Here is a 71,364-nt window from a genome sequence, read left to right as displayed (position 1 = left end):
AAGGCTTTATGAACGGACTCCGAGTCGGACTAGGAGTCGGACTCGGAGTCGGAGTGTTTTTTCAACTAATTAATAAATACGAATTGAGTTTGGGCTGCATGCAAATAATATAAAACTTTATGGCCACATACACGGCAATGCACTTTAATTTGTTGCCCCACTCGTAGATTTCCGCTCGAATATTTCTGCGATTATTTCACCTGCAGCCAAAGACTCTACAGCTCTCCATCGAACAAATGCCAAAGTTGTTTTTGGCGATTTTTATGGCGATCCCGCTGCTGCGCCCCATAATTTAGAGCACTCAATAATAATTTTTGCCATTTACTCGGCCATGCCGCGATTTGAGAGTTGACAATAATTCAGTGGCAGCCGCAGCCGCAGTCGCAGTCTCAGAGCTGCAGCTCTCTGGGCCCGCTAATTGATTTTCAATTAATTTATTGTAAACATTTTGGGGCGACACCTCTTATTTAGTGCATAATTAAATATGTCTGACAAAAATCTCATTGGTTGCCTTTTTCAAATGATTTATATCAGTGCGGCAATAAATCAACGCTCAAAAGGCAGCCACAGAAATTACTCACAATAGTCACAGTTTTTGTCACACCAAACCCCGTGCCCCAAGCAGCGATGATTGCGTGAGTGTCGCAGATCGATAGTTTTTGCTTGGATCTTCAATCGCTGGAGAGTTGCTCACGCCTCTAGAGCAAGTCCAAGCTCCAGCATTAGGCAATCATGCATCCAGCATGCGAGTTTCAGTTTGTTTTTTGTCATTGTGTATCCTTTCGCTTGTCGGCTGCCCCTGCGGCTGTGCGCTCAGAATCATGGAACCATTGTCAGACGACGCCACTCCACTCCGCTGCACTGCACTCCACTCCACTCCACTCACTTTGGCATATTAGTTTCAATTCATTTCAGTGTCCGAGTCCGAATGTCCCGAGTTTTGTGGCTTTGTTTGGTCGCGACGGGCGCCGCATTTGCGAAGTGTTGCCAGTCAATTGACAGTCGAACTGACAGAGCCGCCTGCAGGCCGTGCCTCGCTGGACAGCGGGACCTGGTCGGGTCCAGGACTTTTATGGCCGTCTGGCCGGCCGGGGCATTGAGGCTTATAAATTATTTCTCTGCCTGCCTTCAACTTCGTTTTGGAGAGTCTGTGGCGCACTTGCCGTTGCCATTTGGAAATGAAAAGTGACTCGGACTTGGACTGGGATTGATATTGGTATTGGTACTGGGACTGGACCCGGTCGCATAAATGTGCTTCTATATGGCCTGCTTATTACCTAATTTCATTGTCCAGAGTGCATTGACAGGCGTTTGCGCATTCGTTGCTCGGGCCATGGGATTGACTTTGGCATTTTAAGTGCCTTTTGAGCCGTGTCTGTGGCTGTGGCTTTTGGCATTCGTTGGAGCCAAGGGTCAGAGGATATTTTGTGTGCCTATGTCAGAGAAAGTTGCAGCCAAGAAGCAACATCAATCATGCAGGAGACAGGAAGCAAAAACTAACAAAGTTGAAGGAGTTTGAGATCGTACCGGAAGCGTCATTGGGGGATTGTATTGGTCCTCCATCTATGCATCTCAAGTAGCATTTGTGGCCTCTCTTTCTCTCTCTCTGTTGCTATTGGAAATGGCCCGAGAATTTTCATAATTAGAAACTTCCAAGTCCAGGACTCAACCCACTCCCAACCCCAAAAGCCTCAAAAGGTTAAGGCAAATGCTAATATGGCTGTCCGCCCGTTTGGGCTCCTTCATTAAAATGCCGCACATTTAGCGAGTGCGCTGAAATGCTCAAATTAATTCATTTTAATAAATTGTAAATCCCTCAGATCGTGTTCCAGCCAAACACAGAAGGAGACAGGGAGGGAGAGAGCCCAGCCCGAGCGACCCCCTATCTCATTCTTCCGCATAACAATCCGCCGAATGGCAAACAATTTTAACAAAGACCAAAAAGAGGTCTGCGCCCCGCTCACACATGGCCTGGCTGTGGCTGTGGCTCTGGCTCTGGCTCTAGAGGGGCTGTGGCTGTGGCATCCCACATTTGTATGGAGAGCAGAGCTGCAGCAGCAGCCGAAAATCGGTTACAGATTTATGTAGATTTGGAGCATGATGAGCGGCCTGCGAGTATTTAGCTCTGGAGGAGGTCAAACCGAATCACGCGCGGCAACATGACCATTAAGAGATTGCCTGTCCGTGCGGAACGTGCAGCGGCATGCGAAATTAATTTTTGGTCTGGCTGTAAGGCTCTTTGGAGCCCCCAGTCGCTGCAGACAGTCGGCAAATGGTAACCCCGAAAGCCATTTCCAAGCACCTGGCTGCCAATTAGCTTAATTATTAAAGATTCTATAAGCGGAGGAGGCAACAGCCCCGGCCCGACGGCCCGAAGGAGGTGGCAACCATTGGTTGGCCTCCATGAAGTCCGAGAAGGTGCCTGCTGCAGGAATTCTCTGCTTGCCACTTGGGTGCAATAAAAATTGCAATTTTCATAATTGCCAAAGGCAGATGGTGCAAAAAATGTCGCCTAATTGGCTTCCATGGCCTGGGCAGCCAGGGAGCGATAAGCCCACTGGCAGAACAATGGCCAGGATTGAACCGAGCGGCGGCAACAGGTTAAGCCACATACTTGCCTCTCCCCTCCCCCCCTCCCAACGCTGCCACCAACCTGGGACTGGGACTGGGACTGGGTTCTGTGACAATATTTTTCTGCAGTTGCTGCTGCTGCGTTTGCAGCCGCAAAAGCTCTTCTATATCATTTATCAGATGTAAGTTTTCCCTCCATTGACTTTGGCATTGCCATTGGGGTTTTCCTTTGTTCGAAGTGACGTTGGGGCATGGTGATTGTGGCAGGAAGTTTGCAAAGGGGAAAATCCTTTTATTTGCTAACAATTTTGTATTTTTGATCACAATAATTGTGCATAAAAGTTACCCCAAAAGTATCAAGAGTATTCCCAGTTCGGCATTCGCTGCCCTCTTGGTGGCCTCCTCCGCACTCTCCTCTTTTATTGCCGTTGTTCTCCACTGTGTTAACATGATCTTTTATTACTGCTACTTCCACTACTTGCTCGACTCGACTCCACTCGGTGTGTGTGTTGGCCCGGGCGCGCTCTGCGGTTGCTTTGCTTGACTGCGATTGCGGCTGAGTGGAAGTTGAGTTTATTTACCGCTAATAATGGTCATTTGAGGCGATATTTTGACGATGTCGTGGCTGTGATAAGACGCCAAAGCTACCAAAGGAGCCAAGTAGGAGAAAAATGTACAAATGTATGTATCTATGTACATAATATGTACATATGTACATTTGTATGTAAAACCAAAGTTTGATTTAATTTTGGTTAAAAATTTGTAAAACGCGATTTTTGAATTTGTTTGGCAAATTTGCTGCTTAATTGACAAAACACACACTGGGACATGCGACTGACCGACCGACGACGAACAACCAGCGGCGTTTTGGTGTAGTAAAATGAAAGAAAAAACTGAACCAAAACACGAAACGTACAAAAATAAATGCCTGCAACATAGAGGAGAACAAACCTCGGGTCTGGCAGCGGGGATAACTAATAAAATCATATATGCAACAAATAGTGGCAGACAAGCTGCAGACCCCAATGAGTCACTCGGCCAAACGCCAAGCAAACTGAGAATGAAAACTTTTGCGAACTTTGCGCCCCAGACAGCTGTGCAGACTTGCATCAAAGTGGGGCGTAGTGGGGGTCTCGTGTGTGTGTGTCTTGTCTGGTGCTACGGGCGTGTTGTTTTTACTCTCAGCTCAGCGATACTTCCTTCTCTTTTCTACCATTTGCTGTGGTTGTTTTTCGCTGACAAACACGCTGGCCTGGCTCCAAGCCAAAACAACAGCCGCCACGGCGAGTATGAAATGAAACAACATGCAAAGTGTAGATGCAGTCCAAAACGCGGCCTAAAAGGTTAAAACTGCATGGCGAAAATGTTTTGGTTTTTTTGGCTACATGCGGACCCAATGAATCAGTGCGAATCGATGGAGAGCAACACGTCAAATATTTACCAGAAGTAATATCGGGAAAGCTTACTTTAGCAGCTCAATGAGTTTCCTTATTGGGAGTTCCCAAATGGTTTTGCCTTCATTTGAAATTCTTAGAATATATTTAGACTGTTGGAGAATATCTCGCAACATAAATAAATACAAAACAAAATATTCTTTCTGTTTTATTTGAATATTTTGGCTAATTTTTAATGATGATTTCTTTTATGGGAATTTATTAATTTTGAACTATTTTATTAATTCTTTTGCAGAGTTTTTTCCCAGTTTCTTAAACGTTAATTATTTATCTCTCATTTGTTGTCATTAATTTGAGTTTTCGCTTGCATTTCCCCATTATTTCCTGCCGCCTGACCGCTTCGATTGTATCTGTGGACCGGGTGAGACATGGAAAATCGCCAGACATTAGGCTAATGCAGTGCCGCTGTGACATTTTTCACTTAGCCAGAGTGTCCCTTATTGTTGAGTCTGGGTATGTGCGAGTATAGTTTACCCCCGGAGGTTGTAAAAATTGCGCCTATTAATTTATGACATAATAATTCTCAAAGCGCAAACAAAGCCGCTCGTAAAATGCAGTCCGGCCGCAGACAATGGACTGCATTACGAGTGGTGTGTGTTGTGTGTTGTGTTTCGGTGCTGCTTGAAGGAACCCACATGGCCGCAAGTGGCACTGGCTTTTGGCCGCCAGGGGGTGTGGAAATCAGTGCGACAAAAGTGCAAAGACCCGACCGAAGGCGCCTCGCTGCTCGATCCGAGTGTCCATTGCGGCACAGCTGTCACAGAGTGCCACCGTGTCGTGTGGCAAATGAATATACGAGTGATACGAGCCGTAGAAATGAGAAGGAAACCGTGTTCAATATCGCATTATCTGGCATCATAATTATCCCGCTGGTGTGACTCATGGTCGGAGCGGGTAAAGCGGGTAGAGCGGGGGGATCGGGTGAGCCGCTGAATGCGCGGCGCAACAATGAAAAATCACTTGCAATTTTGTTTATCAATTTGTGAAAATTATAAAAAATATGCATACGTTGAATATTTTGGCAAAATCATTTGTAAGCCGCCACAGTGGGTCGCCCACGCTCCGCCGCTCGCCGCTCGCCACTCTGCGCGACGATGTGGCAACGCCATCGCCTCCACATGGTCGCGTGGGCGGCGACTCTCGGTGACTCTCGGGCGCCAATAAAACTCTGCCAACTGTTTATGCAACTGCTTGAATAATCTCCACTTCTCGTTCGGCCCCGCAGGGATAAGCGGCTGCGTTGTCGAGCTTGTAACCCTTTGGCCAACAGCTGACTTTTTGTGGATGAAAATTCAGATTTAAAATTGTTCCAATAACCGCAGACAACATTTCTACTTGGGTGTATAGAATCAGTTAAGTTGCCTGAAAAGAGCATCCAAACTTTGACCTAAAAAATTCAATATTTTCCCTTACCAAATCTCATTTTGGCCATTCGATACACTTGACGCTGTGCACTGACATTAAATATATATTTGGGATATATATGTATAAATAAATGTGTATATAGCTGAGGGAAAAATGCGTCGTGAGTCAGGTTTGGGATTTCTTGTTCCTGCAGGAATGATTCGTTGCCATCGAACCCTCCCCCGTTCGTGTCCCTGTGTCGCCTGTCGCAGTGGCAGTCACAGAAGAGAGGACAACCATTTGAACACAACTTCTTCAGTTCATTTGGCTGCAGCGGCAAACAAATATTCGTGATTCCTGATAAGCATCACATTTGGCCTGGCCATCGTCGTCGTCTGCTACTTTGACTCTTTCTAGCCTGCTGTGGGGCTGTGGGGCTGCGGGGCTGACTGGCTGTTGCCGAGTGCCAAATGCCGCTAAAATGCGGAAAGCTATTCAAAAACGCGTTGCCCTGAGACGCCGATGCCGAAGCTGTTTGAAAAAAATCGAATTCAAACGAAATGTTTCCAAAGCCAAGTTCAATTCGCGTGAATGAGCCAGACCAAAGCCAAAGCCATGGCAGCAGCAGCAGCAGCAATTGCTTGGGCACTCGGGCACTTTGCTGCTGGTATTTAGTTGGCAGGCAAATTTGGCAAAGTCGCAGGGGGGAAACGGCGCAGGAGCTGCAGAAACATTAACCGTTTTGTTCGCCAATGTCGGGAGTGCTCCGTGTGACTTATGTGCGACATTAGCTCGAAGTTCTCTGCTTAATTACGTAAAGTCTTTCGTTGCTGTTTTCTCTTGCTGTGGTTCTGTGTAAGACAAGTTCGTGTTGCGAGTCTTTCGTTTGGCGCTTGTTCTGTTCTGTGTCTGTCTCGCAGCAGGTTGGTTGTACATTGAAATTAAAGAATTTGTTGTGTTCATTTGCGGGCAGATATTTTCGGGATACGTTCTTAGCGGTACCCCCGACATATCTCAATTTCTCAGGCCTTCGGGCAATGCCATCCCATTTACATGTTTCCCCCCCTGCTGTGCTCCACTTTAAGTTATTTACAGATTCAGAGCGGCGTGGAGTACCAGAGATCATTACCCCTGAGAGCCAGAGCCAGAGCCAGAGACTAATTAGTCTGCCCAGCACACACGGCTTTATCAATCATACGCCAAGTGAGCCACAGCGAATGCAAGGTGTCTTACAGCTTACAGCTTACAGCACAGCCCAAAAAGCCCATTGCCAAAACAAGAATACTCGTACTCGCTTTTCTCACGCTCTATTAAAACACCATTAATCAGGCCCAGCAAATGAAGGAAGAGACGCTCGCAGCTCGAACCAATTTCAATATTCTGTGGAGCCGCAGAGCTGGAGAGCGCGGAGCACTTCAAACGGTTTCGAAAGGCCAACAACAAGTGCTGCAAGTTACATACATAGGAAATGGAAAACATTATTGTGGCCCCACTTCATTCATGACAAATTTCATTGAGTTCATGCTGATCTGCAAAGTGTGAAAAAACCAATTAAAATCCATTTAAAAGTTACAAACATTCAATTTAATTTCCACTAATTAGCAATTTTTACTTGTAAAAATCGCACTACAACATAATCCAAGTGGGGAAGGGGCAGCGGATCCGGCCTGGGCAGGTCTCTACACACAGCTGTGAAATGATTTGAAATAAGCCAGAGCTATGACTTAATAGGCCCAGTTGCGGCCCAGTCTGGCTCTGGGACAGCGACTGAGTTGGGCCACCCAGTTTAGCCGGAGACTGTGAAGTCAATAAAGGCGCCGTTGGTGGTCAAAATGTTGCAGAGCCTCGTGTCGGGCAGAGAGCAGAGTGGAGCGCAGGGGGACTTTGCCTCGGTTACTGCACTGGCCAAGACAAGATCATTAAGGTGGCATATAACATGGCACTAAAAGACACAACAGACACTTGCCGCCATCTCGCAGCCATCATCGTCATCGCCAATGCCATCGCTACCATCATCATCACCATCATCATCATCAAAGCGCGAAAAAGTACCTGTTTCGCATTGGGGATAGCCACTGCCACTTGGCTAGTTAGTGCAGCTCCCAGTTAGATGTTTCCTCTTCCATGCTGCTGCTGTTGCTGCTGCTGCTGCTGGTGGCCCCGGCGCTGACACTTTTGATTGAATTCCCAGCAGCGAATGCGTTGTTCCGACTTCAACTCCAACTTCGAGTACTACTGCGACTCTTGCATCAACTGCAACTGCGATTGTAATCAACGCGTTGCGATCAATCAGCAAAAGTCTCTGGCGATGCTCTAACACTGGACACCGCACCGAATCCACTCAAATCAATCCATCAAACGTATCAATCATGATGACAAGCCCAGCCAGTCCAGTCCGCACTGTACACTCGCAGTGCACTCAGCGAAATAAGTAGTTAAAAGTAAAGATCCTGCAGGTCTAGGGCTCTCTGGATGTGCCTGTATATTTATTACGAATAAACTTTAACGCTTTTTGCACATATTTTCTACCTTTTTTCTTGCAGTGTTTTCCCCATTGAACCATTTCTACTCCTGACTCTCAACGCGCTGCCCCGTCGCCCATTAAATTTGAATAATCTTAGTTTTTTTTTTCTCCTGGCAACTGTCGTTGCTTGCGTGCCGAGGATGAGCCCGTAGAATGATGAAGATGAGGCTGTGCCTGCGACTGTGGCTGCCACTGTGGCTATGGTTGTGGCTGTGGCTGTGGCTGCTGCCTTGGCTTGCTCCACTAAACGCCACTTGGCCATGGGCGGGCTGACTGTCTCGGCTGACTGGGACTGGGACTGGGATGGACTGGCTGGCCGGGCGATCATCTGATTTGAAATTCTAAAGTGATTTTGATTACTTGAGGTGTTGATGTTTTGACGTTGTACGTTGATTAGATAGTTGGCACGGCTTGTTAGATGCATGTCAGATGCGCAGCAAGATCCGGTCCGGCCTCCAGTTCCTGATGGCTCCACGGGGTTGATTATAATTTAATTATAAGCAATCTGCAACACGTTAATGGGGGGCACCAACTGCATTCATTTTTGCAGGCAGGTGTGAAATGGCTTTATTAGCTTTAACTGTTTGGAGCCTTAATAATAGTAATAGCTGATGTCTGCCCGCTGGGTGCGGTCGGTGGCAGGTCCGTGATCTCGAGAGTGATCTTCAGAGTAGCTGAACATGGAGTGGAGTGTCTCTGCCATGCTGTAAATATCGTTCCGAAGAATACTTTTAGTACGTAGCAGGTCTTTTTTCTCTACGCACTTACATACATCCAACAGATTGATCTATTAGCCCTTTCATTAGTCAAATTTTATGCCCCTTCGCACAGTGATTTATGGGCTCTAGACGTACGAGATCTAAGACCAGCCGCAACGCCATCAATTTGTCTTTCGCACCCCAGAAACAATTCAATTTCCCCAGTTATCAGCTCCGCGGATAAGCGGAGACCACCTCGCTGGCTGTGCTAATGTGCTCCTAATGCTCGCTGCGCTGTTTCCGTCTCCCATAATCGTGTCATGGTCACTTGTCAGTCATGGCTTCAGTCTTGGGCTGGCTCTTCTGGCACATTTGTTTATGGTTCCACCACACAAGCTGAGGTTCTGAGTTTCGAGCATTCTAATGTTTATTGTTTATTCGCCCGAAGTTCGTCCCGTATCGAGAATGTGTCAACAGTTTGGCATCTGATTTGGAAGTGCTGGAGTGCGATCCATGTGTGGGCTGTGCTCGGAGCCCAAAGCCCAGCAAATGTTTACGATATTTTTCTGTTTTTCTGTTTTTATTATGCGAAGTGTTTGCGTTTCGTAATTGGAACGTCAAGAAGAAAAAAATGTCAAGTGGGGCTTGAAAGGGCCGTCCCCGTCCCCTGCCTTGGCACTTATGAGAACTCTGCGGTTAATTATAATATTCCGCCGTCGAAGTGCTCGCTCGAATAGAATGGAAATTTCAATTTAAATTTTCATAGAATCGGTTGCATGCCCCAAGCGCTGGGTAAGCGCGGGCCTGCTCCACCTGTACCAGCATAAAAATAAACGTAATCGTGAACCTGCTGCATCAGGGTAGGGCAAGGCATGGCAGTGCAGGGCAGGGCAGGGCAGGGCAGGACAGGGTCATGGCATAATATTATTACCCAACATTAAAGGCAAACGTTCCTAAACAAAGTAGGAGGAAAAAAATGAGTTAAAAATAAAAGCAACAGGCAGACGAAGGGCGAAGCAAATCAACGAGATCGGTGCACGTTCGAGACCCGAGACTGGGATTAAGACCGGCATTGCGACCGAGACTGAGACCGGGACCTGATCTCAAACCACAACAAAAAGCCACGACAACAGGTACTTGCCAGTCGCCTCTAGGCCAGACCAGGCCAGGCCAGGCCAGGCCAGGCCAGCCCGGGCTGAGAGATGCGAACCAATAATCCACGCACTACACACGATGCGATGCGATGGGATGCCATGCCATGCCATGCGATGCGATGCGATGCGGTCGAGCCGCAGAAGTTTCTATGGAAGAAGCAGAGTGGAGCTGAGCGGAGGCTGAACAGAAACGACTTCGTGCCAGGGCTCGACTCCAAGGGCGCATTGGGCAATTCTCGCGAAATGGAATTATAAAAGAATGCCTCCTTTGCCTGTCGTGGAGTCTCGCGTCCCGAGTCCAGCCCAGGCGCGTTTTAACGAGTTAAAAACCCAACTGGCCAGACGCGCTGTGTTAGTGTGTAGGAGAGCCCCCGAAAGAAAAGAATTTAAAATAAATAAAAGCTAAAGAAGAACAAAAGAGGCCCTAGCAAGTGACGAGGGTGAGGGTGATGTCGACGGCGGCCACTTCTCTAGACACCGAAGAACCGAAGAAGCGATGAGCCACAGCCACAAAGAGCCCGCAAATGAATGCGTAGACTCAAGTGGGAGCCACTCCACCAGCACAGGAGAATAGGGGAGGAAAGTGTATGACAGAAGTGACATGCAGAACTTTTAATACTCTTTTCAATTCCCTTCCTTACTTTACATTTGTTGATATTCATTCAATCTGATTAAGCCATCCAATAAATCGATCTGCAAACGGTCGTGAATGATTTCGTTTTCGTGCTCCGCATGAGAGTTGAGGTATGACAAATTTGTTGCCCATTTCCCAACCTTCAGGGTGATCGAACATCGTGCAGAACTCGCGTTACTCTCACGAAGGGTATCAAACAGAATTAACCGAAATGCGAGCGAGCGAACGAGCGAGCGGCCAGCCACGACACGACCGCAAACCCGCAGCAACAAGTGTATAAGTGGCGTGGACAGAGATCGGGTCCGCGAGCGAGTCAAAGAGAGAGCGCAGGAACGGGGGAAAGCGGACTCCAGCAGAACAGAGCCCAGAGCAGCGATCATTGATCGCGGCAATCGGCAGAACCGAGTGAGTGCGAGGCGGCAGATGGAGGTGGAAGTGGAGGTGGAAGTGACTGGAACGATGCGATCGATGGATTTGGCTGGAATGGGGATGGGATGGCTATTGGATGGTATTGGATGAGGCTTTATGGTGGCAATTGTACTTGGCCAGCGATGATCATCATCAGCCGCGTACGGCGGCTCAATTGTTGTTGTCTGCGATGCTGCTTCGACTTTGTTTGGCTTTTCTTGCCCGTACATTTATGCAATTCATTGTTCCAAGATCAAGCAGAGAGAGAGACACACAAACAGAGCGGGTGAGGGAGAAAGATGATCATCTTCAACACCTTCGACAGGTTACAAAACAAAAGTGGCAACATTATTGAACATCTCTACCCAGTGCGCTCTGCCTCCCCGCCCCTCACCTCTTCACCTTATCGGTCAAGAAGATATATGCGTACGTGGCTTAGGCTTTTGGCCGCAGATTACGTACCCACTGCCCATCCACCGCTCCGGTCCGATCCCCCAAAGTCGGTAGTTAGTGCTTGATGTATGTAATTCGTGTTGCGCCCGCATCCCAGCTACCTGCGGCTGGCCACTGCGGATAAGCCTTCGTCCCCTCCCCCCTCCGACAACCACTGCAAAATATTTCATAATGCAATGCGGCAATCTTTATGGGTTCATCGCAAAGGTGATCGCCGAAGACGTACCGAAATGCAACCTGCTGGACTTCGGGTGCCTAGAGAATGCTTCAAATTGCTGAGAATAAGCGGCTGGAAAGGTCTAAGCCATTCTTAAGAGTTAGTAGAGCTGTTTAAGCAGCTACCAAAGGCAGAAAGATCATCGGAAATTACTGACAGAGAGCTGTCGTTATTCAGAATGTCATAACTTTTGTATATTAAACTACTTTAAAATGTTGAAAATTCATCTGTTTGATTCTACACTGAACTGCGCTTGTAAACCCTTTCTTCTAGCTGTCAATCTGGGAGTACACAAAAATAATTCCTTTAAGAATATTGACAGTGGCTACAAAAGGCACTTCCCCTCAATAAACTTGCATACCTTAAGGTTATTTTCGGTGCTAGTTGACTTCCTATTCCCTCACTATCTCTGGATATGTATCTCTCATTCACTTCGATCGAACTGTCTCGATGTGTTGCCCTCCCTTTATCGCAACCTTGCCCAGAGGAACTGCCGGCCAACCTGGTTGAATGCATAAGGAAGAAATTAAGTTTTTTATTCGTAGTGGAATTTTAATGATAATTTCCTCTTCACGAATTTATGGCATTTTAATTAAAAGTGCACAAAGAGCCCGAGAGAGAGAAGCTGAAATCGCAACGAAATACAAGTTTTAGGCACGTAAATTTTGACAAGTTTAAGGGCCGCAAGGCTCTGCGTATGCTCTGTGCTCTGTGCCTTCCTGTTGTGCATGAACTTTTGGCGCAGACTGTCAATGCTTTAATCCCGGCCAAGTCCAAGTTCCGCGCATAAAAACGTCAATTTGGCCAATTACGCTGGGAAACGAAACCTGAGCGTGTGTGATGGTGTGTTGGATACACATCCCAATCCATATCCCAGTCCACATCCACATCCAACAAGTGCATTCGTCTGGACTTTCGATTTCTTGGCCGCCCTGTCTCTTGTTTCTGCCTTGATTAATGCGGCAACAGCTCGTGCTCAGAAGGAGCGCAAAAGCCCCGACTGGTTATTAATTCTAAAGGTTCGCTCTTTTTTGTGCCTCCTCCGAACACTCGATACTTGTGGGGAATATTGGGCCTGCTCAGCTGTAGTTCTCCACTGTTGCTACAGAGTGTTGCCCAGTCGTTGCCCAATCATTATTCCTTCCATTGAGTCGGTCTGCCCTATTGTTCGCGCACTGCCAGAAAAGGCAACGTTTGTCGCCCCAGCCGCAACACTCAACAGGTTGCTGTTAATGAACGCCCGCGCAGAACCACAGGCCCAAAGGGGCGGGAAGGGGGCTTCTACCTACATAAAGGAGTCATGGCAGGGCGGGGTGGTGGGCAGGGAGCGGGTCCGTTGTCGGCGGTGCCAACGCAAATGGTTAGCAATTACTTTATGCGTTCGCCTGCCAACTGATTACAAGTCCCTGGGCTGCACCTCTCTGGCACCGACGTGTGCGGTAGAATGCACGAATGCGTCCAATATAATGAAATTCATTTGTTGGATCTCCGTCTCCGTCTGCGACTGCCATAGCGACTGCGTCTTCTACTCCTGGCTGAGCCCCACCTGCTCTGGTGTTGGGTGCCGCCGCCACTGCGGAGAGTCGTTCTCAACATCTCTCGAGCGTGCCGCAGCGGCTAACCTTGAATTTTTGTTTTCAGACTTCTCCAGCATCTCCAGTAGAAACAAGAATTGTTGCCGCTTTTTGTTGCTGTTGTTGTATTTTTTGCTGACTCCTCCGCCGCTGTCACTGAGAGGGCCAAGCGGCAAAAACTTGTTACACCGCAAAAGCAAATACATACATAAATAAAGTACATACATACATACCCAACAAAATATATATAAATATGTATATATTCATGTGTATATAGTAACGAAAACGCGTCTACCGTTGGCGCTCGAAACGCCCTCGTCTCTGTCTCTGTTTCTGCCCGAGTCTCAGCCTCTCACCCCGCCTGCTCTCCACTTGATCTTGATCCGTTTGGCTGATTCATAGGCACAGCCCGGCGCGTTGATTAAACGTTTTCCAGGCAGGCACAACGTGCAAAATGCTGTTGATATTATTAATAAACATAAATTTCTGTTTAAACAGTTGTTAAGTAATCGTTTTTAGGGCCCATATTGACAGACGGACAGGTCCGAAGCTGCCAAAGGAAGCTGGCAGCGATGGGGGCTTAAAACAGTCGATGAACCCCAAGGATACATTTATTTATGTATCTGTTTGAGGTGTAGGTGCAGCTGGAACTAAGCCTAAGATATTGTAATGGGATACATAAAGTAAGAAGACTTTGCAGGAAATTAATAAGTGATGTACAAATTCTTTCTTCAATTGAAACTCCAATGATTAGTCAGAGAGATCCCAAAGCATCTCTTCCCCACACCAATTGTTTACAATTTAATAGCTTAATTTCAATAAGAAAGAATCAACAATCATTGTAAGTGGAATGGCATAGAGCGCCGCCTAAATGTCTGCAAAATTAAACACTTTAAACGTAATAGTCATTAAGTTATTTATCTTTATTAATAAGGGGAAAATTGGCACGCACAAGAAACCCAAGTGGACAGCCGGGTGGAGTCTTCAGAGGCCAAGGCAGGGGTCTTGCGGATGGTCTGCCTCTGTTTGGCTGCCTAGAATGCCTGCAATTTGAGCTACGTAAATGGACACATAAAATGTGCGCCAAGGAGAAGGGCCAGGACGGGAGCAGCAGTGGGGCATACACTGCTTGATAGGCAAGAATGACGACGACGAGGACGACGGGTGCGATGATGCTGATGCTGATGGTGATGTTGATGGCGATGCCAATGATGGTGCTGATGATGATGATAAAAACCAGGCAGGGTGCAGGCTCAGCAGTAGACCAAGAGCAAGAGTTAGGGCTGGGGCCACGGACGACACTTGATACGGCAATAAATCAAGCAATCTCCTTAATTAATGTGCAACTTAGGACATTTAGATGCAATTTATTTTAATGCGATAATTTATTAATTTATTGACTTTTAATAAATGCTACCAGTTGATACACTGCCCCAATCTGTGCTCTGCTCCTCTCCTCTCTTTGCACTCGTATTCGGATTCATTTAAATTAGCTCAGCCTGGAGTCTGGCTCCAGTCTGTAGTCAAAGTCTAGGCAGGGGCCAGGAGTTGCTGTCTTCCACAATGGTCGCGCCGTGAGAAGATTTACGAGCTGACAGGCGTAAAAACTGTTAAGTAAGTTGACAAAAGTGCCAGAGACAAGCTTCTGGTTTGCAGCAGCAACAGCAACAGCCCCAACTCCGGGAGCAGTCTTCAGTCTCTCTCTCTCTCTGCTCTCCTCCACTCTGGCCCCAACCAGACTCGATTCCACCTGTCTTCGTCTGTTTTTCGCATGGCATTCCTCGGCGTATCTTAATTGACGTGCACATTTCGCTATCGCATAATGTGAAAATGCTGCTGGCTCTTGCTCGGGCCGGGCTGGGCCCAGTCCAGGTCTGGGCCCGGTCTGTTCAGGAATCTCCTCTTCTGTCTCTAGGAATGATTTACGACTTGTGGTTCCTGCTGCTGCTGTTCCCCAGCCCCGTGCCTGCACCTTCTCCCTCTTTCAGCTAATTTCTTAACACAATTTTAATGTTATCATTAGAAGGCAAGTGCGTCAGTCAGAATCCGAGTTTATGGTCAACTGTCCAGGCCATCTACGGGTGAAAGGTGTTTGGCGCTGCCTGGGCCTGTTCGCCCTGTCGCGATGTTTGAAGTTTGATTTATGGGCAGCTCTGAGAGAGCCGCTTTGGCGACTAGCAGCAGGACATGCCCAGTGTTGATTAGTGGCTGTTCGTCCCCAGTCAGTGCATATTTATGAGGTGGCACCATGAGTTTTGTCGAGTTTTTGGAGCATTCTTTTAAATGAAACTCTGAGGACAAAGTTAACTTTTAATTGCTGGACTTCCTTCTTGCTGTTTTGGACCCATCAGCTCGTAATAAGGGCAACGCTCTGCAGGCATGTTAACAAGTGTAGTTGGTAGTTCACAGTACCTGTTTAACCAGGCGACAACGACATCAACATCAACTCCAACATGCAACATCAGCGACAACAAGGCTGACGACAACGACGACCCACAGTCGGTCGGATCCACAGTAGGGACCGGGTAGAAGCAGAAATATGGCACATGCTGCCATGTGTAATTGTAATTTCTCCCTGGCCGGACCACTGCCCCGCTCCACGAGTATCTCTCTATTTCGAAGGTGTCAACGCGCATGCGCGCCTGCCTTGTCAGCACATTAATTTCATTTGCATTTCCGCCCGACGCTGGTTTCGCATTACACCAAAAAAAAACGAGCGCAGGCTGGAAAAACTAGTGCGAGATTTCCCAAAGTTGCCCACTTTTGGCAGCGGCTCGTGCCAGTCCGACTCCGTGCCCCGTCCCTGGGTCTCTGGCCACAGGGACTTGGCACCGACGGCAATCTCCACCTGGCTTCTCCGCTCCGAACATGAATCACACACGCATTTCTGCAGTTGCTGTGGTTGTTGCTGATTATTTACATAGTTTTGCTATTACTACAAATTTTTATTTGCCAGTCGCGAGACTGCGACGAGGTTCGTCGTCTGGTCTCGTGGCTGTTGGTCTTGTGGCTGTTTGTATTGGTCGGCGCGTCATCTGTCGCCTGCTTGTGCTGGGCATACTGTTTAATTGTGGCTTAAAGTGGTAATAAACAAGCTTTGGCGGCGGAAGAATATTAATAGCTGCTGTTATTGATGGCAATTGCTCGTTGATTTTGGCGTAATTAAGTCGTTGTCCATGTGTGAGGGGTCTGCCTGTATGGGTGTGTGTGCCATGCCTTGCCGTTATTCAGTGGCTTGAGCAAGTGGAGTTTGTACACTAAATTCACACTCTAAGCAAAAGTCTCTTACATCAAATTCAATTGAGCGAAAGAAAGTGGAAAAAGCCCAAAGGCTTTTGTCCTGCCTGCAAAGGCAAACAAATTTCCTAATCGCCATCGCCTAATCTCAACATGACATTAGCTAATGGCTACTAGGCCCAACTACTGCCATTGTCATACCGTCGCTGACACCCTCTGCCCTACGGGCACTGCAATTTTCTCCCACATGGTCCGGTGCTGCCCGCCCGACTGACATTTGATGGCTTCGTGATGCGCGTCGTCGCCGCCAAACATCAAACGTGAATCGTCAAACGCCCAACAGCATCAACACAGTGCTGGCAAAAAGTTTCTCTACGAATATGGCCAGCAGGCAGCTCTCTCTCTCCCTCTCTCTATCCTCTTTTTCTGGCTGGGCTATCCGCGGGTCTTATCAGCTTCCAAATGCAGCAAAAGCTTACAAATTAGCGCGCTGCCAACTGTCTAAAATGGCCCAAAAGGCAGCCCCCAAGTCAAATGACACTAGCAACAACAATAAACTAAAGGTGACATTTGTTGTTGCTGACTGTCGCTGCAGCCTGCACTCGTGTGGAGTTGGAACTAGAGATGGCAGCGTGACTAGCATTAGAGTGTGAAAAAGTTGATTTAAAATATAAATAATATACAAATAAAACCAATTTTAATCTATTTGTTCTGTCTGCTCTATAATGTAGTTTTAATTATTTCCTTATGTCTCTGCCACTTTGATTAATTTTCAGTCGTGCGATATGTGCACTAATTCACACTCACGCCGATGTGCGCGCCCACCACTATGCAGGCAGTAAAAACTCCTACAACAAATACAATGGAGCACTTGCGCTTGCACAGGCCTGTCGCTGCGTGGGGGTGAGATCTGTGTGTACGAGAGAGTGTCGCTCTCTCTCTCTCTCTGCCTGTGGCCCCGTCGACTTTTGTTGGTACTTTATGGCCACGCAGCGCGAAAGCTAAAGAGAGTTTTGCCCGCAAGCCCCGGCACGTAGCTCTCCCAACTTCTGCAGCAGCTCCCAGCTTCAGCTCTGCCTGTGGCTCAGTGCCCGGTGCCCAATGCACTGTACTGTCCATGTCAGCGACTCGTATGTATTCATTTCCAAAGGGAATAACTTATGTACGCTCTGGGCACAATAAATTCTTGCACTGGAAATGTCAATTAGGCTGTTGATTTTGTTTCTCTTTCTTTGCCGGACTTTGGCAGGGGAGAGCGTGAAAAATCTAATTGGCTTTGGTATTTGCTTTTTGTTCGAGTCCCTGGAATTGATTTGTACCGGGAGAGAGAGTTGGTGGTGGCGGAGGTGGCGACGCAGCCCCATTTGAATTTGCACTTGCCACAAGCAAGGAGCAGACCAGGTTGCCGGGCCAACGGTAGCCTGCCACTTAGCTGTGAAATGATGACATAAAAGAACATATGCCCTGACACATCAATGGAGCTTTGGCTGGGAGCTCCGTGGGGCCAGCGGGGGCCGCGCAACACTCAGCCCGAAGAGCCAGTGTGGCAGTGCGCCAGCGACTAATAGGCACAAGGCGTAACAGAAGGCACCAGGCTGCTAGAGGTGTGCGGTTCAGGCTCGTTTGTTTGCTTATTGACAGCTTCTTACGCACGAGTGTGGCCACAAGTGCCGGGGCAAGTGTACAATGGACGCTCTTGGCCAAGTGCGTCCACGTCTCCGTCTCCGTCTCCGGCTTCGACTTCATCTTTGCCTCCGTCTCAGTCTGCGAAAATCGCAGAAAAAATCAAAAATAATTGCCAACACCGACAACAGCAACAGCAGCAACAACGATGTGGATGCTGCTGTGGCGGAAGACGCGGCTGGCAACGGAGAGATGTTGGAAGATGCGTTTGGTGTGATTATATTGAATTTTTGATACGTTCGCTGACCAAAGGGCCAGCCCCACAGCCAGGCCACAGCCAGCGAGCGAGTCGGGGAACGACCGTTGGCGACATTGACAGGTCAATATTGATGGAAACAAGATTTATATGACAACGCAGGCTATATTTTCAAATTTAATGAGCAAGGAAGCGGCCGCAGACCACTGACCACTGACCACTCGAAGCACAAGGAAGAGAGTGCCAGTGATGGACCTGCTGGTGGATGGGCTGGGGTTGGAGTTGGGGTTGAGGATGTGGATGTGGAGAAGTGTCGAGTAACTCGCTTAAATGATGTGCTAATAAGGCGCACATAACTCCACAAAAGATGATGGATCCCCTCTGCGTATGGGCTGCAATGCGAGGCAATGGCTGGATGGTCACTGGATGCGGTGCACACACTTACGAAAGATCCCCACTGGAGACTGGACACTGTTCGCCGTTGGCTGGGGATTTCACGCGCTTACATATTTGGCGGCTGGCAGCACTGCTACGAAAATGATGGCAAATATGATGTGAATTTTGTGATTTTCCACCTTTGTCCCTAATGAGTTGCATAAAGGAATAACGAAATATTTTTGGGTCAGCGAGAGATTGTGAAAGGAGCAAAGGCAAAGCGAAAGAAAGCCCTTCAGTCGATGCACCCAATGCAATATTTTGAACACATCCTTGACCTTTGGCTGGACAAGGCATGCGCCATCAAGACAAGACTGCGACTCAGGGACCCTGGACAGATCCAAGCCAGACACCTACAGATTTTACACCTACACCCACAAGTGGCTCGGAGCAGACGTCAACATTCCATTGGGGCTCTCAGGCAGCTCCATTATCGCTGCACGTCATCGCAGATGGAGAGGCCTGGCAGCAGAAGGAGTTCGGGGATAGCTGGGTGCTTGGTGTTGGGTGCTGGGTGCTGGGCACCGCCCGTCGTCACTTGTCTGATATATCACCTGTAGCCAGCCACAAACACAACTTGCAACACAGAACAGCGAGAACAAACCAAATTGGAACAATGCGAATGCACCTCCAGATCCGAGTTCCGAGTGCTCAGACAATTGTCACACTTCAGATTCAGATTCGGAGTCAGAGTCAGAGTCAGAATCGCAGACCCAAGTCAACGAGTTTGAGTCTTTTGGCGCTGGCGTCTTTTGGGGCGAATCAAATGCATTAATCCAATTTACGCATGCCACAGGGACGCTGATGCAGATGCAGAGATGCAGAGGCAGGGACAGAGGTAGTCCTGGACCTGCTCCAGAATGTAGACAACAAGTAACTCACTCGATGACGGCCCCCGCTGGAGCTGTCAGAAGGAATGCGTTCCACAAAAGTAGAAAAAGAGCGAAGCAGAAAGGGTAAGGTACGAGTCTGCGTATGTAAAACACTTTGCCAATGGTCCGAGGTTCCTCCTTCGCTCCGAGATTTCTGAGTTTTTCCTTTTGCTTTTTTGAAAAGTTGGCAGCACAATTTAAGAGCGAGGCAATCAAGGAGGCACAATCTGGAAGAGTTCGCAAGTGCAGGCGAGGCGGCTGTTGACAATTTTATTTATTTACAGTTGCCAACTGTCTATATAAATTGAGACCGCTGCTCGAGCACCGCTCTCTCTCTCTGCCCCTCTCTGAGAGAGGGGACTGGACTGGACCGTACAATGTCAACATAGTTGCAATTAATTTGTAACCGATTATCATCTTCAGGTGCCAAATAAACTTCTCAACGTGTTGAGTGTCCTCCAGTGCTCCAGGTATCGGTTCTTTGCAGTTGTGGATTGTTCTCCTTCCTTTCCTTTCTTCTTGCTTCTTCCTCCTTGCAGCTTTGCATGTTCGTGGCGTCTGCTTTATGTGCAACATGCTCCCATAAACAAGATCAATCCGCTGCTGGTCGGACTGGACTCAATGTGCTGGCGAAATTCCCTAGCATAAAGCAAGAAATAAATGCATGATTCCATTACTAGTGACCGTCGAACTCAAAGTGATTCATGGACCAATGTAGAAATGATCAAAAATTTCTATTTTAGAGCTTCCAAAGCCAGATCGATGCTCTGCTCATCGATCTTTGCTGCTTGCTATTTTCGGTGACATCCCCAGAGAGACTCGAGAGAGGCCGTGTCACGGCACCATCTCCCCTGCTCTCAGGGTGACAGGTTGCCCCATTCGAGGCACTCGCACTCGCACTCGCTTCGGTTGCCAACACTTGACGGATTTAATTATTTCGATCCTCCACTGGCACTTGGCCCCGGCGGAGTTGCGTGTCGCCCGCGGGCATTCCACATGCATCATGTCCAATCGTAATGAGAAAATATGGCATTTGTGATACAATAAAGTGTGCTTCGCACTTATGTTACACCAACATACGACTCCGAGTGGAGCTCGAGTTGAGCCTGCAGCCGGACATCGGGCTTGGAGTGGAGATCTGGCTGCCGCTGGAGAGTGTACTTGCTGCTGGCTGGCTGGCTGGCTGGCATTTTGCATGCGCCTAAATTATGTTGACAACTGTCTGTAGCGTCTCATTGCTCTGTCTGCTACTCACTCATTATGCCGGGGCCCAGACCTCGCAGTGGCCAGTGGCCAGCGGCCGCGTATCATATCGCCCGGCTCATGCAACATGCCATGTCCTCCTCGCTGGCCAGCTCTAATGCCTACGCCATTTATTAAATGTCTCCACGGTGCGACTATAACTTTATCAGACTGCGAAAGCACCAGCAACGGGCAGAGGCAGAGGCTGCAGCACGAGACAACTTCTGCCACAAGAAGATGACTTTGCATGTCTGGGCGGGTGCTCTGGTTACTCCACTGGATGCCAAGTGCACAGCACATTAACCCACTGAAGGCCAGCGCATGAGTGCTCAGATTTTTCTGGAATACCAAGTAAACAATTATGGCATGGAATATCTGTAAAAGAATTTGAATTCATTTGATTTTTAAGTTGAAAACTGAAATATCTTTTTTCTAGGGTTAACCACACATCAGGTGCAAGGCAGCCATAGATGGCGATTGCCAGGCAACACTTTACCAGCTCATTAAAAGCCATTGCACCCACTTGCAGCCGAAGATCTTCCTCGGCGTGCCACTTTTTGCATTGCGTGTGCATTGCCCTGGGGTTATACAGAGAGACAGAGACTCCAGCTCCAGCTCCGACTCCGACTCCAAGATGTCGATTGCCATGTGCAGGCAGCAGAGCAACGAGTCGCGTCGCTTGGGGTCGGCCATTTTGTGCGCTGATTCGAATTGTAAATTTGTCGCCGTTTTTTACACAAATTAGTTGATTCACATTTGGTGTATAAATTCGAAATTCGAAACGAGTTATTTGGGGTTGGCAAACCTGTCGGGCGGGGAACATACAACTTGAATGTGGAAAATATCAAAATCCAAATGGCGCATTGGGCCCGTAATAATATTCTTTTCTGAGATCACCTAATGAGAGTTTCGTGTTTTACTTTTCGGCCCAGCCATGCAAATTTTGAGCGCACATAAAAATAAATATGTCGGGCTCGGGCTCCAAATGCCATCAATTCTAAGAGTTTATTTTGATATTCTCCTGCTCGTGGGTCAATATTTGCGTTAAGCGAGTGGCGGAGCGGAGAATCCTGCCGTCGTTTCAACATTTGACAAACTAATTACCAAAACGCAACAAAGTCAGCTCCGAGCAGCCATAAATATCGGCTCACAGATGGGAACTTTTTTTAATTAGTTGATCTGAGGCTGAGGCTGAGGCTGGAGGCTAACACTTGTCGCCAGTTGGATAAACCCAATGCCAGTCCCATTCCCTTGGCCTATCCAGCGAATCAGGTGTTGGCTGTCGCAAAGACAGTTTTGAATTAATTTCAGATTCGTGGCTGTCGTTCCATCGAGTGATGGAGTCTGGTGTCTGGTGTCTGGTGTCTCGCGGCCTCATGGCCAGTTAGTTTTCTGTCGCTAATGGCGTCTAATTTGACTAAATTATTCAAGGCAGCCACCGATCGGTTCAACTTGTTTTCCGCTTCAGCTCGAATCCCAATCAGTTTTGTCATCGAGCCGTCATAAAATTTGTATCAGTTTTACGCTCCTATAAAGTGACAGTCATCGGTTTTTAGTTGGACTTGGCCACTTGGACATCCACTTGATAAGGCCGCTTGTCCCTTTGATTTGCTCGCTCGCATTTGTATTCTAATTTTCGTTCCATCTTTTTTGTTTTTCAATTTTCCCAACCAATTTCCCCCTGGGCTGATTGTTTTTTAATGAAGTTTCGGTGGGGAATGTGTAACGAAATTTGTGTATGGGTTTAATTGGTTACAGCATTTAGATGCGATAATTATCTCGGATACCTCGCAATTTGCATACAAAATACTCCCGAACATGCCACGGGTTGAGATATCAAGACCGTAGTCTCGTCTCGTTTGTAGTTGATTTAAATTGGAGCAAAATGTGAATGAAAAGCTGGAAAGAAGCTTGTTAATCAGTAGAAGAAAATGTGAATGAAGTTGGAAGTTGGGTTTATTTTAGATGGATGGAGTTACGTACTCCTACTCCCAGTTGGATCAGTCCATTCCTGGCCTCAGGCTACACATTTCCCCTTCAGAGTGCTCACAAATCTCCCCTTCGCTCGCTGTGTCCAAATCGCTTTGCGCGCTCTGATCAGTAAATCGTCAGGACAGGCGGACTCAAAACAACTTCCAGCAACCGCATCAAAAATGTGTCCAACTTGTCAGAGCTTCCTGCTGTTACTCCTCGCTGATGCTCGCTCCCCCCCATCGTCCATTTAATTGAAACGCCCACGTCATACAATTTGAGGCAGTTTTTCTCTCTGTCTGTCTGTCTGCCTGGATTGAGGGCCATTGCGTGTTCCAATGTTTGCCATTTGCACCCACGCCCACTTAGAGCAAACTCCCAACTCCCTCCGACTACATTTCCCCAAAACAAATGTCCGTAAAATAAATATTCAGACTCGAACGAGCACTGCAAGCGGGCACTAAATTTCGGTTAAAAATTATTGTTATTACACCGAAATCGTTTATTATTAATTTTAATGTATGTGCAGCGCGGACTCGAGCCGACTTCGCGTTGCGTGACGCTCCCCCTTGTGCATCCAAAAATAAGCCGAATCCTCCGCTGCGAATGCGTCACATGACTCATCCATCCCACAGACGGAACAACCACATCATTCGCATTGCGCTTCCTGGTACGCTGTTCGCTTTTCGCTTTTCGCTTTGTGTTTTTCTGTTTTCCAAAGGACGTGCCCGACTGGCACTGGGTGCAGCTCCTGTCTGGGCAAGGGGTGGTCCCAATCCTCCCCTGCATCGAATGTCTGTCTGTCTCTGTCCGTCTGTGTGTTCGCTTTTATGCCTAATTGAAAAGGCGAGGAAACTTTGTTTTGCTTTGCTGCTGCTTTTCTTCCTTGTTGTTGCTGCTGCTCACCTTCACGCCACGCCGCGCCACGCCACGCGCTCGTGCCTCGTTTATTATTATTCTATCTGCTAGAGTGGGTCGCTAACAGGTATTGTGCACTGGCAGAAAAAATTACATTTAGAATATTTTATGCGCTGATGGAACGCAGATACATCAAGCAGTGATTTCTGACATCAACTTCGAGGAGTTGCCCAAAATGTTTTGGCATTATTCAACTTCAAATCGTTGCTTCACTTTTTCCCAGTGTACCCATTGGGATAGGGTTGCGCCGTAGTTCGGGGTGTGCTGCTCGCTTCTATGTAATTTGTGACAGCCATAAAAAAAGCTGATCCGGCACACAAACTGCACCAAAAACATAACTTCCAAGGCTTAGTGCAAGTTCCATCGATGCACTTGGAAGCAGATGACTGAGGCAGGAAGAGGGATGTTGAGGGTGAAGTTTGGAACGAAAGGTCCAGATCCTGCGCAGGGTTGAGATGCCCAAAAGTACTTAATCATTCTGTACGCTAAATTAATCAAGTGGCTTGTACGAGTGTTTAGTCTGGGCCCGAGGACTCTGCCGTCTGGGGCGCTCCGTTTTTAATTTGTGTAACTCATGGAATATTCAAGCAGCATATGGCCGCGGCTCTAGTCATGCAATCCTGTGGCTGTGGCTGTGGCCTGGCTGCATAATTTTAGGCAAAAACAAGTAGGAAATTAAAAATATATCCACCTTTTGGCTGTCATCTGGCGGGCGGTCGGGCCGCAGTTCTTTGAAGCAAATGGAGTTCCAGCTATGATTAATCGAGCTCATCTGTTCTCCACATTTCTTTCACCTTTCTCCGCTAATGTCCGTGAAGACATTACAATTTCACCCGATTCTGTTCTGGTTGCAATGAAGAACAGCTTGGATCGTCTCGAATCGGATGGGATGGCAGGGCATCGGCATCGGCATCGGCAAGGCAACAGGTTCAAGGAACGCAGTGGCCAGGAATTTTAAATCATGGCGACAATTGCAGGCACCGAAAACGGTAAGCAAATTGGGAGGCAGAAGGCAGAAGGCTGAGAGAGACTTGTTAGCCCGGCTCGATGGCATTCCAGGCATCTTAAGTACGCCTACAAGAACATGTAAATAGACTTTCGGTATCGAAACAGGAACATGGTATGCAATTTGCTCGTTTGACACTTGAAATATGTGGCAACAATACCAATACCAATACCAATACCGAGGAGGAGGCAACCGCAACTGCGACTGCAACTGCGACTGCGGCCAGCCCGAACTGCAAATTTTCGCATTTCGTTTTTCGCATTCGCAATTGCCATTGCAATGTTGGCTGGTTTATAGCCAAATGTCAGACAACAACCTCGTCGCAGGCGGTGACAATGACAAGCCAAACCACAGGCCCGTGCGGACAGCGGACAGCGGACATCGGGCTAACTGGCGACGACAAGTGGCCAAGAGTAGCCGCGCTCTGCTCTGTGGCTCTGTGAGCCGCCTGGATCAGCCTGTCTAGCTGTCGGACCGTCTGGCAGCCACTGATCGCCGGGATGAACTTTGAACTGCTACAAAATATGCGGCCAACTTGTTTTCAATGCACGCCCCGAGGCACACAGCAGCAACGCCCCCGACTCGTCTTGGCTGGGAGTGCGGGAAGCTGGATGTGGATCGTGGCATACCCTGGAACGGAGCACAGGCAAAGGCAGCCCCATCCTAGGCAGGCAGGGGTATCCCTGGTCCTCCTCCTGCAGTTCCTATTTGGCTGCCACTATCAAAGCTGAGTGAATTTGTATGTTCACAGTTCTAAAGAGCGGGCGCGAAAGTGAACACGGCCTGGGCACTGCCTGCCTCCCTGTGCCTTTACAATAGCTTAGGAATACCGCTATCATTATTCTTTAAGCCTCGAGCCGGCGGCTGGCGGCACAGCTCCTTGGCATAGCCGGCAGCCACCGACTCTAACCTCTGGCATGGCCGTGGCCACCGCCATCAGCAGCCTCCGCCCTGCCCGCCTGCACCCGACCTCATCTGGATTCTCATTTTAATGAACCGTCGTTCTATTTTTCGCTGATCTTTTGCCACTAATAGGAACGTGTTCACGTCGCCATCGCCGTTGCCGTTGCCCTGGCCGTTGCCGTTGCCAACGTTGTCGTCGGCTTTGGAGTTTGCCTTTTGGCCAGGTCCCTGGCTGGTGCCTGCTCCTGCCGGCCAGACAACAAACTGGAAGCCAACGGCAGCTAAAAATCTATGAGGACGCCTTACAAACTATGCTTAAGTGATTGTCAAGTTAGGCTTTTAATTTATCATCCATAGACAAGGCGAGAGTTGTCGGCAGACTCCGCCGCCGCTCGCGGGACTAAGTAGAGGTTACGCCTGGGTTAGGCAACGTTTTTTTCCCCCCATCCTTTGACGAGCTATCTTTAGAGGGTACGAGGGATAAGCAGGGTATGAGGTGCAGAATGGCAGGGAGTTCTTTAACCATAAAAATATGCTAATTACGAGGCAATCTCTCAATCAATTTTGGCTGCAAGAATTGTATCAATATCCATAATTATGTTCCTCGACTTACTACAGGGTATTTGCACTTCGAATACTGTATATGTTATGGTGGCAGCTTTCTTTTGGACTCGACCAAGTGTTTGCATTGCATAATCTTTGTTCTTGGCTGCTCGGTGCTTGGGTGTCCTCTCGGCTGGCCCCGGCTGCAGCGTTCCACATTCCGGCATAATTGATTTTAAAGCGACTCTTGGCTAATAAATCGTAACTTTATCGCTTTTCGTTGTAAAATGTTGCAAGTGCCCCACCCCCTCCACTGCCGCACTCCTTTAAAGCGGGTTGCTTGTTGATAGCACTTGCTGCTGCTGCTGCTGATGCTGCTGTGGCAGCCTCTTCTTGGGGGCGGCTGGGCAGCGATTGCCCAATAAATAATGATAGCGAAATGCTAGAAAAGCTTTTCACATTTTCGTTCCCTTAAGGGAGGAGGCAGCAGCAGATACATTATCCAAAATGCTGCACTTGACGACGTCGAACAAATTTCTAGCTCGTTTATGGTCAAATGGCACGGCACCAGACACTGCGGCAGCCACACCGCCAGGCTCCGCCAATTATCCGTACAAGCTTCAGTTGCGAGGTTTTCCACACCCGCGCACAGCCCCTCCAGCGCTGCCCTGCCCCTGCCCCATCGCAGCCCGAAGACTTTACAAGTTACTTTGCCTTGCCCGAATGTCCAGCTCCTCGGCTCTTCCCCGCTCTCGGGGCAGGCCTAAAGTGCTCCGGCCTGTTGTGCCTTTGTCGCCTGCCTTTTGTTGGCCTGTTGCCTGCTGGGGAGCTGTTCTGCCTGTTACTGCGGTATCTTGGCCAGCTTGTCCCGAGACTTTTATCCTATGCGTCTGCATAATCTGTTCTGTTCTTGTTCTGTTTGTGCCTGTGCCTGTGCCCCATCCTGCCTGGTGACGGGAACCTAATCCCGGGTCCCTACACCGTGTTCCCCGTGTGTGTGTGTTTTCCTCTTGTATTTTATCGCAAGAATACTACTTGAGTAGCTTTATGGCCCATGTAGGCCAATAAAAAGCTGACAAAACAATATTCCCCCCCCAGCCCCTGCTTGACCGAGAGGCCACCAAACGAGCGAGCAAAAAAATCTACATACAAACTAATTTCGGTTGGTTGCCTTTTTCCCAGAAATTTATCGCTTGGCCTTTTGTTGTATCTATCCACAGATACACTGGGCTGCATGGAGGCACATAACAGGATAGAGTTGGGACCGAGGAGAGTGTCTACAGGTCTCCAGTGTGTCAATAGAAAGTTCCAAAGTTCCACCCGGGAGGAACAGAAGAATCTATCTTCCATCTTCCATCTGGGGATATTTTATTAATTTAATATGCACGCCCGTTGTGCCAATAAAGTTGCTACATTTTACGCTTGCGAGGGCGTGGCTGCTGGACCGCGGAGCTAGCTGGAGCGGCTTAAATCAAATGGGAAAAATAAACTTCTCAGTGCTTTTCGGCTTATTTTGGGTGCAGAGGCGCCGAGGCGGGCGGGCAGTCAGGCAGTCAGGCAGAACAGGAAATATAATTTAGCTTGAGTCGAAAACGCGGCATGTGGTAATTAAAAGGGTAGAGCAGGTACCTATGCCACAGTGGTGGGCGTGCCACCACGGTAGCTATTAGTTCAAAGAGATTACTCTGATTCCAGTTCGAGCGTTCGAGAGTTCGAGGCTGCCGAAAGGGGACACCACAAATCAAATATGTGGATCCGAAGTGGACTCCGAGAGGTTCCCACCGACCCAACGTGTGCTTTTGTCAATGCTAAAATCGAATGACACAATAAAATTAATACACACAAAAACGCAGAAACGCGCAAACCCCGTTGGCCAAAGGAGACCCCAGACCCCAATCTAAGACCATAAATAAAGCGGCGCGGAAAGGGTAGCGGAAAAAAAGAAATATGAAAACAGCGCTGCTAACAAGTTACCCAACGGCAGCCGAGAGCAGGTAGGAAGCCAAAGAAGACACCAAAACTACACATGTACTATGGGCAAAACTAATGATTTCTCGGGCATAAAGATTATTTTATATTTTAGAAAGATTTTAAAACAATTTTACGATGCATTTTTCATGCATCTGTTTTTTTGGATTTCATTTAAATTAATTTCATTTAATTTATACCCATTAGGCCACCGTTTTTAGTTGGAAATTGGATACAAATTACCCACAATGAGTCACGATTTATCAAGAATTTAAGTGTGGCTTAGAAGGAAACATTTATAATAAAATAACACAGATGACAGCAGCAAAAGCAATAACAAAAGTCAATAATTTACCTACAAACTTTATGCCAAAAAATCTCAATTTGTTCCATAGTTCTCTAACAGGACTCCTTGGGACTTTCGTCCACCCATTGACAGCGAGCAAAGGAGAATCCCAAGAAGACTCCTCGAGAGCTACTCCCACCGACCTTTTGTTGCCCTGCGATTCTATTGATTCCACTTTCTACCGTGCCCCCCGCCCACATCAATTTGCACCAATATCTTGGTGTATACCTTGATACCCCCTATCGGGTGGCCTTCAGTAGCATCGACAGACAAGCTCTTGGTCAAGTATACAGCGTGCCACCAAAAAGATCAAACGCAGACATGTCCGCGGCAGCTTTTGATAATTTTTTCCAAGACTCCGCAACATTTCTCATGTGGCTTTTTGTTTCTTCTGTTTGCCTTTAATATATTTTGTTTTGTTTTATTTGTTGTTGTATTTTGAGTCTGAGTCTTTGTTTTTGCGCAACTGGCGCTCGGATCCGTGGCTGAGGATCGTCATCATTAAATTAAAACGAAATTTAAACAATTTCACTGAAAATTATACACAATGAAGAAGCCGAAAGTCAGAGTCAAAGGCAAAGGCGAAGACCTGTCTTCTGGTCGCCATGGGCCGGAGAAGATGCCTTCGCCCGGCCGGCCGCCTGTCAGTCATTGGACAGAGGACGGGCCCAAAGACAGGTTGATTACTGTTAAAATTATCACTGATTGTGATAAGCGATAACTGTGGGCACGTCAGGGCGATGATGCTGCTGTTGATTTGGCTCCGGCTCTGGCTCTGGCTGTGGCTCCGCCTGGAGTCGTGGGGATGAGTCTTTGGTTTGTCTTGCCTCTGAGACTGCACAGCTCCCCGGCCAGCGGAGGGCATAACGAATTGTTACAGAGTCAAATGGAGCAGCTCGTTAGGCCAACAAGTTAATGTGCATCATGTTCGGCGCGCTCTCCCAGAGTCGCCTTCTGATATGTTAATAAGTAGATGCCACACCGGCCACAGCCACAGCCACAGCCTCTCCGCTCGCCTCTGCACTGAAAAAATGATAAAATTTGTTCTCTCGAGAGCGGAGGATTCGGCACAACAAGAGGAAACAAGTGTTTGCGAACACCTACATGCGGGACCCAGGTAGAGGCGAGAGAAAGTCAGGTGTGGAATGCCGCGGCGGCGGAGGAGTGTGGAATGAGCGTGGGAAATGCAAATGGAGGTGCATTTTCGTTTAATTGGATCACTGCGAGGGAGGGAGACTTAGATTAGAGGCCTTCAAAGGAAGCTGCCAGCAACAATGCTTTCTCCGCTGCCATTCATGAATCTCAGCCACAGTTGCTAAATAATTCCACACGTAATATGTTTATATTTATCTCCCCGAAATGCGCTCCAAATATGGCGTTTTAGTGCCTTCCAAAGTACCCGCCAATGAGAGTTAATCTCTGCCGCAGAAAGCCATAAAAATTAATATCAAATTGAACACAAAGAAAAACAACACCAAAAGTAATATCGGGGCAGCTGAAGCGGCAGCCGTCATTAAACACAAATGCCATAAAAATTCAAATAACAAATTTAAATTATTGATTAAGATCGACGAAACAAAATATTAAAACAACAAAATATCACAACAAAAGAGAGATAAAAACCTGAACAAAGCAAAGAGTCAAAATAAAAGCAACTGGGAAACGGGCGGATGGAAAATGGGAACTCTGCGAATATTTCCTCTTCGGTGCAGCAGCGCATCGCCGAGGGAGTGACATTATTAATTTATTTAATTTATTTTAATTTCTTTCGGTGGCTCTCAGATAAAAGCCGCCAGCAGCAGCGGCAGATGAGCTGGGAGGAGATTGAGCTTGATTGAGCGATACTTTACGAGGCCGGGAGACGAGACTGGCATTGTTCCATCAGCGAGCGAATGATGATCGCTGGAAAGCTATTAAGCGATCGCTGCAATGATGGCTCAGGTCATCCAGCTGTGAGTTTGATGTTTTTATGGCAGGGATTTGTTTTGGGACTCGCTTTGATGGGATTAAGTAGAGAATGCGTCACATGAGTCGTATGAGTGATTTTGGGGGCATTCAAAGAGGATCTGTGCATTAGTCATAGGAGAGAATACACTGCTTAGTGGGCTGCCCACCTTCGCTCCACGGGCAGCCCACTTAGTGCAGACAGACATTTGCATATGAGTTCATTTAGCAGTTTTAAGAACTAGCCAGGAGAAGACAACAGCAACGAGCCGCCAACCTCTTTTCTGCACAGAAACGTGTGCTAATTTACATGAGAAGAAAGATCGCATCGCTCCACATCCTCATCGACATCTCTGTTGCAGCCAAAAACAAAATAAGGAAGGCAACGAAAAGAAATTAAATCAAAAGCGCGATACGGCCCACAGAGGCCAACCAAGCAGCCCACTCCAGAGGATGGAGATGGAGATGGAGAGCTGCTCGGCTGCCTTTTGGCGCTGGCACAAGTGCAGATTGCCAGCATTAGATGAAATATTTATATTGTCTATATGAATTGAGCGTACGACGTTCGACGTTCGATGTTCGGTTCGGTTCGGTTCGGCAGTCAGGGGAAAAGTTCAACTCTCGCAGCAGGATGCCAGTGTCTGCGAATAGTCGCCAGGCATGCATGGGACGCAGCCACATCGAGCTCTGGATACCCTGGAAAAACTGCAAGGGAAACAGCGCTCTAACCGTTCTAGCAGCCACTGACCCTGCCTTGGGTGTGGGGTATGAAACAAATATCAGGTAGCGGTAGCGCACACAAGTGTCCAGGCAAACGAGACCGAGAGATATGGAGACCATTGCGGCAGTCACGTTTTATTTAAATATATGCGCGTGCGGGCAGCTGCTCCTCTTTTTCCACAGCCTGGCACTGGGACTGGGACTGGGCCTGGGTCTGGGACTGCAGGCTGGGGCGTTGGGCGATTGTCGATGGCCGATGAGTTGTCTCTTGTCTATCCTGCTGGCTACTGTTTTACCAATTTTCCGATATGAAAAAGTGTCTCAAGTTCGTACTGGCCTTTGGGGGCAGTCGTTCTGCACTTTGAATGACAATTTTCCTGGCATGCCTGCGGGCGACAAGTGTGCCCCGCAAAATATGACTCAAGAGCTTTAATTGCATTTCCAATTGCGATGCTGTTCGGGCCATTTTCGTGTGCAGATATTTGAAATTTCAATTACTCGAAGATCACGCGCAATCAGCAGCTCCTGGGAGCCAGTCTAGGCCGTTGCGCGGCTGATTAACAATTTGAAGGCGATGATGCTGCTGCTCTTTGCTGGTGCATCGCGTGATGCTGGGCTCCCAGCGATCCCTGCAAAACAGTTGCCAAAGACCAAAATGCAATTGTTTTGCACTGCACTTTGGTAGGGATTCCTGAGGTAGGATGATTAAGACATGAAGCTAAAAATGATGAAGTAAAAGTCGAGTTTGAGTGATGAAAATGTAACAAATATTTGCATAATTTTCCTCACAATTCTCTTGGTGTCCCTCTCTTTGCAGCGTATTCAATAATCGATTTGTGCCTGCATAAATTTCCCCTTGCTTGTTGCAAGCCGCTTTTGACATAGTAGTTAGCCGGGCTTTAAAATAATGGATTGGAGCGGAGTGGCGCGGAGTGGCAGCTGGGAAGGGAGCTAAAAACAGGTAGCAGCCCCGACTCTCGACTCTCGGCCATTGCAGTCTCCCATTACATTTATTATTTATTAATAACATAATTTATTGTTTCATGGCATTCATGTGAACTTCATGAGCCTCTACTCTGGCTGCTGCTGTGGCTGCTGTTGGCTCCCTGCACCACCTACCAGCAGATCTTCTTATTGAATTAAACGGCGCGACGTTGGTGGAGTTCCGGCTTCAGCTCCAGCTCCAGCCTCAGCTCCAGCCACCATGCCAATGGTGCACTGCCAAACGGGGCATTAGGTTAGGTCGCCGCCAATTGTTAGACGAAAAATTGGCGCTACTTTGGCGCGACTTGGCCTCCCTCCACTCTCAAATTGCAGCCAAAGATTCTTAAAGTTAATGGCCCTTCATAAATTTCGTTATGAAATATGTGCGCAGTGGTTGCATATGCCGGAGCCCAGCCACAGAACAGGCTCCAACTGGCAGCCCAAGCCGCAGGCCTCTGGGTGCCTGGGTGTTTGGTTTTCCCCTGAGAAAAGTTCTCAGCATTTTCCCTCGTACTCGTACTCGTACTGTGACTTGGCAAGTGGCATGACAATAAAAATGTACGATTGCTTTTATGGATTTACGAGGTTTTTGTACTCGGACTTCTGTTGTTCCCCTCCTGCCTCTCCCTCGATGCCTCTGCACGCGCTTAATTTGACGCTAATGAGTGTCAAAGTTGATGGTTTGATTTTTGGCCATAGAAACGGGCAAGCATCGGCTGTCGAGTGTTGCAGGAGTTCGCCCACAAGTGAGTCTCATAATTCCAGCACCAACTGATCATTGCTTGGGTTGATTCTACCTCCAATTAAGCCGCATACGAGCCGCACTTTTCAGCTCAATCAAAGCCCTTACAGCTGCTCCCCACTCGCGCCAGTCGCTTTCTCTCTTGAAATCAATTTTATGACTGTGCGGACGAAGTTCTCTCCTCTGAACTCTGGCCCGGCATAAAGCAAATTTTCACGCAAAACCCCAGGCCCAGGCCCAGGTCCCCGTCCCCGTCCACGGACTGCATAATTTCACTGGCTGTCGAGTCCCTCCAGTGTCTGCCTGCCCATTGTCGACGCAACTTTCATTGAATTAAACCCTAAAAATATGAAGCTTATCACAAATCAGGAAGCATTGGAACTTCATCACCTACTTTGAATGCCGGCTACCGCAGACGCAGTCCACAGCGGACTCAGGTTTGACCTACTTACCGCGCAGACAGTCCGAAGATGCAACTGAAAATGCAATATACGAGAGGTATGTGTATGTGCCGAGAAGCCGCCAAAAACAATTTACCAATTTATGTTGAACTGCGGTGAGGCGATGCGATCCGATCTGATCCGTTTCGTTGCTGCACTCCACCGTTGGCAGTCGGCAGACGGCAGTCCTCGCCCATGTCCATGTCGAAGAAGCTTACACACTCGTTGACTCCGAGTCCGACTGGCAAATCACTAAATTTATATGTTTTCTGATTCAAAATATTTATTGCCAAACCGCGCACAAATCCAAGCGGAGTTGCCCCAAAAAGGGCACCAAAGTGTTTGCCTCGCTGCACGAACATCGCGGCGATGGTTCGGTGTCTGCCGCAAAGGAAGTCGCGCTCAAATTGCCTCGAAAAATGGGAGGAGGACATTAAAATTCAGCAAATGTATTTATTACGGCACCAGAGCCAGCACCACAACAACATCCCAGCAGAAAGTGATGCCCACATAAAGGACAGACAGCCAGACTGAAATCCACTCGAAGAAATTCCCCATGGTTCGGTTAAGGACGCGTCCGACCAACACCCAGCCGTCCAAGAGCTGCCAACTGAGCAATCTTTCTCGAGGTGTACTCTGGGCTCTCTTGGCTCTTGGTTCGGCTTGGCGGCATGTTTGCAGATTGATTTGCTGCGCCTTCAAGCGGCGCGAGACACTTGCCGGCGCAGAGCGAAACGCAGAAATCAATGTGGATAAGCATTTAGTGGAGGAGCAATCAAAGGAGGATGTTCGGGGGATAAGCTCTGCTGCTTTGCTGCTAGAAATTTATCTGCCATTCCCCCTGCAGCTGAATTATTTTATTTAAGCCGACGAATTCAATTAGAGACAGTGACTCGCACCAGCAGTTGCAGGAGGCTGAGGACGCAGAGATTGACTTTGCGTTGGCGCTGAGGGCGAGTCCAAGATGAGCTCCAGGTGCGGCCTCACGCAACTTTCCAGCGGAGACAAGTGGAACACTGTGGCACCTCCTGCCAGCCAGGATGCCTGGCTCCATGGCTTCGAGTTATTTTCATTTGATTTAATTATATGCACAAGGGCTGCTCCACCCAGTCTCCACCCTCTACCCTCTCCTCTGTCTGTCTGGGGGCGTGCAGCATTTCTTCGGCCGTGCCCACTCTTTGTTGTTTGTCTGCCACAATATTTCCACCTCCCGAAATGTGACGCTTATTTTGGGCTCGCTCGCTTCGGCCTGAAAAATCACCGCTTTCGACTCTCATTGTGTGCGCGATGATATTTTGCTATTGTTGCCGGTCCGCGGGCCCGATCGCTGGGAGTGGCTTGTTAAATTTCACTTGCATGTCAAGGCAAGGTCTGGCCCGATCTGGGTTGGTGCGAGGTGTTGGGCGTCGATTTATGCGCTTTTCACTTGCACCGCGTTGGCGACACGACTCCAACGAGCAGGAGGTGTAGCCCGAGCCCTGCTTTGGGGAAAAGTTCACAGCCTGAAGAGAGATTTGGCCGGGCTGAAAGATCGAAAGAAAAATAGCTGAAGCCCGAGAGTTTCCCAGACGAAAGAGAACTTCCATCAGCCATGGGCTAGAACAGGTTGCTGGGCACAAACGAATCTTGTAATTTGTCAGCAATTGAACAGCTCCAAATGGGTGCAGTGAAAAGTATGCCAATTAGATCTTATCCGCGGACATTTCCCAAACAAAACCAAACCAAACAAAGCTTGTACAACGCTTTTGACATTTCGCTGTTAGAGCCGAAGATCAACACGATTCCCGAACAGCAGCAGGCAGCGGCAGTCCGATGCCAGATGATTTATCACCGGCTCAGAGCAATCAACATACAAAACCATAGCAGATCACTTGTACACAAAAAACATACCAGAAAAGGCCACTAAACCACATAACTGTCTGCGTCTCAAAACTCCAAATATCCAAAAACAAAAACCAAAAACCGAAATAAAAAGAGCAATCGAGCAAGCGACGACGACAGGTGATTAATTGTTTCAAACGCGTAGACGTTACTTAACGCTTTCAGTCAGTCAGTCAGTCAGTCAGTCAGTCAGGCTACAGGTTCAACTTCAGCTCCCAGCTCGCAGCTTCAAGCTCCCAGCTCGTAATGTCAAAATCTACAATGATTGTGAGTTGCCCATAAATGGGGATGGGGGGATCCATGTGTGTGTGTGTGTAGAGGTGTTCTGCGGTGAGAGAACAAAACAAGTTGCATGTCTCAATGAATGAATGGCTGGCTGAATAGTGTTTGAATCATACAAGCACCTGAAATTCGAAACAAAACCTAAAAAAAGACAGCCAAATAGCTCGTGAGCAATGACAGGCGGTTGAAGTCATGTTTGCCTAGTGAGGAGCAGCCACACAGACCGCTGTCGATGTTTGCTTTAACGATACAACTATCAGCTTGACTCACGATATATTGCCATCTCCATCGATGTTTCGGGGGGCTTCCACTTTGGCGTGCGTCGTGGTGTAAAGAGCGTTCGACTCGACTCGAACTTGAGCTTTGTGCTTGTGTCTAGTGTCTGGCCATATGATCCACTGATTGCTTGATTATTATTTTGATTAATTAGCCAAGATTTGGCTAGTTCAAACTGCACAGCCCACGCCTCAAGCTAAGGTGTAAGCCGATGCCATTGCCGATGCCGATGCCGATGCCAGATCTTTGCCATTGTGCGGTGTGGTGACTGCCTCTCAGGTTCATACTTACACAGACTTATGTATTCTATGATTGATTGAAGTTTTCTTTGATAACAGCTTACAATTGAGAAATTATTTACATGAGCTATAATTAAACTTGTTTGTTGTTGCCTGTCATTTGGATTTGGACTGCGACTGCGACTGGCACTGGGACTGGGACGGGGATCTCGCATCTCGGTCTGGTTTATTGAACCGAACTTCAATTGAAGCTGGAGTTCGTGTGGGTCTGCGACCGATGGCATGTGATTTTTACCTCTATAAATAACCAGGAAATTGCTTTAGGGCCTGTCAGATACTGTGAGTTGATTAGCCCGCGCCATATGCCGTGTGTTTAGTGAATGAGTTGGCAAAGGCACAGTCAGGCAGATGGGCAAGTGAATGTACGACCCTTCCGATTCCCCATCTAGAAGCAGTCCAGCACTCTGCCCAGTCTTTTGGCAACATTCTCGGCTAATTTGCTGTCATTGAAAATGTGTCAACTGGCCATCATAGCACTGGGCTCATCCACATGCCCGCCACAGAGTCACGAACCATTAGAAAGCTGACCAAAAAAGTAATCTTAATGCGGGCGCCCAACAAGCAAAGACGATCGATCGATCGATGGATGGATGCGTGTCGCCACTGCCACTGATTTAATTCGCGAAGCGAAAGAGACACGACTTCTGGCAGGCATTTGTCCAGCTTTGCCTTCACTTGCCAGCCTCTGGGAGCGCACGGCCGAGGTGGAACATGCAAAGTGACAGGCAGCGAAGACAATTCCATATTTGGTCAAATTCAAATGCCATTAACACGTACGCCATTTGTCGGACTGCATCACAGCTGAATGGGGGAGAGGGTGTACAGGGAGGGAGAGGGCCCTACCTACCATCCAGTGAGGTTCATTTGTCCACCGTTTCCGTGTTCGCTTCGTGCCGAATGCCGGCCAGCACGCATTTCCCCGGACTACCAAAAAGCGTTCGACATTTAACACTTGTACATTTCTCCTGCTGGCCGACTTGAACTTTGCTGGCGGCGTTTCGTGTTTGTTCCGAATGGAGCTGGAGCTGGAGTCGGAGTGGAGCATCGCATGGTAACCTGTCGTGATTCTTATTTTAATTTGCTTTGACTTGTGCGCCTTTTTCGGGAAGCCTCTCGCCGCGAAGACAGTTATTAGGCCTAAATGCAGAAACGATCCGCGCTATGTTCGGCTCATTAGCAGCGGACCAAAAAGGTTTATTTTGCAATTATCGTGTCGCAGGCACTACTCCTGGCACTACTCCAATGAAGAACTTAACCTACGAACCGCAGCAGTACATGTGTGCAGAACTCTGCGGACTGTGGACTGTCCAGAGATCCGAGGCAAATCCAAAGTTGAAACATAAATTTCGAAAACTTATCTATGCCGGCGAATCGTGAGCTTGTTTCGGCGGTGTTTCGGTGCTCGGTGCTCGGAGCTCGGAGCTGACTAAATCTGACAAGTGTTAATTGAATTCATGTCGCCGGTAATCATAATAATAATAACAATATCATGTTGTGCCCGGCTATCCTCTCTCTCCCTTGAGCGCCCCGAGACATGCGCTTTGCCGAGCTTTTGATGTCGGCACTCGATGTCAGTCCGTCCGCTCTGCCCTGGCATCGTTATAAATTACTCAATTAATGTCAGCGTTTATGTCAGCGCCACGGCATATACTCGGGCTCCCTCTCGGTGCCCGACCTGATAGGCGCATGCAGATAGTACACATAGATATGACATGATAATGGGGCATGTTTAGTGGCTGTCGTCGGTTTAATTAAAAAAGGCTTTATGCATGAGGCAGCGCACAGCACACAGCACAGATGCCCAGGCGAAGGCACTGCCACGGAGCTGACAAGTTGCGCAACTTGACACTCTGCAACAAGCGAAAGACATGGGGCAGGTCGGCTCAGAGCCCTTTTGCCGCCAGTTCGTTGCCTAAGTCTTTTGTTTCGTACACAAAAAACGTGCAAAATATGATTTTTGCCCGCTCTACTGTGGCTCATTATTCAGGGCTGCTGCTGCCGCTGCTGAAAGCGAAATGTCAATTCTGAGACTGGATGGCTTTTGTCTCTCAACGATGACGGGGCCGGCCGCACACCCACGTCCTCAGCTTCGAGTGCTCTGAAGGAATACTCTACTCGGTGGCGATGTGGAGCATGACTACTGCATGGAAGGGTCTACCACAATAAGTCTAGGCATAACCTGAAAAGAGCATTTGAAGCTCGTTTAATAGAAGTCAAAAATCGTTCTCTTGCTGTTGAAAACTAATATGCGGCACGGGCACAATTAAATCTCTTGCCTATCGCCTTTCGTGTGTTGTGTTTGCCATGGGATAAATCCGTCTTCGGCAGCAACAGGTTGATCCGCAAATGTGGAGCCAGCACCCCACACGCTGGACAGCTGTGCGGGTTGAACGCCCATCCCAGCTGGAAGAACAATGCCTCTTGGCAGAACTCTTGTTTTCTTTGCACATATTCTATTTTTCGAGCACTTAGCGCGCTGACAAGTTGAAGCGTTTGCGTGGTACATGTGGTCGGGTCAGGTCCCGGCCACATTTCAGTTTTGATATGTGCTGTTGCCTCATTGTGACCGTTGACGGCTGGGCTTTAGCTTTAGCTTTTGATTTTGATTTCTGCGCTGGTGTGGGTGGCCCACACATGGCTGTGGACACTGTGGCCGGGCCGGTGCAATTGCCTAGCCTCTGGCGCCTCAGTTCCATATCGCTCGGCTCCAACCCGGCAACTGGGGGCTTGCGTATTAAATTTTCAAATTGCTTTTTCTTGCCTCTTGCCTTTTGTTTTGTGTGTTTTGCCGTGTTGCGGTGGTAGGAGATTAAGCTTATTTCCGTATTGAAGTTTAAGTTTTGCTCTGCGGTTTGAATTAATTAGCCGCCGCGAAGCAAAGTTTTGCCCGTTCTCGCGCAGAACTCGAACAGAGCTAAGCTTTATGGATACATTTGCTTGTGTCGTTGTGTGCGGTCCAACGCCAACGCCAACGCATTCAAGTTTCAATTTGAATTTCATATCTCCGAGAGCGACTCCAGAGCCAAAGCCAAAGCTAAATCCGACTCCGAATCCAAATCCAAATCCAAATCCAAGCGAGACAATGGTAATTATTAATAATGCAAATAATTATATCGATTCCATTTCAGGGGCGTTGTCTGTACGCTCATGCGGAGCATTCGCCTTTGATCGCCGCTCAGTGTGGGAAAAAAGTTCTCATTTGGCTCTCTGCCACTTGATTTGATTTCTTTTTTCTGCTTCTCTCTTATGGCTAATGTGCCCGGGCTGCATTTGGGTTTCCATTTGATTAATTTGACGTCGACGAGTGCACGGCCACGGATTTATGACTGGTCCGGGCATTAGTTCTGGGAGTTCTGCCGAAACCTCGCGACTCGAGCGTGTGTGTGGCATGAGTTATGGACAGAGCGGAGTGGAGCGGAGCTGTCTTGCTTGTGGCTAATCATTGCTGTCAGCTGTGGACCACTCATATCACAGGCCCCAGCCACATGCAAGTTTCTCGAATGATTGAACATGAATAGAGCAGAAAAGGAGCTCTAAACAAGGATAAAAGTTTCATAAATAAAGCAAGCAAAATCTCCACCACTCAACCATCGATTCTCTTCAGCTTTGAGCAGTCCCCAGCCCCATTGCCCAACCGAAAACAAAAGCCCAAAATCGATTGCCCAAACGCCAAGTGGTTCGGGCTAAACGTTTTGTTGGCAGCATTTCCAGCACTCTGCCGATTAGATCTTAATACAGAAAATGGCGTTTGCTCAACACACGAACGATCAGGCGGCGCGGAGCCGAGAACAACAATCATAATTAAATATTAATTTACACTCGGCGCGTTAAGCAAACAACACGTACAGCGCCACGAACAACAACAACAACATAAAATTGGCCACAGCCAATTGTGGCAGCAACAACAATCGCGCTGCCTGTCCACATGTCTCCTTCGGCTGCGACGATTGGCGCGACGCCGTGTAATATTCCATAATTTGCTCCGTGCGCCCCTTCAAATGATTAAATATTAATGGCCAACGAGCTGGAAAAACGTGCACTGCATTTCTGAATATTAATAATAATATTGTGGAAACTCATTTGATGGGAAAAGTGCATTTAAAAATGCATTTTGAGCGAACTTCGATTATTGATTGGAGATTATCCAAACGGACATTTTCAGCGGCGGCCGGGCCCAAAATCTGTGAAAAAAGAGAACAGGGCAGGGCGCGTTGCCACTTGCAACTAACAAGTAGAAACCCTGGCCGACTGCCAATTAGGCGGCCAGCGCACGTAGCGGCAATGAATGAAACTCGAGCAAAGTGAAACATTTTTTCGTATGTGTTTTCCGTTTGTGATCGGCGGCCCATAAATTAGCGCTGTAAACGATTTTCTTAGCCGCCTGCCAGCACTTGTCCCCATGTCCCCGTCTAATTTAACCTTTGACCAAATGCCGCCGCTACCAAGAACTGCCTGCCACTCCGCCTGCCAGCTATGTGCGTTGCACGGGGCGTGGCAGCAGCGGCCACCGCCGCACGCGCACTCAAAATCAACGTCAGGCCCAATGAGGAAGGAGGGACGGGGGGCTCTCTGGCTCTGACTGTGGCTCTGGCGAGTGCTGTCTGGCAAATGCAATATGACTTTCAAGTGGCGGCACTGTGCTGTGGTTTCCTAATAGACCAAAAAAGCTACCGCCCGGCGAGGCCGCAATCGGAAGCAGTTGGACAGTCTGGCGAATGGGGAAATACTCTTGCTGGAAATAAATAATAAATAAGGTAAGTTTAAGGGAAAGAATTGTCTAAATAGTTCCAATAGAAGCGCTCAATTCTTGCTCAAGCGACATGGACTGAAAGCAACTCTCCTTCGTTGCAGGCACGCGGCTTGTGGCAAGAGTAAACTGGAAGTTGCAGAGCATTACAAACTGCGTGGACGGCATTTATAATAATGCGAGTGAGTTCCCCTTCCCCTTCCTTCCTCTCCCTACCAGGAACCGCTCTAGTTGACTGCGAGAATGGCGTAAGGTGCGGCTGCAGTGCGGAAAAGCTGAAAATCGCTGCAGCGACAGACACACTGGGGAAACGCGTTTAATTGAACTCGCGGCTTGCTGCTGCGGCTGCTGCTGCCCACTAGCGCCATCTAGCTGCGTGCGTCTGCACCATGAGCCGGCTGGGGCAAGTTTTTTTGTTGCATTTGCTGCTGCTGCTGCTGCTGCTGCTGGTTCAATTTTTCGTGGCAGACCCCGAAAACAAAAATCGATGATTCATCGCGTTGTTTGTTGTTTTGAGTGGATTTCACCGTCACCGAAGCCAACTGCAACGGCAAACGGCAACGGCAACAGCCCCCCAAAATGCTAGACATTTGTGATTCGTTGTTGTTGTTGGCGCTTGCCTCCTGCTGTTGCTGCTGCTGCTGCTGGTGACGCAGTCAAGTTGCAGCTGCGCCAATTCTCCAGCCACTGCCGCTTGCCGCTTGCCGTTTGCATTTTGGCGCTTTACGTTCAAAACAATTATTATTCTGGCAATTAATTTTGATTTAAGCAGCGATTTTATATACACTTTTACGTGTACATAAGCAGATATAAATATCTATACATAAGTATTATTTCCTCGCCTTTCTTTGCCACCCCCCGCGGGGCCAAGCCATTGACGGCTGCTTTGAGCTTTTCGATCAGAGCAGTTTCAGCAGTTTTCCAGTCTTTCAGCGGCGATAAATAAGCGACACCTACAAAGAGCCCCCGAGATGGCAGAGCTTCGATTATGATTTCAGCGCACCAACTTGGAAGCCAAAAAGTGCCCGTAAATATTTCATTATTCAATTCATTTGGAGAGGGAAATAAAACCATTTCCATTATGCGTTTTTTTGGTGTTTTTTGTATTTTAAATAAAATATAAATAAATACGGTTTAGTTAGCTTTACATACAGCTTAAATCATAAGTTAAATGGAAATAAATTAGCAAATGAAATTATAAGCTATTACAGATAAGTAAAGTTGCACTTAAGACTAATTCTCTGGCACCATCTCTCTGGAATATGTACACCGTCGAGGTTCAACAACAATAAATATACACACAAGGAATTGCTAACAAACAACAATACGATCCTAAGGCTAAGAGCTAGACTTGCTGCTAAACTTTAAATGTTTTCTACGTAGAATAGTTTGGTAAGAGGCAATAAAATTGCACTGACTAATTTTTGGCACTGACTGTTCCCTGAATGGTTGTTCCTAGCTGACTGACTTTGGCTGCTGACTGACTTAGCTAAGGGTTTACCTAATTCTACTTGAGATTACACTAATAGATGGCCTGCGCGGCCATGGCATAGTCTCCGCCCTCCTCCTCCTCGCCGCCGCTGCTACCCATGCTGCTGGCGTAGTAGGCCTCCGCTCCCTCCTCGTAGCCGTGGAGATGCTGCTGCAGCTGATCCTGCTTGAAGCCCGGCCCAGAGGCGCTGCCGCCCGCGTCGCTGTGGCAGCCGCTCTGCAGGTGCTTGGCGAGCAGGGACATGCGGGAGAAGGACTTGGTGCAGGTGGGGCACGAGTACTTCTTGACGTCCGAGTGCGTCTGCATGTGGGCGCGCAGGTTGGAGCGGTCGGCGAAGGCGCGGTTGCAGTGCTGGCAGCTGAAGGGCTTCTCGCCGGTGTGGGTGCGGATGTGGCCCTGCAGCAGCCAGGGGCGCGAGAAGGCCTTGCCGCAGATGGGGCACTTGCAGGGCAGCGTGTGGGTGCGGATGTGCATCTTGAGGGCGCCCAGCGAGACGTACGTCTTGTCGCAGTTCTTGCAGCTGAACACCTTCTTCACCTGGTTGCCCTCCGCCGAGGGGCAGTGGAACTGCTGGTGCTTGCTCAGGCCCGAGTACGTGGAGTACGACTTGCCGCAGTCCTGGCAGTGGTAGCGGGGCACTCCCACCGGCTTCTGCATGGACTGGGCAGACGCCGCATTGGCTGCTTGGATCAGAGCCGACGCCTGGTCGGTGCAGAACTCGGTCTGGTCCACAATGGGGCCGCCGCTGGGGTTGCTGCGGATGATCTTGTACTCGGTGCTCTCGAAGGCGTGGCTCTGCTGGTGCTTCACCAGTCCGGCGTACGTGGCATAGCATTTGTTGCACTGCTGGCACTGGTAGTAGAGATCGTTGCTGCTCTTGATCTTCAGCTGATTGAGCTGATTCTCGCTGTTCTCCGCGTTCTCCAGGTCCTCGACGAGTGGCGGCAGCTCCTGCTTGGCAGCCCTCTGGTAGGATGGTTCGTACTGCGGCTGCTGCTGCTGCTGCTGCGGTGGCATGTGCTGCATGCTGAGCAGAGCCCGCGCCACGTTGTGCAGATTCATGTTCTCGCTCAGCACCCTCCGCTGTGCCACCTCGGGCCGCAGACTGAGATCCTCGGGCAGCCCAGGGGTTGGTGGCGGCTGGTAGTACGCCTGGGGATGTGGGTGTGGATGCAGATGTGGCTGCTGCTGCTGCTGTGGCAGAGGCATCTTCATGCAGTCCTCGTAGTCCGCAATGCTCTTCAGCAGATTGTTATTGTAGTTGCGCAGTGGGAACTCCTCTTCGGGCTGCTCCACCTTGATGATGGTCTGTACTGGAGGAGGAGGCGACACCCTGCCATAGCTGATCGGCAGCTCTGGCTCTTTCTCTGGCTCCATGACCTCCTCCTCTGGTGGCAGCTCAAAGTCGCCGTATCCCAGTCGGGTCAGGCTCCGCGCGATTTCCTCGCGAGTGAAGACATCCGGAAAGGCGCGTGCGATCTCGCGCGTCTCCTCCCAGATGCGGCGGGCCAGCTGCTCCTTGGTCTGTGTCATGGCCGCGTCGAAGCGGCGTCGCAGCTCGGTGGGCACCGCCTGCTCCTTTTCCGGCTCCAGCGGAACCGCTGCCGATGCCACGCTAAGGTCCACGGGTCCTTCATCTGCAAAGACCGAGGAGAGGTTAGAGCTGGCTGCTGGTGGAGCGGCGGAAAGCGTCTGGCACCTACCATGACTCAACTGATCCTCGGGAAAGGCATCCTCGATGGGAATGGGTCGCTTCTTGAGCGGGCACTTGCTGTACTTGAGTTTATCCATGGTTTATTCTGGTCACTGATCGATCCTCTCACTTTTCACTTCTCAAACTCTCGAATCACTGCTCGCTCATTGGCTTCTCTCTCACGCGTGTCTCGATCGCTTGCAGCTCCAGGCTCGAATGATGCAACCCGGCCAGGATCGGTTTAATTTTATAGACTTCCGCGTGCAAGATCAACCCCCTAGCCACACCAACCCCCTGGCATGCCAAAAGGATCCATGCCCGACTACCTACTTCCGATTTTCGAATAGGGATTCTGTAAATCAACCACCACGAGCCACAAAGCAGCGGAACCTCCGTCTCGCCTTGGTCTCCTTCTCTGCTGCCACAGCTGTGCGTTCGTTGAACGCTGCTCCAGCTGCACATTGTTCCGTGCCATAGTATACGGCGGGAGCACGAGGGCAGAGGAGGCAACAAATCAGTGTGTAAAAAGCGAGCACGTGCCATAGCTCTGCTTTGCTCTCTCTCTTCTCTGTTCTCTCTGCCTCTTTGCTCGAGTATGTTTCGCTCCCTCTCGCACACACCGGCTCTGCTCTGGACGTAAACGATCGCCACCAGCTGCCGCTGCGGCGTCTGAGATTGAAATTCTGTCCTCTCTGCTTTCTGCTTTGTGCTCTCCGCTCTCGGCATGGATTTCCCCTCCACTGTGGATGTGTGCGTGCGTGAGCAGGCGCAGCTGGTACTAAGCTTATGTACAAGCTGCAGAGCAAGTTTATTTATAGCTTATGGCATGTATGGGTGGTGCCTCTTCCGACGAACAGTTGTACATAGAGACAGACACACATGCAGCCGTTGCCGCTCTCTCTCTCTGCTCTTTGCAAGCGAAGCGCATGGCGCAGGTGAGCTTCCGTAGAGCTCCCGCTCTTTGGCCAGAAAGCTAAGAGCAGCTTTCGACCAATTGACTTTGGAGCTGTGGGGATCGTGCTCTCCTCTCTTCCGAGTGTTCCACATTTCATTTGTGCCGCGTTAGCTTGGGGCCTAAGAGATTGGATGCTCTTGTATTAAGAGCAACTTGAAGCGTTCCTTCGGCTCTCATAAATGAATAAATTCGAAACGAATTAAAATCGAGGATTATGCAGGAAGCTTTTATTGTTTATCCCTATGGGAGATCTTCTTCGGCAGCTGCCAAACCTCAGCACGTGACATGGTCCGCCATTACATCGAAACTCCAACCCAAAAACAAATAATAAAATGTTCCCACTCAGAGATCTGAGGTAAATCAACCTTTTCCTGGACCCAGGCTCATTGTCTGGCAGTGTCCCTCCTTCCGCCTGCTCTCCTCCTCCTCCGACTAGGTGCAATCGGCCAAACAAACCCCTAACGGCCGTGAAATTTTAAAATTTTGATATTGAAAAATGCTGCCATCTGGCAAAGTTCGGCATTAATGGTCCTGCAGCCACCCCAAAACGGGTCCGGCGGGTCTCCGGCTGCGCATGTGCCGCCGCATTTACCTGGCCGGAGCCGAGTGCCATGGAATGCGCCAAAAGGTACGTGCGAATCTACCTGGCACTCACCATTCACCATTCACCATACTCGAATCTCCCCTGGTGCCCCTGAGCAGTTGTGTTTGTCCCACTCCAAGGCGCAGACAGCATCAGCATCACCAGCCGCCTCGCGGTGGTGGAACTGCAGTTTTGGACGTTACTTTTCCAACCCCAACGCCGACACCGACCCCCGACTCCTGCCCCTGCTCCTTCCCTGCCTCTTGTAGCTCGAGCCGATCATCTTGCAAGACGTCCTCTCAGCCCTCAGAGGGTTGTGCCCCGTCTTACAGCTGCCTCGGTGACACGTACCAACGGAACTGATTTTGTCTTTCATGCAGAGATTGGCGCCAAATTTCTGTAATGAACCGGTGTGCCGTGCCCAAGACACCAAACGGAGAGAGTACGTGTGCATTGTAATGTTGATAATGCCGATGGATGGTAGTTAGGAAGGATCAAAGGTAAGGCATTGGAAAGCGAAATTTAAATAAGAGAGACTCTAGTGTTCGTTGATGATTCGCCATATGATGGCGCTTAACTTAATAACAGATTTAACAATATATCAATCCCGATTTAAATTCAGTCCCCAAATTGTCGACATATGGAACTACCTTTTCAAACCTTCTAGTTCTCCAATCCTCTTTCTGTGTATATTTAATTTTATTTTAGAATTTAAAAGATCGATCGAGGATCACTCGGTCGGTTTGCCAATAAATTCAATTGAGTTTCTGATAGTCGTTGCTAATGGAATATTCCTTAGAATTTCCACATATTTCAATCAGAATCATAAAGAACGCTCTGCAATTGTTAATTGATCAAATATCAATTGAAATTATAGAAAATAACTGCAGCAGCTGAGGACCATGCCCAAGCAGAATTTCTCTTCGTTTGCTTTCCCAGTCCACAGAGAATTCGCAAACATTTATGGCATGGAATGGAATGGAATGGCATGGCAGGGAACGGAATGGTCTGGTGTGGGATGTCATCAAACTCTCGTCGCAAAAGCTAACTGCACATCAGCTCGCAGCTCGCAGGCAAACCGCAAACCTTAACTGTCCGCGCAGCCTCTCTTCTGCTGCGCTGCAGCGCCACAGCCGAGTGCCTCACTTCAAAGTGTCAAACAGCCGCACAGAGTCGCATAATGAAGTGCAAAATGTCATTAATTTGCCGACGTCAAGGTGGCAGCATTGAACGAGACCTGGCTGCAGCTGCACCGAAGCGGAAGAAAGTCGGGCGGCGGCGGCGTTAGGAAAGTGTAGGAAAAGTATGCAGAAATCCAAAACGAATCCAATCCCTGCTCTGCTCTCCGCCCCCCGCTCTCTGTCTGTCGCTGCACAAGCCACACGCCGACTTTGTCAGACATTGTCACGAGTTAAAGGTTTTTCAAGCCACTGAGCAGCCCGACATCCACGAGGGGGAAACAGGAGAGGCCCCAGAAGCTGGAAGAAGAATACAACGTCAGCGAGACCGAGCTGCAATCAAAACAAGATCTTAGAACTATTGGCGCCTGATAGAGCGGCGAGGCGGAGGGGAATGGCCACTGCTCCAGGTCAGTGAACATAAACGCCGCTTTTGAAATCCGATATTATTATCTGTCCAGAGCGCAGGCCGAGAGAGTCGCAGCCAGAAGACGCTAACGGTAATTATAATCAAATAAAAGCAGACAACAAAACAGAACAGAACAGAACAGAACAGAACAGAAGAGTCAGTCTGAAGCTCGATCGCTTCCGACGCCGCATAAATTATTCCAAAATTCGGGAGTTGGAGTCGAAGTCGAAGTCGGACTTGGGCTAAGAGTAGACTTGGAAATAGAAGCTACGTCTATAATTCAAACTAATTTGTTTTATTGACAGCGTGTGCGCTTTCAATTTCGAAGCCATCTACCAGATAAGACCCTCCACACACACAGCACCCTCAAATTGGTCAATTATGTGGGGTCTGGGGTCGGGGGTCTGGGGCTTCCAGTCCGACTCCAAGGCGTGTTTCATTAGCCAGAGTGACAATAAATTAAGTTTCGACTTCATCGCCACTAATTAAAACGCGCTCTGCTCACTCTTGAGATATTCATCTGCTGGGAAGCAGCTTAGACTTAGTCTCTTACTAGACTCGACTCTGCGGTTTGCTGAGACTTCTGTGGACCACCCGCTCGGCATATGAAAGATCGATCGCTGATCGGTAGCTTTGCATTATTAGAGATCTCCAGTGTGTGTTTTCATAAATGAATCACGATAATAAATTGTTTATGTTTCATCGACTCAGACTCAGACTCAGCTTCAGCTTCGACTTCATGGGAAAAAGAGATTAGCATCAGCGCTTATGTTAATGCAATGTGGAAACATCATAAAAATGAAATATTCGCCGCCTTATTAGTGTATAAATTCTGCCAGCAGCGCTGAATCACTTGCAAATAAATTTGAGTATTGGAACAACTTCAGATAAATGTTGCCAAGTGCCTTTGATTTGCTTATCAATGGTAAACATTAACATCCTTTGCCAGTTTAACGTGAAATTTATGTGGAAGTTGAAGGGCAAGCTGAAGTTCAAGTTCTGTTTGCTTACAAATAACAGTGGGAAGGGGAAACTGATTGAAGTAAAAGTCTGTTGAAGTTCTTAATTCAAGAATTTAAGTTACAAAAAACTCACTGGAAATTAGTTGATTCCCTTAAATAATTATTGTAGATAAAAGAAACGAAATTTAGCTCATCCCTCCCTAAGATTCGTAATTAATTTTATACCAGAAACACTTTTCGTGCCCACAGATGAGCAATACAATTAGAGCTCATTGAGTATCTAATATTACAATCCAATTGTTCCCATGACCAGAGCAATTTACACTTGCAGAATGCACTGAATCCACCAGCCAAGTGGCCAAATGTATGGGAAATGGAATATCTGATGGTCGTCTGTTCTCCTTTTAAACCAGGGGGAGGGAAGCCGCCTGCACAGCCTCTCGCAGCAGGACTTTGACCAATAAATAACTTACCCACGCTCTGCTCTCCGCTCTACGATGCGGGTGCCGTGGGCTTAATCGAACCTTGGACTCCGTGCCTAAGGGATGATCCCTGGCTGGCATTATTTGTTGTTTGAATCACGTGACAAGTTGCGGAGGGCACTGGGCACTGGGAACCCGAAACAGAAATCATCCCACGGGATTCAATTTATGCGTGTTTGAATGTTTTTGATTGCGCGTTGCTAATTCAAATACAATTCGACTGCTCCTGTCGTGCGTCCCCGTCCTGTGCTTGCGGTGAGCAAGGAGTCAAGTTGCGTGCTGGTTGAGATCTGCTGGAAGTGCTGCTGGTGGTGGTTGAGGTGCCTCCAGCTCTGAAGCTGAAGCTGAAGCTGGTGCACTGAAACCCAATACGCGGGGGGTGCACATAAATTTGGCTGACAGCTTTTCGAGCAATAATAAAGTCGAAGAACATTTCTGTTTAACGTTTTCGTATGCCTGAGGGATTCCTCATTAAACAAATGAAGTGCAGCCAGGGAACTCTGGGGAAAGTGAGGATTAAATCTGCCAAAAACTGCCCAAATGTCGCGCTAATTATTACAAATGATAACCGATTTAGATCCACGGCATATTCGGGCTGTCAGCATTTTATTTACATAAATTTCAGCTATGAAAATTGTTGAAATTGCTGCTGCAGAGAGCGGCACGGAATGTCCCCCGTCCTACCAGCGGTGCACCTGAACCATGATCTCGCATGGTTTGAAGCCCAGAAGTCAGTCTATAAATACGGCACCGACCATACATATAATTGATTTATGACCAATGGATTGCTGCACGCCCAAAAGTCTTCGAGCGGAGACGAAGACCCCTCCGATAGCTAAATTTAGAAGCTAAAACAACTAATTTAGTGGGGCTGCTGCTCCGCGTGTTCTTCAGTTTTGTCACGTTCATGGGCAAATGTTTTGCATGATCATCGGGGGGCACCCTCGCGGACGTGTCCGTTTGTTTGTGTTCCCTGCGAGTGTGTTGGGCGGAGTGAAGGTCTGTCTGTCGCAGCTTCTGTCACAATTGACACTGACAATGCGGCAGGTACACGATCCGATCTGATCCGAGGCGGAGACGTGCCGTTAAGCTGTCAGTGGGTGGGTGCTGGTCTCCCGTCTCCCTTCTCCCGTTTCCCGTCTGCCGGCTCCCAGCGAAAGATTAATTGAACGTGCGCCAGAGAGTTATTAATCTTGTCGAGCTTAGGCAGGAGCAGGAGCAGCACTGTGAGCAGCCATTGGGCCATTGTTTCTAAAATATTGGAGGCACTTCCCTCGGCGCTGCGGTGTCAGCTAATGGGGGCCGCCACTTGAGCCTTGATTATCCACACAAAATGTGCAGCTGCCACTCTCCTCTCTCTCCTTCTGCTCTCTTTTTGGGGTCTCCCCTAATTTGTTTATGGCCTTGATAATGCAATTTTTTACTGGCAGCCCAGCAATAACATAAATATGTTCACTGATCTGCGGGGAGCAATTACCGGTCGAGGCATATTTTGTCACTTTTTGTTCGCAGGAGTTGGGTGAAAGTTGAGGCATTTTGATGGCAGATCAACTGCCATTCGACCTGCTCGGATTCCACGCCACTCCACTCGGAATCGAACAGTGCCCGGGCATAGTCTCTGTGGACAGGCAACTGCGCAGCGCTGAGCCACACATGCCACATGCCAAAACTTGCCACAGCAACTGCGCAGCTGCTCCTCAGCTATTTCACATGGCAGCGAAGTCCATGACACACACCCTGAACTTCCACCTAAAAAGTAACGTCTTCACCGACAATAGACGCAGAAGCGGATCAGAAAATGGCGCAACGAAAATGTAACACCTTGAGGCGAGAAGAGGGAAGAGCAGACACAACTGGGAACCGGGGGGAAGTTTTTGATTTCTTTGGAACACCTGGATGCGAATCGCTGCGCTGCCATCGAAGGTGCACGGCTAATGAGGTTGCTGCCTCGATAACCAAAAGGCGCGCAAAGTTTTTTATGTTTTGACGCAGCAATGTCTGCGCTTTGGAAGGGGTTCGCCCCTGTGCGTGTGTGTCATGGGCAAACAAGACACTCATATCAGGCACGGCTTCCTTTGGCAAATGCTTATGCAAATAGACGATCCCCCTGCCCCCAGGCGCACACACTTGCGTCATCCGCAGTCCATAAACATTCAATTGGATCGAGACGAGCCTCGTGCAAGGGTTGCCAGAGGAAGTGCACACCTTGCTCCATTAGCATAGAATTAACCTCGACGTCCACGTAGTTTCCCACAGTGCCGACGAACTTGTTTTCTCTCTCTCTTTTATTAACATGTGACAATTATGCTAAATGCATGATTCTCCCTCTCAGTGCAACCAACCCTAGGGTTTATGATTTTCACTTTTTCCGAGCCTCAACCCGATCTCGTGCCCCAACCGGATGAGCTGCTCAAGTGCTGTGCCAAGGACTGTGCGAGGATCGCAGCATTATGCAAATGTAAATTACACTTGGACATGCCACGATGCGGGTAACACCTGGATCAAAGGCAGGAAGGAAGGAAGACGGATCAGAGATCTTTCGTTTCCCACAGTACTTAGCAGTTGGAGGGAGACTCTGCCCATGGGGGAATATCTTCGAGCAGAGATATGCTATTGGAGAGGTCAACGATCGCTGGGAAGATTTAGGACATTTCGAAATGAATCTAAGAAGAAACTTGATGTTAAACCATCGGCAGAAAGTCCCTAAAATCAATGTACTAGAAAGATGAAACAGTTAAAATCTTCAGCATATTCTATGATCGAAATAAACTAGCAACAAAAATGGGAAAACTATTAAAAATCTTCTAAGAACTTGCGCCCTTGAGGAGCACCTTTGCCAGCCACCAATTCATTTCCACACCTAAAATCTACATAAAATCGAAGTTTTCATTTATTTTCGAATCAAAAAGCAATACAAAAATTAAAAAAAAAACCAAATTCGCAGTGCGAGCAAATCTCCAGCTTGCCAGATGTGCCCAAAATGACGCTGAGAATTTCGCTGGGCAACAGCTCGACGCTGTCGGGCAAGACCACCGACTCGGAGTTCACGGAGGGGCCGACGCCGCGGCACTCGCTGCTGTCGGGCCGCTTCAAGCAGAGCTTCGCGTATCTGTCGCTGCGCACGCGGATGCCCGGGATCATGCAGCAGATAATCCTGCGGCTGCTGGAGGAAGGACCGGAGCTGGAGGCGAAGTTCGGCGCGGAGGTGCACAAGGAGATTCAACATGTGATCGATGCCATTGAGCGGCTGAAGCTGGAGCTGCAGCGCGATCGCCAGTTCCTGCTCTTCCACGGCAACGAGCCGGACAAGGCCGCGTGGAATGCGTTCCTCACGGAGCTGCCGCGGCACAAGCGGACGTACTTCCGGGCCTGCTGGCTGCACTCCGAGTGCTACCTGTACCGGCGCATCCACTCCTTCTTCGAGAGCACCAGGCACCTGGGGGACTTTGACTACTTTGCGCACCTGAAGCAGGACGATCTGAAGATCAGCGAGCGGGCCATGCACGCGCTGGCCACGGCCACCAGGAGTCTGTCGAAGGACTTTGAGTCCTTCAGCAAGCTGATGCGCATCAACCTGTGGAGCAACCACTACGAGATCCAGCTGAATGCCTACGTGTTCCAGGAGGACGAGCAGCACTCCGACTTGGAGGTGCTCTCCAGGGTCGCGGATCTCGACCGGAACCTGCTGGTGGACGACTCCACGCTCGTGTGGAACTGCCTGATGAAGGCGAAGGACAGGCGCGAGATTGTCGTGGACTTCGTCTGCGACAACGGGGGCTTCGAGTTCTTCACGGACATGCTGCTCATGGAGTACCTCGTGGAGCACGGCATGGCCACCCAGGTGCGACTGCACGTCAAGGCCATTCCCTGGTACATTTCGGATGTGAACAGCGCGGACATCGAGTGGACCATCAACTACCTCATCGGCCACTCCGACGAGCTGCTCTCCGCGCTGGGCCACAAGTGGGCGCGCCTCATGAACGCGGGCAAGATCGTGGTCGCGCCCAAGTCCCACTTCTGGACGGGGCCGCAGCCGTACTTTGTGATGGTGGACTCCGATCTGGAGCTGTACAAGGTGCTGTCCGGCGGCAGCCTGGCCATCTTCAAGGGAGACCTCAACTACCGCAAGCTCATGGGCGACTACATCTGGGACTCCACCGAGGAGTTCATCACGTGTCTGCGCGGCTTCCGGCCTTGCAACATCTGCGCCATGCGGACAGTCAAGTGCGAGGTGGTCTGCGGCCTGCCGGAGGGCAAGTCGGACGATCTGCTGAGAAGCGATCCGCAGTGGATGATATCCGGCAACTATGGTGTGATCCAGTACACGGACAGCCTCAAGTGCCCCTGCTACCAGGTGGGCAGACTCTCGGGCCTCTCGCACCTACCCAGCCACCACAACTTCAGGCTGGACGACAAGGAGTCCGATCAGAGCCAGCACAAGCGAATGCGCCACAGTCGCAAGACCTAGGACCTGCCTCCTCGGCAGTGACACTTACAGATGTCTGGCCGTGGGCCCACCGACTGCCCAATCAGCCGCTCAAATTTCTTTATTAAATTCGCAGCTGGCACTGGAAGCTCCTCCATGTCTCAATTTGCGCTTTTCCCATCACTGCCCGCCGGCGTAGAAAACTTCGCATGGATAAATGGTGGCAGATTTGTCAGCGCCCGCTGCTAGTTAGCTGGACACCAGAGTCACCTGCCTTTCCATTAACCACAGCCAGGGATTGCCAATTGGCCAAGTGACTAATGCTGTTGATTTTATTGATGGCGCCCCCGCGGCCGAAGAATCTCAATTTGGAAAAGGAAAGTTGCAGACAAAACCTTTGGCTGCATTTTCCACAAAAGAATAAACCATTTTGGGATGGAAAACCACTTCTTATTGCTGCTCATTTGAAGCGAAACAATTGCCAAAATGTTCCCAAGATTGCACTCCGCTGATCTTGAATGAAATTTTGCTGTCAACAGCCACCATGCGGAGCTTTCCCAGCCACGAAAAGTAGCAACCAGAAATGCTCCTTTGGATCGTGTTCAATCGTTACAAATTCTTACAAAATTCTTTCACTTGATTGCCCCCCAAGCAAAGGCCATTCCAAGTGAGCAATAATCCATATTTAATGCCTGCAACTTGCACACTCTCACAGCCATTAGGAAGTTCGTTTTCAAAAGAGCAACATGAGGCCGACGCATTCCGCAGCAGTCTGGAACATTCTCCAACTCAAATCAGGTACAGTTCCCCGAAAAATGCGACAGCAATTAATCATGAGAGCCGAACATTGCAATGCTCTGCCGCCACGAAATGGCAATGGCAATGGCAATGGCAACGGCAATGGAATAATTTTCCCACCGAATTGAAAGCCACCCCAAAGTCGGACAGGAACGAGCTACTGCGCAGCTGCGGGATGGCTGCAGAGCGAAAACAGCTTCCATATGCTCCGGCGGTGGGAATGATGTCCAACAGGCAGGGCGGCGGCGAGGGGTGGCTTGAGTAGGGTTCGCCCTTGAAAGAGCCAAACCCGGCAACAGGATCGGGCACCCGATACCAGGTTGCTGTTTGCCGCCTCTTCAGTGCCGGTGCTTTTGTCTGATTTGCCGTTAGGGGTTGCTGACAACTTTTTCCCACCATTTTGTCGGTAGATTACGACTTTGATTTCCCATCCACCACCGTGAAGGGTGAGCAGGGTGAGTGGACAGTGCGCAGGTATGCGTGAGGCGACCAGCTGGCAGCCCCACAGCACAGCCGGCATGTGGATGGGCTTCGACTGAGGTGTGGAGTCCTTTGCCCTAACACCCTTGACAAGTGCAAAGTGAGCAAACAATTTGCCCCAATGGAAGTGCCAGATTTACGAGTCACTCGATGCTGTGCATTTTCCTGCCTAGTTTGTGGCGTGGCCGATAAGCAGGAAACACTCTCCAGCCATTAGTCGCGAGTTCCCTGAATTATGGCCAAATTAAACCGAGCTCAATTTGAGTGCAATTATCGTTGGGAGTGTGCAGGAACCCCAAAACAGTTGACATAAACCTTTCGCCAGCAACTCTGCCAGCCTGCCGCCAAAGGCGCTGACAAGTGGCTAAGCTCAAGCAGCGGTGGGGAGCAGCGGGGCCAGCAGCCACAGGCACAGGCACAGGCACAGCAGCGGTAAAAAGGTCAACATTTCGTAATCAGCTTAGTGGCTTTTGTATGCACGTAACCATAACCATGCCCCATGTCATCCTATATTTCACAGGCACCGACAGGGCGCGCGAGAGGGAGAGAGACCCCAAGCCACGAGCCGACAGCGGGGCACACTGTCAACCCGCCACAGTGGCTGCAAGATTGTGGGACAACATCCAGGCAGCATTCAGTACGGAGTACGAGTACATTCGCCAACTGACCAAGTGGCTCGTTGCGGGTTCACCTCTCCTCTCCTCTCCGCTCCGCTCCACGCGGCACCATGTACAGGCATTTGGTGTGTTTCCAACGACTATCACCCGCTAACATTCAAATTCAAATTTGCTGGGACCAAAAATTAGCCACAGACTTGGGCGCTAATCTGGTTTTAAACTACGAAAGCGACGCCAGCGCTCTGTCCTGTCTGCTGCCGCTGCTGCCGCTGCTGCTGCTGCTGCTGCTGCTGCGATGCGGGTGTGTTCACGCAGAGGCCGGACAGTCGGACAGCCGCTTGCTGGCAGTCTCCAGCCTGTGCCTCGCCTCATGTCCATCGCTGGCTAACCAGTTTGTGTGTGTGTGTGTGTGTGGGGGCACCCGCACCTGGCCAACTGCCCAACATACGACTTTCCGAGTGCCATTGCCCAGCTGTCCCGGCCCGATGCATGCCCTAGCCGACGTTCTCCTCGCAGTCCACCTCAGATTGGGCGCAGTCCTGCCCCTGCCCAGGGCTGTTTTCCAGGCTGCGAGACAGCAATTATTGGGTTTAAAATTTAACTGTGGGTTTTGTGGACAATGTGAAGCGAGTTGGAGATGCGTTGATCCAATTAAAATATATTTATAATTAAGCTAAAGGTCTATGAATTGATTGGCACATCAAACATTTACTTTACCCCAAGCCAAATGAGTCTACAAAGTATTGAGTGATGCGATTTCCTCTACCCTTGGGGGTCTCAAAATCAATTGACTTCTCGCGAAGATTCCTTGTTGGCCATTTAAATGCAAGTCTCCCATGGTAGAATTTATTTTATTCTCCACCCAACTGGTTAATTTCGTTATTGCTGCTGCGGTTCCAGCGGTCAGATACTTAAATTTTTATTTTATTTTATGATTATTTGCCTGGCGACATGGAGTTATGAAAATATGGGTTTATGGCCAACTTTCCAGCGTGACAACAAAGCTGGGAATGCTGCAACTAAAAGTTCCACTAATCGAGGTTTATATGGCATTTAATTGAAACTGCTGCTAGTGCCCCACCCCGGAAATAGGTTTCGCGAAGGCTTAACAGCATCTAAAAATATTTAAACGAATGCACTGGAAGTACTGGGCGACACTTGGGCCAAAGATTGATGGCCAGCCGAAACGCCTTTCCATTTTCAATGGTCAAACAGGTTGCCGGTCCAATGGGTGCCCTGTAATTCGTCTACTCAACGCCAGAGTGTGATTTGCTGATTAGCAACACTCTTTCCGTCATATTCTGAAACCCAATTACAACAGCAATGACGGGACCCCGGCCAGCGGACAAGACAAACGGCCAAACAGTTGCAGCTCCAAGTCCGAGTCCCAATCCCAATACCATTTCCAGTCTCTGGCCACGTGAACACCCTTATGCAAAAACAAATCAAAACAGCATAAAAAGTCGTAAATCTGTGCCAAAAAAAAAGGAAAGAAAACTCTGCCGAAGCATGTGCCAAAGCCCGAAAAGCCAGACGAAAAACCTCCAGCCAAGAGACACTTGGCCACTCGAGACCGAGACCGAGACTAGGACGGCGGCGGCTGCTGTGATAAAATATGAGACAGTGGGGCAGACAGTCGACTGCCGTGGAGAGAGAGAGAGAGAGAGAGGAGGAGGAGCGGGGGCATGGGCGTCTAGGGGAATGGGCAATGATTCAGTGCAAAAACAGCCAAATAATAAAAAGGAGTCGAAGTCGAGTAGAGTCTGTGCTGAAGCGGCCGTCGTATATAACTGACCATCAGACAGCAGCAGCACCAGACGCCACCTAGCGAATGAATGGGGAAACCAACCTGTCAGCCAAAGATACAAATAAGACGCCGATTAGAGATGTGATTCGATCAGGCACTACAATGAGTCATAGCTCTGGGAGAAATGAGAACAAATTAAACGATAGTTCCATATGCATAAATATTTATTTCGATACTCTACAGATCATCTGATATTTAACCATCAAAGTAATACACATTTTATATACAATTTTAAGTTAATTTCAGTGCTAATTGTGCACTTAGTACAAAAAGATTGGAGCCTACAATCGTGGAATAAAAATTCTTGAAAATCATGAATCCCTCGTGTCACGCGTCCATCACCTTCTCCACGCGGCTTGGTCTTTCTTCATATGCAGAGTGGGGTTCCTTTTTTCGCAAATGTCATGCATTTGTTGCTATTTCCAATATTTATTTATTTGCCAGCCAGTGCGCCGCGTTGCATTAGAGGCAATAAAATAAATAAAATTGAAATTGACTACGTCCGAAAATTTTGGCATTCATAATGCATGAGTTTTGATTTCTTGGCGACGCCGCCTGCCACTGCCGCTGGCCAAATATAAGAGAAGGAAAAAAAGGTCCAGCGGGAAAATCACTTAACTCTTGCATTGAGTTCGGACTCTGGGATTTATGCTAACTACTCGACTTGTTATAATTGGTATATTAAATGATTTAAAAGTCTGCCAGGCGCGCAGCCCAAACAGAAATCAATTCACATTTGGGAGCGGGTGTAGCCTGGGACCTGGGACCTGGAATGGAACTCTGACTTGGAGTCTGACTCGCTGGCTGAAAACTGGCTTAATATTATTTATGAGCCCAATGCTGGCCATATCACGTAATAATCACGCACATAAATGGCCAGCTAAATGCCGGCCAGACCTCTCGGCCAGTGGCCAGTGGCCAGTTGCATTTCATATTTCATTTCGAGTGATATTTGCAAAACATGCGCGAGAGTGGCGCAAATAAAAAATTAAGTAATAGATTTTGTCGCCGCGATAACAAAAAAGTGCTAAAATATTTCCAAAATGCGTCAAACTGAATTTATAGATTTATTTTCAGTCATTGCGGACCACCAGGAGATTAAGTTGTTGGAAAAATCATACAAGCCCGTAGGTGGGAGGAATCAGCTGGCTGCGCGCTTTTCTTTTTGTGATTTATTGTACAGCTTCTCATGTCAATGAAACTCGCTTTCTTGGGCTGTGAGGTCAGCCTCTTCTGATCGTCAAACAATTACACGAAAATTGGCAGCGATCGATGTCCATGGAACGCCAATAGGCCGACATCAGCATCCAGTGCCTGTTGCATGTCCGAGTGAAAAGCATTCCGTGACTGAGATTCAGAGTCAGGGCTGAGATGCGGCGAATGACAGTTGAATCACCTTCATTTTTAATGGAGACAAGTGTCAGTAATTTATGCACAATGGCAGAAGAAATACGGAGAGAAGATGCAGCACAAACAAGCGCAGAAATTGATGCACAAGTTAAACAAATTAAAATCGATTGTCGGTCGGGTCGGTCCTCAGTCCACAGTCTTTGCGCAACTTCGAACCTGAGCTTGAGACTGAGACGAAGACTGAGCCTGTGTTGGGGCTCCATGCCAGGGTCAGGCCAGTGTGCGGCGGGGTCAATGTGAATTGTGTGAAAATGACCGCAGCCATGAGGAGCAGGCAGGCAGCACTCCGACCCAGGCACATTTTCTAGACTTGTCTCTGGCGGAGTGTAAGCGATCTTGGCACTTCATTATTCACGCGCGTGCTCCGTTCAAGGCTTCAGGGGCTCTCGCTCTCGCTCTTGCTCTCGCTCGACCAGAGTCCAGAGTCGGCCCTGGCGGAAATGTCAATAGCAAATCACTTAATTTGTACGGCAATTTTCACCAGGCAGCAAATGGCAAGAAAGGAAAGAAAAGCCTGTAATGCGAAACGTGCAGGGAAAATTGTGGCCATGGCCATGCTTCACGATGCCATTCGACTCTGACGGGCCGAATTCGAATTCGATCAAATAATGCGCAAACATTATGCTGGATTATACTCCCAGCGGAGTTTGGAACTTTCTTGCCTGTGATCGTTTGTCGTTTGATGCTTAAACTGCCCCACAGGCAAGGGTCAATGGGGTCAACGAAGCTTGAGTTGGCAGTGCGGAGACTCAAGCAATTCTTGAGAGCTTTGACAAGGGGATTGTGCAGAACAAACCACAGGCATCACAAAGAGAAGGACAAAAAGTACAGCCTCATCGATGGCAGCGAACAAAAGCTGCTGGCTACACCCCCCAGTCAGCCACATGTCAACCCACTCTCTCTCAGCGGACACACCCACATCGCAGCTCCTTCGTTCCAGGGACGCGTGTCGCTGGTCAGCCGACAATGGAGATGGCAGCGATAGACGGCCAGTGCGCGTGTCAGGGAACAACAAGTCAAGCCGGAAAGCGGCGCCGATCCCCGTGCACTCGGGCAGGACCTGCATGTTGGCACTGCTGGAACGGGTGGAACGGGTGGCACTGTGAAACGTGCAAAGTGTGGGTCACGTGTCGCATATTAAGAGTTGAACTGCTGCTCAAAACGTATGTCAAATGTCCTAACCATCACCAGGCCAGGCCAGACCAAGGGTTACCCCAGCGAGGGTTAAGCCAACACGGTGCGAGGGTGTGCAGGCAGCCGTGACGCCCAGGCTCAACCCTCCCTCAACATCGTCCTCCCGTTGACTTTCAACTGTGTGGCCGGCGAACAATTACGCGACGCTGCTCCGAAGTGGGTCCGGGATGACGTCAAGTAAATAATATCATCAGCGTTTGTCGCTCATTAATGGATCGACGATAGAGTGCTGGGTGGACTCACAATCCACCCCTGAATCAGCGTCCAAGTTGCCATTTAATTTGGCTTAATTTAATTTTTGCTGGTAGCCCAAGCAGCGGCACTTTTTGGCAAGTTCTCGGCTCTGAGCTCCCCCCTCGATTGTGATTTGACAATTGTGGGAATATTTGTTGCGACAATATGCCAACTGTCATCCCTTTGTGCGCTGATCACCCACCCAGATCGAGTGATTCCACCGACTTGCCGCAACATGTGCGATGATGCATGGACTGCTGATTCCTGGGAACACATCATCGATGATGTATTCTAATAATTGATAATTGTTTAGTCACTGTTTGATTTCTAATTCTGCCACCCCTGGCTGGCTGGAGGGTGGGCCTGGCGTTTGTCCGTTAATTGTTTCGGGTCTGGTCATAGATTGAAGTGGGTACAATCCTACAAGCGTGGGAAGTCCATCAAGACTGCTCTACTGGAACCGTTTATGAGTTTGGATATGATTTAAGGTGTGATCGGTGAGAGAGAGAGAATCTATTCCCTCTGGCATGCACTTCACACCCATTCTCCTGTGCAACTTTGACCTCCTGTTTATGTGTCTTGGTCCATGGCTGCATCCATAAAATTAGCACCCAAAAATCGCTTGTTGCTCGAGCTCATTAAATGCCGAATCTATGCATACAATTTGCGGCTAATGTCCTAAACCTTAAACCTCAAACATGGGAGGGCCTGGGCCAGGGCCAGTCAGCCAGTCAGCCAGTCAGTCAGGCAAATGGCCCGTCTGAAAGCTGAGACTATTACAGGCCTCCATTACACAAAGGAGTTCGGAGCACAGAGCCAGACCAAGACGAAGAAATGTTAAAAGCAAGTCCAAACTAATTTCAAGCACCCTCAGGTGATGAAGACAATTAAATATTCGTGATTTAACGATCACTTTGCAATGCTCCAAACTGTCAGGAGGGAGACCACAACCACAGCTACAACCCGACTCGACGTCCCGAATCCCATTCCCATTGCCATTCCCATTCCGCCAAATGTAAATGACTCTGAGAGACGGACGATGGAGCCCTAAAAATTTCTAGCGGCCAAGATAAAGATCACACAGTGGACGGACATGGCCAAAGAGAAGAACTAAAGCAAAGTCTTTCCCCTGGGTTTTGTTTTTGGCTTCTTTGGCTGCTCATCACGAGTTTTCCACCCAAGAGGCAGAAACAGGTTATGCACCATTTTGGCAGGGTTTCTGTTGTTGTTGTTGCTGTTGTTGTTGCCAATTTGCCTATCAACAAGCGATCGATTAAGAACGCCTACCAGTCGGCAGAAGGCTTGCTATATTGGTCACAAAGTCAAAATGTTAATAAAGGCAGCGCGACTGGGGCTTGAGCAGAACTAACTGTAAGCGGTCAACCCATCCACCCACTAGCTGGTGGTCAAGTTCAAGCTGCTGCAGCGGCAGCGGCAGCGGCAGCAGATTCCAATCAGGTGTAATAATTCTTATTGGCAACGCTTCGTCTGCTGCAAGACTTTCTTTTAATATGCCCCGACGACTGAAGACCTTAATTCTGACTGGCTGGGGATGGACACGTGACACGAAATGATTCGCAAATCCCCTCGTGAGAAGTTTCTTCATATATGCAGACAGCAGTTCTTGGCGTCACGCGGCCATCTCTAGCAGAGACTCTGGTTCCGTCGTCGTTTACTGTTAGACACAGAAGAGCTCGAGTTTGAGTTGGAGTTTTGAGTTCTCTCTCTCTCTCTCTCTTTCTCTTTCTCTCTGCGCACTTCACGATTTTTGATTGATCGTGCATACTAAACTATAAATCCATCGTGATACATTGGGGCGATCAGGCGAGCCAGCCAGCCAGCGACTGAGTCGAACGTTTCACGTCTGCGAGTCTGGGAGTGGGACTGTGGGTGGGGCTGGTGCTGGGACTCTTGCTGGATGGGGTCTCATTTTCATATTAGCAGTGGAAAGACTTCGTTGGATGGCTAATTTTTGGCATTAATCAGACCGGGCTAATGCAGACAGTTAATCGTCGCAGTCCCTTCATCTCACTCGGCTGCACTTTGCCTCATTTTGGGCGTCTTTTTATCGCACACAGCTGCAGGCAGCAGCAGCTACAGGCGGCAGAAGAGTTTTATGTGCGAGCAGAGTGACACCAAACGAGGCATAAATATCTGGAAGATACAACTAATTAGTGGGTGTTTGTCAGCCGCCTGTGGGGCTTACTTGGGCAGGCAAGGTGTCGGCCCAACTCAAACTGTGCGTAGCGCAGAGAGCAGCGAACAATAATGTTAAATCAATTCCCCAGGCGATGTCGCACTTAAATCGCTGCGAGTCTTCCCCCCTTTTGGGGAAGTATTTTTGGCGCTGCCTCTGAGAAATTATTGAAATTTTTACATCACGCTGGAAGGCTCCCTCATCTTCGTCTCCGTCGGTGTCTATTCTTGTAGCTGCGAGGCATTAAATGCGATTAAATTGATTCCTCACCAAATGCCATCAAATCGCCAAGTTTGACTTTGATTTTATATCTTTCACACACACCACACACACCACACACACACACACACACACCCATTGACGGATTGTCCCCGGCACTTTTATTGCACTTTGAGAGTGAATCTGTGGCCATCGTAAAAGTGTTTTTATTGTTTTACTATCTACGCACCGGCTGGAGGGGCTGAAGGCTCCTCCTCCCGCCTCCGGGTGCGCATTTTATGGGGGGCAACTAAGCCAATTTCAGCGATTATGGGCCATCATCGGTGTGTTTGCAGCTAACAAAACATAACACGTCACACGATGCCCAGAGATAACACTTGGCCGTGCTAAGCCCCGATGAAAACATGACGTTTATGTGGACTCTGCTGGCTACGAGGGGAAGATCAAGTTTAGGATCATTCTTCGGAATGATTTTGTAAATATTCCAATTCAATAGCCAGAGAGGTAAGTTTACTTTATGGGGATTGGGAGAGTGTTTTGTAACTGTAACTCCATGGAGCATCAGTAGAACTTTCCACTTTATTAGTTCTTGTATTTTTCCATATTTTAATCACTTTTCCCTTCTGCTTCTTTCCATTGAGAGGCTAATTTATTTCGGGTGAGCCTTGTCTCCCCATCCTGGGACAATGATAGCTACCAACAAGTGTTGAAGGAGAGTGAGTCTCCCCACACGACAATAGCTTTCAAATGTTTCTAATTAAAAAACGAAAAGCAAAAGGAGAACACAATGCCCAAGGTGCGTATGGGGCCCGGCTATTTATAGACCCAAACCTATCCCAGCTGCCGGTAAAACTTGATGCTCGGTGCGCCTAACTCTCCGTGAAGTGTAATGTGACCGAGACAGGGCCCCGCATAAAGTGAGCGTGTCGGTGCAGGCAGGGGAAAACGCTCTCATAGCTCTTCTCTGGAGCTCCTCTAATCATAAGCATTTTGCGATGATTTAATGCCGCCCAGGCTGCGACACGTGTGTGTGCATAGGGTCCAGGGGTGTGGAGTGTGGAGTGTAAGCGGCATCCTTTCAAGCTGATTTTTCACACGCCTGCAGTCGTTGCTTCCGCGTGAGATATCTCGATGAGGCGTGCAGCCCTCCCCCTTGCCAGAAGCATTACAATAATGTCTAGCCTCAGGTTATTTTTTTGGGGTTTTTTCATCATAATTCAGTTGATGAGATACTAGTCCTGAGGCGCCCCAAAGTCGTCCATACATATTTAGTATTCCACTCTCTTCGTCAACCCCCCCACACAATGTTTATTCCAATTGAATTGCAACGAGTTGAGTAGTTAATTCTGTTTGCTTTCGCCGGCGCCCGGTTAAGCAAGCAACCCCCTCGCCTGATGGCACACTTTTGCCCTAAACATGGACATAATTACCATGGCACTTCACACAGTTAATTGCCAGACCCGTACACAGACACAGACACAGACCCAGACTGCACTCCCCCAACTCAACGCGTTGGCAGTCAAAGGGTTGGGCTGGGTTGCTGCTTTATTGTTTCCATTTGGCTGGAAGCGGGCTGGGATCGGGGCTGGGCTGGGCTTCCTCCACTGACCTCGTGTTCTTGTTGATTTTAGCAACTTTATTGACGTTTAACACGTCGAGTGGTTACTGGAGAGAGAGAGAGAGAGAGAGAGAGTCTGTTGTGCTGTTCATATTGTAAATGAGTTAACAACAGATGTTTACATCGTTTGTTCTGTAAAGGAAGCCTCCTGTAGGAGTGAGTGTGAATGGGGGATGCTGGATGTTGGCTTAATCTCCCCCCTGATATTTCTGGCTCTCGATTTCGCTTCTCACGTTGCTGCTGGCCAAGGCAAAGCAATTAAAATAAACCAATAATCGATTGCATTTAGCAAAAACCTAGCCCCAGCCCCAGCCAAAACGTGCATTTAATTGAGGCCTGGTAGCAGATTATATAAAATTATATTTTAAATCAAACAGCAAAACGGCAAACGGCAAGAAGGCAGCCGAAAAAGCGACACAGCGAACAATTTAAGCCACCCACTCGCCGTGAAGGACGTGAAGGCAGTTGCAACTGCGGCGCCAGCGGGCAGTTTATAACGATCTCTGGTCCCAAGAAATCACAACGGCAGACACAGAAAAAGAAACAATGCCAGGCCAGCCAGTCAGTCCGATCAAAGCGTTACGCTGCGGCTGCTCCGGCTCCGGCTCCGGCTGCTGCCGCTGCGACAGTCGAACATAACCTGAGGGCGCCTCAAACGTAAATGAAATTGAAATGGCCACACAATTATATTTTCCGAAAATTATATTCTCTAGAATGGTATCGGTTCCAAGTGCTTAGAGCATTTGCCAGCTGATTTGGCAGATTGAAGCGATAGGAAGTGGGACTAGGAACGGAACTTCCTCTGCCAATATGATTTGTCGCCCATTGAGTGGGGTTACTGATGCCGATTGTCGATTCCGATGCCGATGTGAAGATGATGATGCAACCACACAAAACAATGGCCACTGAGCACGTGCAGACCTTGCCATAATTTATAAATCCACAAAAAGTTGAAGCTCAAAACGAGGCAGCAGGCTGCAGGCTGTCCAAGTCGCAGATGAATATGCTCTAAGACTCGAACTTATCCCAACTTCAGCTGCAGCTTAACGTGCCCAACTGGAAAGGGTATTTAATGTGAGGCCAATAGATGGACAAGCATCGGTTTTGGGTAATGTTTCAAGCGATTTTCATATCTGCAACTCGTTTGCAGCATCTTGCATTATTATTACTATTATTTTGATGGGGTCTCTTTTCGCTTTTCGCTGTTTGTTGTACGGTCAGCGGCTGGAATTGCATTTGCATCTGCTGTGCGGCTGTGGGTTGGGTGTCAGAGTTCAATCAAATGAATGGCACCCCAAACGTTTAATGTCTTTGATGGTTTTATTAGTCTCGTATCCGAATGGGCCACAGCTCCACTGACTGACTGACTCATTAGCCATTGTCTGGCTGTGTTGATGAAGTTGTTGGGGGAGTTTGGCCAGTGATTTCCCCCGACTGATTACTGGAATTTGCAGCGGGCCTTACTCGTATTACTCGTACATTTTATTGGTTCGAAAAAGTTCAAGGTTTCGAAATTAAAAAGTAGCCCAGCCAGCGATTGCATCGAGTGATCGCTGATGCGACCCCAAGGTTATATTACGAGTCGAGTCCTGGGGGCAAGCTGGAAAATTGGTGGGTGCCACCAGAAGAGTATGTACATGTCTATCGATGGGGTACAGCAGCAGCAGTCCGGATTCAAACTCTATTAATAGAAACGGTACAGCTGCCGTGGAACAACCCTTCTTCCAGTCCCACTTCCGATGGAACCAGGGCACACTTCCTACACCGTGGAAACAGGTGTGAGGTGGTGGCTCAAATCTCCTTACGCGTGTCCAACTTGTGCCTTCATCTGGCTCGTTAGTCAAGAAATAGCTGGGCGGCACGACATCAGCCGCACAGCAACTCAAGTGACACCTTTGCGACCAATGCATCTGCACAATTACGAGCGGGGGCCAAAGTATCAGATTTCTGGAGAAGGCTGCCAGCCACCAGCAGAAAACACAACAAAACAAAACACAAAACTCCTTTCTTTTATGCGCCACTGACAAACGGCACATTGCAGACTGCACATGTCCCTGTCTCATGCGATGCCCGTGTCCTGCACTGAGACGAGAAGGAGATGGAACGCAGACGCTGGCTGCCTGCTGCACAGCAACAACAATCACAATCACAATCAGTCACCCCCATCAGAAAGGCAGCAACTGAAACAAACGGCGTGTGTGTACGCACATCAGCTAGAGATGGGAGCGTGAGACGAAGATGCTCGTAAGGAGAATGTGCATACACATATAAATTATAGATAAATATTACGTCTGAGTACTCCTTAGGTTTCTATTTGTATTATTTAATCAATACAATCGATTAGTTTAAACATTTTGCAAGCATTCCATGTTCCATTTCACACCCGACAATGTCGTGACTCACGGCAGCGGGCACACACTTTAGTGTTCCATCTCTAGCTGTTCCTCTGCTTGGTGCGGGTGTTTCGCCTTGGACACGGTATTGATTTCATGTTGACGCTGCAATATTTCTCTTAATGAAAACAAACAATGAGATGCGATGAGGCCGCAGGCGAGAAGACTGCCAGCAGGGCAGCTGTAACCCGGAGGCCCTGCCTCTGGACTGGAGATGGCCATACAAAGTGCGTGTTATTAATATTATTGGCCCACAGGCTGCTCCTGGCTATTGGCCACACAGAGCGACAGGGCTGGGCAGGCAGCAGGCAGCGGCCAGAGATGTGTGCTGCCAGATAATTGTGGCAAGCAGCAAGCAGCAAGCAGGTCGTGCCAAATTCCGCACAAGATGAAGATGGAGATGGAGTAGAGTGGAGAGTGGTGGGGAGTGAAGTGGAGTGTAGATGGAGATGGGGCCGGGCCAATTTAAAACCAATTTAAAGTTTAATGAATTCATAAAGAAATCACTGACTGCACTTTCAAAACATAATCTGCCGACATTCTCCGGTGCCAGAGTCCAGCAACACCAACCGCCAGCACCTCGTCTTCTACGGCACATGGCGTGCCAAATCTCATAATCAGTCAATAACTTTTGCCGCCTTTGCTCGCACGTGGCGTGGTCTGCTCTGCCATACCCATGGACCATGGACCATGGACCATGGACTTCGACTGAGACCTGGGTCTGGGTCTGGGTCTGGAGGCCTCCGACATTGCCTTGGACTTGGATTTCCACTTGGTTGTACTTTATGAGCAATCGAAGTGAAATCAATGGCATTGCCTGCATACCATTAACACGAAAGTCGCCTCGATTGCGAAATCGCTTGAGGCCATCTTAGTCAAGGAAGTGCTGCAGAAGTGGAGCCAGGGAGAGCGCGGAGAGCGCGGAGAGCGCGGAGAACGGAGAACAAGGCGCAGTCCCAGCCCAAGCCCGAGCTGTCGCTTGCACTTTGATTCGTTAAACAAATTTTTATTATTGAGCAGATTTCCAAAGCATGACAGTTATTAATTGCAAATATCGCTTAATTCATCGCTTAAAAACGACAACACATCGCATAGTGCGGCCAGGCCAATCCTCCTCCAAACAACCTGTAATCACGACACGATTTCGGGGAGAGGTAGGGTGATGGTGCCCCGTTACCAATGTATCCTAAGTTATGGGCAACTTTTGTTGTTGCTGTTGCTCCGTGGCAGAGGCAGAGGCAGGCAGGCTGTTGTTCCTGTTGTGGTTGCCACAATCAACGCCAGAGTTGGGCTTTAATTTCGCTCGCAGAGCTGTGGAGGCAGTAATTGGGTAATTTACATGGTTGCATTCCATTGACACTGATCATCAGTTAATTTGTTTCTTTATAGCCCATACATATGCCTGGCCTAAAAGTGAATGGGAGACGTTTGTTTTCGGGGTCTCTGGGACACTTCTTATCCGATGCCCAATCGTGCCGAGAAGCTACACGAAGTGAAGGGAAAAGGCAAAAGAAGTTCGACATGATTGAAAGATGGCATTGAGTTATCGCAGTCCCGAAATTACTCATAATTGTGACACACAATCAATTGAAATATCCTCCAATCTCCAGGCACTGTCTGGCCAGTAAAACAATCCCGCAATTCCCTATTAATACTAATTGGTAGCAAGCTCCTCCCCCGCCCGGTCTGTCACAATCAATTTGCCGGCTTAAATGCTACGTCTGCTCCACATGGCCCAGAAATTGTATATCTATTTGGAGCTGGGTCCCACAGCCTGCAAACAGCAACCAGCAACCAGCAAACAGCAGCCAGCAGCCACCCACCGCATAATCAAATCATTAGTGAAAGGTTTTAGGGCACTTGATCGATCGCCCAGCTCGTTAAGCCCCCCAATAAATGCACTTAGCGAATAGAAACAAGTCAAATATTTTCACAACCAAACTGCAAGGCCCCGATAGCCGCGTTGCCGCTGCCTCTGCCTCTGCCTCAGACAAAAAGGAGATTGATTGTGTTGACTGATGGTGTTGTGGATCGTTCTCCACTGGGAATTGGGAATGGGGATGGGGGTTAACCCGCTGCAATTGGCAAATTTGAATGCTGATGTTGTCGATATTTTCTCTTCTCGTTTTTCGGCAAACTCTGACAACGGTGGCAAACTGGAACCCAGCAACTTCCAAACTTCCAAGCGCAGCTATCGTGATGGCCCCGTTTTATTGATGGATTAAGGGCGATTACGCGATCGTTGTCAGAGTCAGAGTCAGCATAGACAAAGTCTGAGTACGAGTAGCTGAAGGGCCCAGAGTCAGCTCTCTGCTTGTTTTCAAGCTCCGATCCGAAGATGACGGGGATAGGACTCTCGAGGGAATGTTGCGCAATCGATAATCATGGCATGGCAGGGCTGCAAGGGGGAGCTGCCCCCGATCGTTCGAATTGAGCTGTCATGTCAGACGGCAGTTAATCATTGGCAGCCCAGCCAGAGCAACAACAAAAATACATAATCAAATTAACTGCCAGAAGAGAAGTCCAAGTCAGGACAATGTTGCCAATGTAGGCCACAACGGAGCGCAACCAAGACGATTGTTGTCTAACAATCTTTTTGCTCCTATCAAGAGGTAGCATGGGTATGCCAGAACAATGGATATGCAGGAATAAATGTGACAATTATTTAATGAAATTTATTTTAAATTAATTTGGCAACAGGAAAAGGGAGAATACTCGCACTTTCATCTCTTTTTATCTAAGATTTGTAAACTATTGTTACAAATATTTAAACAACTATTATTATTACTGCGCAAATCACAGTCGAGTCGGGAGCTAGAACCTCCCTCCGTTTGGCGGACTCCGCTTAGGGCGGCAAGTGATTTGATTGGTGGCCATTGCCCAGGGTCCGTTCCGCCGACTGACTGACTGTTGCTGACTCAGTTCAAACAAGTTGCTGCGGGGAGTTATGAAATAATGCATTATAATTTGGCAGTCGATTGCCGGATTGCCGGATTGCCGGACAGGGAGATGCACCTTGTGGTACTTGGTGGTGCGGGCATGTTTGTTTCTCTCCCCCTGCCACATTTTGGCTGCTGCCTCTTTGCTTTGCATAATTGTGGGAAACAACCAGCGGGTTTTCGCTGTTGCCGGGACTCGCTAAGTAGGCTAAGGTTCGTTATGGCATTGTGGCATGCCTGGCCACTGACTCACCTCCCAGCCCCACTCAGCCACCAGCCAGCAGCCAGCAGCCAGCCAGCCGAAGGTTTGATAAATTGTGCGCCTGCTATCGAGCATAAAGCGAAGTGCGGAGCCACATACTCGCGCTCATATCGAAGGCGATCGCAGGCGAATCGCTGTGATTAATTCCGAATCCCAGAACAGAGATGGCCTGGGCTCTGGGCCCGGTCTGGATGTCTGGCAAACCTGTTCCACTGCACTTGGCGCCCGCGGACAGTCCCCAAACTCAACGGCACACACCCAGTTCTGTCGCCTTGGCCAAGGCTGTGGCTGAGGCTGTGGCTGGGGCGGAACTCGAGCCTCATTAGCCTTGTGCGCCTTGCTCTGTCGCTTGCTAATCAATTGTCGCCGTATTAAGGTCGCACTCCACTGCCTGCCAGGCACTGTCTGGAGCTCCTGCTATCAGCGCTGCCATGACACTTTGGCGCTTCATTTAAATCATAAAACAAAGTGAGAAAAGTTCGACTCGTGACATACACGACTGCGCAATGCGCTGCAATCGGAGAGCTTCACTCTCTGCTCTCTCTTACTTTTCCTCGTCAGCCAGAAGCACCTCGCAGTGCTCCAGCGCATGCTCTACACCAATCAGAGAGTCAGTCGAGTGGATAGCATATTGCATTTTTGGTCGCCTTTTGCTTTTGCTAAATGTGACACTGAGGCTACTGTTCGTAATGGTGTTGGCATTAAAATGGATTACACACTGAAAAGCGGCTGCCTGAGCCTGGGCCTGAGCCTGAGCTTTCGCCTGGCCCACTCCTGGGTTGGCACCTGCAACCTGCCGGGACTGGTTTTTCGAAATACATATATAAATACACATACAAAAAAATGTATGTAGATCTCGCATATGTATGAAGAAAAGGTGTTCCTTGTTGGTGCGTCTCTGTCTGCGTCCTCGTCTCGTGGCTTAGTGCAAAGCGGCATTTATTCACGGCATTTCGATTTCAATTACGATACAAATTGTCATTAATGTTGGAAAGTTGTTTTCGCAATCAAAAGATGGGGAGATGCATGGGGTAGAGCGACGGTTGGCCGCTGGCTTGCCGTGATTTTGATGGAGTGGTTAGGAGGCATAGAATAAGGTTGCTACTGGCTCAACCTGTGCCACATTTGATTGACTTTGAGGCAAACGCACACCCCTCTTACAATCCCCACTATCTATGGGTATTGCTCTCTCTATCTCTCCTTCGAACAGCCATTAAAAAGTCATAAACCACAATTATAATTTCCATATTTGTTTCGCTTGTGCACCCAAAAACCACACCTCAGAATCAGCTCAGATGGCGATTTACTTGACTTGCTACAACAAAATATGTGCGATATAAAAAGTTCTTACTCATAAATAAAACATTTTTTAATTTCCCATAATTTTCGACGCAAATCAAGAAATTACACACAAATTTCTCGTGCCGAGGAGTGTGCCCAACCAAGTGATACATAAAGTACGTGGAACGAACGAAGCAGCGACGATCGATCGACGATGATGAAACGAAACCAAACCAAACGAAACCAACCCCAACCCCCCGAACAAATCCCAAGCCCCAAGCTTGGATCGACTAACCTGCGACAGTGTCTTGAGGCCTGACCCAAACCCAACCCATACCCAAAAGAACTTCCGCGACGAACAGCAAACACGGGTCACCGTTATGCCTCAGTGTGCTGCACCCCCAGACGATTCGGCGGTCCTCAATATTCATACACGTATCAGCGCACAGCGCACAGTGCAGTGCACAGTGTTCGGTACACCTTAAGTCAATGAATCGAACGGACAGCGCCTTCGAATTGTATTTGGATTTCGTTCCCGTATTGCGTACTTGTTAAAATATGTTTTCGATGTGTGTTGTCGTCTGCCAGTTTATGCGCATTTCGAAAGCGTTGCCCAGAAGATGACAGCGGCGACTGCGGCCTGGACCTGGAGCCGGATCGGGAGTGGAAGTGGGAGCGGAACTTGGACGACGATCGACGATCAACGTTCGGTGCGTTATTGAAGCGAAACAAGTGTTTAGTCACCCAAACAGAAAGTCGCAGGTAAAATGTGTTCTCTTCTCCTTCTCCTTCTCCGTCTTCTTCTTGTTCTCTTTCTTCGTGGACGCCAACTCCCCCCCTCCTTCGTACGCTTCTGGTGTGCAAGTATGTGGAGCGCACCCCAAAGCTGTCATCCGTCAGCGTGGCGGACCTTATTTGGTTAGGCTTCATTGAAGGTGCACCTTTGTTACGCTCAATGAGCGATATGTTTGGAGTCTTTTAAAACGAAGCAGCACATCCACTTTGCCGGCCCCCCCTGGCGGTGCGAGCGCCTTGAATCATCGCATCGCATCGCATCGCGGCGGCGGGT

General features: G+C 48.7%; 3 protein-coding genes across 3 annotated transcripts; 1 reads left to right on the top strand and 2 right to left on the bottom strand.

Annotated features, from left to right (window-relative positions):
* Positions 1–36,714: 36,714 nt before the first annotated feature.
* LOC117901282 lies at positions 36,715–36,964 on the bottom strand. Its single transcript, XM_034811976.1, has 2 exons — positions 36,767–36,964; positions 36,715–36,720 (listed from the first exon to the last, which is right to left on the bottom strand). Exons 1-2 carry the CDS (start codon positions 36,962–36,964, stop codon positions 36,715–36,717), a joined length of 204 nt encoding a protein of 67 aa, XP_034667867.1.
* A 4,882-nt stretch (positions 36,965–41,846) lies between these two features.
* Positions 41,847–44,057, bottom strand: LOC117900452 (zinc finger and SCAN domain-containing protein 12). The gene is made up of 2 exons (XM_034810824.1): positions 43,862–44,057; positions 41,847–43,795 (listed from the first exon to the last, which is right to left on the bottom strand). The coding sequence occupies exons 1-2, from the start codon at positions 43,947–43,949 to the stop codon at positions 42,189–42,191; spliced, it is 1,695 nt and encodes a 564-aa protein (XP_034666715.1). The 5' UTR covers positions 43,950–44,057; the 3' UTR covers positions 41,847–42,188.
* Positions 44,058–51,376: 7,319 nt separating this feature from the next.
* Positions 51,377–53,111, top strand: LOC117901921 (damage-control phosphatase ARMT1). Its single transcript, XM_034812889.1, has one exon. The coding sequence runs from the start codon at positions 51,401–51,403 to the stop codon at positions 52,886–52,888; it is 1,488 nt and encodes a 495-aa protein (XP_034668780.1). The 5' UTR covers positions 51,377–51,400; the 3' UTR covers positions 52,889–53,111.
* Positions 53,112–71,364: the final 18,253 nt, after the last annotated feature.

This window comes from Drosophila subobscura, chromosome U (genome assembly GCF_008121235.1).
Source record: "Drosophila subobscura isolate 14011-0131.10 chromosome U, UCBerk_Dsub_1.0, whole genome shotgun sequence".
Taxonomy (NCBI): domain Eukaryota; kingdom Metazoa; phylum Arthropoda; class Insecta; order Diptera; family Drosophilidae; genus Drosophila; species Drosophila subobscura.
The sequence above is the reverse complement of the archived record's forward strand: the minus strand, read 5'-3'. Positions and strand labels throughout refer to the sequence as shown.

What these genes read in the sequence shown, in the direction of transcription:
- LOC117901282 (XM_034811976.1), bottom strand. Translation starts at nt 36,964, where the DNA reads ATGCTCCACTCCGACTCCAGCTCCAGCTCCATTCGGAACAAACACGAA.
- LOC117900452 (XM_034810824.1), bottom strand. Translation starts at nt 43,949, where the DNA reads ATGGATAAACTCAAGTACAGCAAGTGCCCGCTCAAGAAGCGACCCATT. An exon ending in CGAGGATCAGTTGAGTCATG is followed by an intron (nt 43,796 to 43,861) that starts GTAGGTGCCAGA and finishes CGGTCTTTGCAG; the next exon opens with ATGAAGGACCCGTGGACCTT.
- LOC117901921 (XM_034812889.1), top strand. Translation starts at nt 51,401, where the DNA reads ATGACGCTGAGAATTTCGCTGGGCAACAGCTCGACGCTGTCGGGCAAG.